The sequence below is a fragment of the Myodes glareolus genome, chromosome 4 (assembly GCF_982192425.1).
Source record: "Myodes glareolus chromosome 4, mMyoGla1.1, whole genome shotgun sequence".
Lineage (NCBI taxonomy): Eukaryota > Metazoa > Chordata > Mammalia > Rodentia > Cricetidae > Myodes > Myodes glareolus.
The window spans coordinates 57147234-57218642 of record NC_142029.1 but is presented as its reverse complement, the minus strand read 5'-3'; the positions used below and the strand labels follow the sequence as shown (position 1 = coordinate 57218642).

At 44.5% G+C, this 71409-nt stretch overlaps 3 protein-coding genes across 4 annotated transcripts; 2 read left to right on the top strand and 1 right to left on the bottom strand.

Annotated features, from left to right (window-relative positions):
* Positions 1-23150: 23150 nt before the first annotated feature.
* LOC125412044 (proline-rich protein 23A3-like) lies at positions 23151-24916 on the top strand. Its single transcript, XM_048452588.3, has one exon. The coding sequence runs from the start codon at positions 23296-23298 to the stop codon at positions 24040-24042; it is 747 nt and encodes a 248-aa protein (XP_048308545.2). The 5' UTR covers positions 23151-23295; the 3' UTR covers positions 24043-24916.
* An 8972-nt stretch (positions 24917-33888) lies between these two features.
* Positions 33889-48419, top strand: Mrps22 (mitochondrial ribosomal protein S22). The gene is made up of 8 exons (XM_048452583.3): positions 33889-34086; positions 36612-36775; positions 37925-38089; positions 41721-41864; positions 42350-42433; positions 44167-44312; positions 46953-47061; positions 48216-48419. The coding sequence occupies exons 1-8, from the start codon at positions 33915-33917 to the stop codon at positions 48309-48311; spliced, it is 1080 nt and encodes a 359-aa protein (XP_048308540.2). The 5' UTR covers positions 33889-33914; the 3' UTR covers positions 48312-48419.
* A 281-nt stretch (positions 48420-48700) lies between these two features.
* Copb2 (coat protein complex I subunit beta 2) lies at positions 48701-71132 on the bottom strand. Of its 2 annotated transcripts, XM_048452582.3 has the most exons (23): positions 70974-71072; positions 69334-69577; positions 66766-66903; positions 64420-64506; positions 64079-64205; positions 63128-63276; positions 61137-61283; positions 60110-60209; positions 59358-59500; positions 58942-59141; positions 57478-57588; positions 56332-56420; positions 56138-56244; positions 55225-55368; positions 54524-54654; positions 54069-54276; positions 51880-51990; positions 50818-51032; positions 49910-50002; positions 49642-49822; positions 49413-49481; positions 49247-49315; positions 48701-49058 (listed from the first exon to the last, which is right to left on the bottom strand). In XM_048452582.3, the coding sequence occupies exons 2-23, from the start codon at positions 69334-69336 to the stop codon at positions 48954-48956; spliced, it is 2727 nt and encodes a 908-aa protein (XP_048308539.1). In that variant the 5' UTR covers positions 69337-69577; positions 70974-71072; the 3' UTR covers positions 48701-48953. The 2 variants fall into 2 exon arrangements, with proteins under 2 accessions (XP_048308539.1, XP_048308538.1); XM_048452581.3 differs by lacking the exon at positions 69334-69577 and having other exon boundaries at positions 70974-71132.
* Positions 71133-71409: the final 277 nt, after the last annotated feature.

The window sequence follows — 71409 nt, the reverse complement described above, 5'->3', positions numbered from 1 at the left end:
CTAGGATGCTCCCTCTGAGCTAGGATGCTCCCTCTGAGCTAAGATGCTCCCTCTGAGCTAAGAGCTAGACACTATTCTGTCTTCCTGAAGCCTTTTGCCCGATAGGCCCCAGAACATCCAGCTGGGCTCGACAGGACTCTCCATAACCTTTTTGGGAAGCCCTGAGTCACAGTACAGTCACAACCCACGACACTGCCCACCCTGCAAGCCCCCTGCCTGGGTGGTGTGCACGTGGACGGGGCCGACATTTCTCCAGCCTGCTTGCTGCTTTAAGGAACAGATTATGATTCCTGCATGAGCTGCATCTGCAACCAACTTGAGAGAAATACTTGTTGAGTGAGTTGAAAGAAAAAAAAATTGTAGTAAGGAACTTCAATCCAGTCATCCATCCGTGTCATTGAATTAGGATAATCTAAATCCTCAGAGCCTAATTTAGCAGCCTCCAGGCAACCTCTCTATGCCTCTCTGGAGTTCCTATTATAAAGTCATAGGCAGACATGCTCTTTGGCAACAGTGGACAGTAATGGCCTGGCAGACTGAAGATACAGGGCCCGTGAGGGACACCAGCTGCTTTTCAGGGACCAGTGCAGGAGGAAGCCTGAACCAGCGCCTGTCCTTGCATTGCCCCTGCCTCTGCATGAGCTGTCCTCCCACCCCAGGACCCTCGGCTTTACCCTAACCCTCTACTATTTCAGTCGCCAAGAGAGCTGAGGAGGAAAAGAACCCTCAGACAGCGGAGCTGACACCTGAACCTGCAAGGCTGTCCTAATGCTGCTTCTCATGTCTTACACCACGGGACGTCACTGGAGCCCTGGTTTCATACACAGGACTCATTGGCACTGAGCCACAGTTGGCTGGAAGGAGGCACGAACTGAGCCTGCATGATAGTGCTTGCTTCATCGGAACCTCCGGGCTCATGGCTTCACCAACTCGCTAAGACACTCGCTGACTCCATTTGAGGACACCCCCTTCTCCTTTACACATTATTTTCCCTGGACACCTCCCTCATTCTGTCTGAGATTCACTCATCCATCCATTGCCTCTCTCCCACCTTCCCTCCTTCTATTCCATGCTTTGTGAGCTGCTCAGAGGATTGAGAACCTAGGGAACTCCCTTACCTAGACTGTGCCCCCACTTTTCCCATTCCTCTCTTCTTACCTCTGGCTCCCTACTGCCCCTTTGGTGGCATCATCTCCTATCTGCACCCTGCACAGGGCATACAAACTGATGGTGGCTAGTGGCGAGGTCCTGGCCAGGGGACCTTGGGAGAGGGAAAGGTGCTGAACTGACCTGATAAATGAACTAGTGGAGATGTGTGGCCTGGCTCCCCCACCCCTTTGATCAAAAGCCTCTGAACCCCTGATGACATCCCATGGCGTATTCCTCTATTAATCAGAAAAGCCTTGACAGATGTAAGCAATTTGTCTTTGGAGAGGACCGACGGGGGGTGTGGGAGTCGAGCTCAGCCATCAGGCTAGAGAAGATGCTGAGGGGAAGGCTTGAGATGGGGGCTGAATACATGCATATTAAGAAGGTAGGAGCAAGAGGGACCAGGCAGATCAGAAAGGGAAGCGTTTTCATTTCAAAGCATATTTCCTCCTTGATTGAATGGCCCCCCAACTACTACCACCAAACCAAGATGCAGGAATGAGGCTGAGATCCAGGGGTTAATCCTACCCAGGCCCCTGTGGGGCTCAGAAGCACGACTCAGTGGGCTCAGCCTTGGGGATCAGGGTGGTGTTCTCATTCTTAGGACTCTTGTGATGTTGCCAGGAGCTTCTGCCCTTGCTGGTTGATGCTGGTGATACACAGTTTGTAAGCACTGTACACCCTTAATGAATCTGCCATGCATGCAGAGGCCAGGAGCTGGGCACTAGGGATTCGGAGAAGCAACATTAGCTCAGCAAAAGTCTATAGACTGGCTATAGACCCCATATGGAGTCATATAGTACAAGGTTTCTGGACAAGAAAAGACCAAAAATAATTTAAAGTCAAATGTGCAGTGAATCGGGCATTTCTGGCAGTGCCCACCTGTGTTGTGTCATGTGACTTCACTACAGCCTTGGTTCCAAATGCTCTCTTTGAACTGTGCATGCCACTCTACCATGAAATGCTGTGAATGCCACCTAACAACAGTGTGGCTCAGAATTTGAGAGGACTGCGCGTTATGAATGACAGTGTTTTATTTCACATATAAAGCTTTCTGCTTTTATAGAACCATAGTGATTTAATTACTGAAATGGACTTTTTATGCACACATATGTGTATGTGTGAATGCAGATGCATGTAGGTGTCTATACAAGTGCTTGTTAGTTCACGTGTGTGCAGGTGCATGTGAGTGTGTGTGCAGGTGCATGTGAGCGTGTATGCAAGTGCATATGGGTATGTATACAGATACATGTGGGTACGTGTGCAGGTGCATGAAGGTGCATGTTGAGGCCAGAGGACAACTTCAAGTGTCATCCTCAGAAATGCCATCAACCTCCTTTTGAGACAGGGTCTCCCCACTAGCCTGAACCAGTCAAATTAGACTGGGTGGCCAGCAAGCCCCAGGGATCCTCCTGTCCCCATCTTTCCAGTGCTGGGATTGTGGGACCTGATGTGCGATTCCCTGCTGTATGCTGTGAATACCATTGGTTAATAAAGAAACTGGCTTGGCCTGATAGGGTAGAACAGAGATAGGTGGGGAAAACTAAACTCATTGCTGGGAGAAAGAAGGGCAGAGTCAGAGAGATGCCATGGAGCCGCCTCCGGAGACAGATACGCTGAAATTTTGCTGGTAGGCCATGATCCTGTGGTGATGTACAGATTAATGGATATGGGTTAAATTAAGATATAAGAGTTAGCCAATAAGAAGCTAGAGCTAATGGGCCAAGCAGTGATTTAAATAATAAAGTTTCTGTGTGATTATTTCGGAGCTGAGCAGTCAGAAGCCCACAAGCGCTCTGGACACTACAGGAACCTGCTACTGCGCCTAGCTTTTATGTGGATTCTGGGTATCTTGTTCAGATTCTGAAGTTCTCAAAACAAACACTTTACCAACTTTACTTTTTCTCCAGCCTAGAAAAGAAATATTTTCTTTTAATTAATTAATTAACTTAATATTTTCTTACCTTCATTTCTCGACACTAAAGTATCAAATTGGTATATCTTTGGGTTGAATTGAATTAATTTTACAAATTGCTATTTGGGATTCTGAATTAAGTTTCATAAAACAAAAATTATTCAATGATTTAGGCTTGAGATGAGGACAGATTTCCTAAGAAAGGCCTTAAACATACTTCTTCCATTCTGTACTATATATTTATGCAAAATGGTGTTCTCAGCATCGATGGTTACAAAATCAATTATCATTATCAGTCTCCTCTGAGAAACTTTCAAAATGCTGTCTGCCCTGCAGCATCAATATCCAACCAAGTTATATTACAACTTAATCCTTATGGATATAGCCCCAGAGGGGACAGCAGCTGACTCTTGCAGGATGAGCAGATCTCAGCTGAGAAGGCCCTCTCTTGCCTGCCTGCTTGGAGGAGTCTTGCTCATCCTGAGAATTCAGCTGGGTTTCTTCTTCCATCCCATTCTTTCCCTTGCTAAGTTTTGAGATAAAGAGCTGTGTCTGACTTTGGTCTCAGTGTCCAGGCCAGAGCGCATGGGGCAGAGAGGCTCTGTGTGAGTGGCTGGAGGTAGCAACAGAGGTGACGGTGTCTGCAAAGGTACGGAGGCCAGCACGAGGCAGGCTGGGTGACAGCCCCGTGGGCTCTGCATCTGTGCAGGGAGGCTGCATCTAAGCAACACAGAAATTGAAAACAAAACTCTTTTTTTTTTTTTTAAAATCTCAGTTTCCACACTTGGGAATTTGGCCCTAAACTAATAGGGCCTGGTGATTTGACTGCAGCTCAGTATCACAGAATCTCCTGCAAGTGGCTTGGGAGTGGAGGAGTGCTCCATGAATCTGCTTAGATGCTTCAAACCGAACCTTTAAAACTGACTCTTGCAAGTGTCCTAGACTCAAGCCACGGCCAATGTTTTGATCATTTGCCTCTTTCCCCTTCCAATAAACACCTAACGCACTTTGCCAAGCTTTCTTGTGGGCGGGATTTACAGATCTGTGCCTCACCAGAGTGAGCCAAGGAACATGAAAAGATGTCACTGTGGAGAAATATGCAGGAAAGGATGGGAGAGGTCAGTGCCTCCGCCAAGCAGGACAGACTCCCACAGCTTTTCCTAATAAACAAGTTTCCAAGGCCCTTTGAATTCTTCCGGAGAGGAGAAGAGCATCCGCATCCACAGTGAGGGGAGGGGAGGAAGATTATGGACCACATGGTCCACACGGGCCAGCGACCACATGGTCCTGCTCGTTATATGGGAGTGAGAGGAACTGGTAGGACCCAGAGCTGGGAAGTGACTGGCACCAAGGCCACGGATGCTTACAGCCGTCATAGGTCACCTGTGGTTTGCCGGATTCTAGCTTAGGCCCATGTCATAAAGCTCTGAGAGGCCAGGGACTGTGTCTCAGGTGGCCACTGAGTAAGAATGGGAGCTGGAACTGCTGCTTCCTAAGCCCTGGTCTGCCCAGGCTCCACTGTGATTTGAGCAAGTCCTGGATTGTTCAACACGGCTCTGGGGTCTGGACTGGAGCTTCCTTACTGTGTAGACCAGTGCTATGGTAACAGTAAGGTTGCTTTTCCGAGGCCAAGAACCTCCAGCTAGTTTGGAATGTGAGGGTTCTTCATGGGACCTGCCCCAGTCTGTGATCATCATTCTGTACATATGATCTGAATTAGCTCAACCTGTGCAAAGGTGAGTTGTCTTGTTTTTGTTTACCAAATGAGAGCATAAAGACCCAAGGAGGCTATGGAACTTGCCAAAAATACATAGACTGTGACAGTCTGTGCCGTGTCGTTGATCTTAACTTCCTAGGTGAGAGGGGACTGGCCTCTCCATCCTCGGGTGCCATTTAAAACTTTTCCCTGCCTATTCAAGATACTTTGGTAGGCTCAAAACTCAACGCGTTGCTTCTGAAGGTCTAATGCATCCGAGTGTGCATGTGGTTCTCTGAAGCTATGTGCATATATGAAATCCTATGTGAGCTGATTTTGTGAGTGCATGGGGGTGTGAGCCTGTTGGAGGTAAAGGTGTAAGCAGACGCACGAACAGGACCTAGAGGGCTCCTGCTCTTGGCCTTACCCCATAAGGAACTAGTCAACAACAAGCAGACACTAGGGTCCCAGCAGAATGATGCAGAGTCTGGAGAGCCTGGGATGGCTGGAGCCCTGCAGGGAAGACACCCCGGTTCCACAATGGACTTGGTAATGGCTGCCAGGAAGCCTGTGACAAATGTGTAGGAACAGCCTAAACAGATGAGCTTTTGAAGAGCTAGAAAGTGCCATTAACTGAGTGCTTACAACGTGCTAAGTGTTCTGTAGATAGGAAAGCATGCAACCCGCAGACCACTGGAGGGACAGGCTGTGATTCTTCCTTGTTGAATGAGGAACACGGCTCAGAGAGGTTATGGAGTTTGCCAAGATCATCCAGCAGATTGGTGACCATGGTAACCACGACAGGACAAGCTGCATTTGCTTTCCAGTTACCGGGCTAAGACCTTTTTGAGGTGCCCAGTCAGTGACCTGAAGCCCAAATGATGAATTCCAAAAAGCTGCAGAGGAGAAACTTAAAGGGAAGCTAAGCCAGAAAATAGATCTATTGAAATGGAGGAGGCAGGGGAAGAGAAGGAAAGACCGTTTCCATATGCTGATAAGAGAAGGCACTATTCATGGCTTCCTATGAGGTATCAAATGGACAGAGAGCTGGAGTCGGAAGACAGCCCTGGGAACTGGTGTGCACATCTTTGTAACAGTCAAAAGGGGTACCTGAAGAGCCTGCAGATGGACATCTAATTAGGAGACTGTGGATAAATGCCTCTCAACATATATCCCAACACCGGAACCCTCTGAGCCCTCCTATTGAAAAGTCAAAGTCAGGAAGTTGGTGCTGCAGAATGAAGAGCGGGCATGGCCCAGAAGACTGGCAGCCTGAGAATCCCATCCAAGAACAGGGGCGACCACTAAGTTGTATCACTCAGATTCCATGCTGTCCCTCAGGTATCCTAAGAGAGACCTGGTATAAGGACATGCAGGTAAGCTGGAGGGTGGATCTGACTTCAGGGCTTATTATTTCCAAGGAAGCAGATGAACTTTCTCAGAAAAGTGTAGCCTTCAACATTGTGCCACCAGGGAAGACGGCATCAGAGCTGGGTCAAGAGACCACAACCCCAGTGACAATCTCCTGTCCCCCAACAGGAGCCTGGAGCTGTCCACAAGTCCTACCAGTGTGAGAAGAGGGAGGGAGAACTGTGTGGGGCTGCCACCGTGAGGGTAGAAATGGTCCCTCAGAACAGGGGAGACTGGGCAGGGTCAGTTGGTGTGTACGGATAAGGTAGAGGATTCCCAGCATCCCGGAGACAGGATGAGCCAAGCCAGTACAGGGGTCCCAGAGAACACAGGTTCTCAGACCCAAGTTTGAGTGGAAGGACAAGAAAACAGCCAGGCTTCGGTCTCGCTGCTCTCCAGTCTCTCTTTTCACCAAAGGCGAATCCTCACCTCTCAACTCTTCATCTACCTGCTGTCCCTAAGAACCACTGCTGGAAACAGCCAAGACAGCAGGCCTTTAAAGACGTTCTGCCCTACTTTTCCCTTTAAGTGGGAGTGTGCTAGCCACGCCCCTTATCTTTTCACTCAAACCCCAGAAGCAGGGACCAAGTGGGAGAGAATGAAAAGAGGGTGATGTCTTCTCCAGCTCGCCCGGCTTAGCTGCTGTCCCCATAGGGCAGGAGGACAGACAGATGCATGTCAGTCAGAGCCTCGTAGATAGTCTGAAATAGTCTTTGCTGTCTTCGTTTTAGGGATGCGAGTAACTAAGAGATTTAGAAAACCTGACTGTGCACAAGAAGATGAATCCAAAGCCAGCTGAATGACACAGAGGTCCCACGGATCAAAGCTCTTTCTGTGTTTTACCTTCTGTGGTGGCATTATCGGTTCCACACATGTTGCCTCGTGGCTACAATATTGCAACCACAATTCAAGATATCACATTCTCATGCAGTTGCGTTCAAATCTGCATCGTGTGTTTCTCTTTTCTGAGAAGGACATTTCTCCCGAAAGCTTAGGACGACTTTCTCTAAAATCAAGACATCAATCATGAAGCCAGTGAAGAAGTTAGGGTGACTGTGGTCAGGAAACCAACAGTGTCTGCTACTGACGTAAGTGGGACAAGGCAGAAAAAGGACCCCAGAGCAAGGAGCTTCGTGTGGCAGAAATGAAAGTCAGACCAGAAAGAATGTTCGAAGTGGCCCCTGCTGAGTTCAGAGCCGATGGGGCTGATGCTGCCAGTGATAGTGATGGTTGTGATGGAGGTGAATTCTCTGATGAAAAAAAAAAATTGAAGGAAGGATGTGTTTACTTTGGCTTGTAGTTTGGGGACACAGTCTCCATGATCAGGAGGCATGGTGGCAGGATCACATGGAGGATCACATTGTATCTGTAGTCAGGAAACCGAGAGAGGCTTGCTTTCTCCTTTTTTACAGACCAAGACCTCAGCATAGGGAATAGTGGAACATTCAGGGTGGCTCTTGTCTGGTCTGTTAAACCTTTCTAGAAATGCCCTCACCGCACACCCAGGGTATGTATGTTTCCATGGTGATTATAAATTCCATCAAGTTCATGATGAAGAACAACCGCGACACTGATGACGGCCATAGCTGTGGCGTGGGGAAGACAGAATTGGGAGCTACAAGTTAAGGGACACAAACCACACGTCACCTCAGTTGTTCTAGCTTACTGCTTCCTCTAGAAGAGAGCCGAGGCTTGGTCTCAAGTGATAGAGCTGAGATCTTTTCTGTGTGGTCCTGCTGCTGCGGGTTGTAGGAAGGACTCCGAGGCTTGGCCATGCATGTATGTAGGCGCCTTCTTTCTTCTGTCGCAGACTTAACCAGTACTCGGTGTCTTTCCTGTTAGGACCATCAAACACACTGGCATTCCTGGGGACAGTGGAGGACAGAAAACAGAAAGATCCGTCTCCCAAAGAGCTCCCTTCTAGCAGGATACAGGCATGCTAATAATCAACTAATCGATAAACAGAGGAAGAATCAGATCAGAATAAGGATAATGAGGACATTGTGACCAGTTAGTGCCACCAGAGTGCTTGGGGACACAACCTGTGAGTCGGAAAGAGTGTCTGAGACAGTACTGGCTGGAGCTTCAAGGTGAGATGAGCCGCATGGAAAACCCGAGGGAAGGGAATTCCGGGCCCGGCAATCGGCGAGGGCACAGGAAGGTAGGGGTAAAGGGGGAACAACTTTTGAAAATCAAATGAAACCACGCTGGTGGGAAGGCTTTGCAGATCAGGGGCTGGTGCATGCTGCCTTGGGGCCTGGGTTTTCATTCTAGTGATGAGGAATGCAGTAGAGATGACATTAGAATGCATCCTTTGACTTACACTTCTAGAAGTTTTCCCCTGGGCACAGCAATGCCCTTGCAAACGGCACGTGCTCATGTTCCTTGCCCCATGCTTCTTCTATCATGCCTCCCCAGGCCTGCAAGTTAATTCAGTGAGAGCTGAGCTTCCCTCCCTTTGCACCTGCCTGAGGGCATCAGCACGGAGCCTCCAGAAGAGGTGCTGAGTGCCAAAGTGTTAGAAGCTCCCATGGTTCCCTGAAGGAACCTGAAAACCACATTCCCCTGCAGAAAGTGGAAGGTACCTACCTCCCAGAAACTCCTGAGCCTACCAAAGTAGCAAAGCAGACTGGGAAACCCTTCTCCGGGTTACGTGGTTCCTCTCTGTCCTGTCTTCTGCACCAGCCAACAGCAGCACTGGGTCTCATTAGGAAGGGGCTGTCAGTGGGGGAAGCTCAGTGTCCGGCGGGTCATTCCTACAATGATACCTGATAGGTAGCAGACGTGTGTGCTGGGGGTGACCTGGCATGCAGTCATCCCTCTGCCCCTGCCTGCCAACCAAGGGGCTCCCCTGCCCCTACAAGGTGCTCTGCAGAACTCAGCTCCAAATACATGAAACATGAGGCCATCCTCATAATCAGAGCTGACTTGTGGGAAAATTAAACACAGAAGGGCACGCCAGCCCCGAGCAGCCTCTCTGTCTCTCTCTGCCTTCCTGGAGGCACAGTCTAGGGCTGGGCACCTCAAGGAAGAGAGGTTGACCTGCTGTCAGCCAGAGAGTTGTGACCTCGAGTGACAGTTGCCTGGAGATGACATGTTTGTATCAAGTAGAGCAGGGTGACTAATAACAAAAGCTGATAAAAGGGGGAGACCTTTTTTTTTTTGTTTAGAGCGGCTGTCCACTCTCCTAAGTTCTTGTGCTTAGATGTCATTTGTTTTCATTAAGTTTTACCAGGTGAGTCCGTTGCAAGTTACGTCATTCCTCTGAAGCCACTGGAAGGAATGCAGGATGTGTGGACGATACCACGTGAGCTGTGGTGGAAAACTTTTAGAGTCAACACACAGTCAGGCCAGAGAGCTCTGGGCAAGGATTTCAGAGGACCGAACCCGGTAGGGCCGAGGCAGAGCTGGTCCCCCAGCTCAACTCAGCAGATACCTGTGTGGGTTGAGGGACATGTCAGAGGTCTTCCTTTTGGGGTGTCATTGACCTTGTCCCCAGGGCCCCAGGGTGGCACTGAGCTAGAGGGCTTCTTCATGTGTCCTCTCTTGTCCGGAAAGCCCTTTGAAGGCTGCTGTGGGCTCCCTTTTCACTCACAGAGGTTCTTTCTCATTAGGATTTAAAGCATATGCTTGGCCGAGGCTGTCCAAATGCATCACAGAGATGCTCGCAAACCAACCACGGAGCACCCCCCTGTCCTGATCAAAGCGGAAGAGGCATCCTCCTGCTCCCAGGGGTTGGAGCGGAATATGGGGGAAGCAGGTGGGGACTTGAGGCTGACAGGCCTGCCAGCTAAAGGCCAGGGGCCCTGGCCCCACAGTGTGGAACAGTTGTACAACTGGATAGGTCTGGTATGGAAGGTATTGGTGACTTCTCTTTCCAAAACCAGAGCCTAGGGAATCGGTCAGGTACATGCCGTCAGGGTGATGGGCTAGGAATATAGATGAGGAGTACCTGTGGGCCTGGTGTGGGAGGCTGTGAGCTTATTTCTAGGAGGTTGGTAAAGGACCAAAGGAAAGCCTAGAAGATGAATCAGAACTGACTACAGTAGCTCTGTTGCTGGAGGGCTTACACTGTTTAATCTCTTAATTAAATATTCTATTTAATATTCATATATGCATATAATATACCTGGATCCCTCCAACTCCTCCCCATTTCCCTCGCTTTTCCCTCCCAACTTCATTATATCTATCTATCTATCTATCTATCTATCTATCTATCTATCTATCATCTATCTATCTATCTATCTATCATCTATCTATCTCTCCCTCTTTCTTATTTAACCCACCCATCTTCACTGCACTACGATGTTCTGGGATAGCTGAAGCCCTATCCCACATTTTCCCCTTCCCATGGTAAATTTCACCTGCCTGTCAGGCTCCCTGTGCCGAGAAGGGTTGCCAGAGGAACCTGCAAGGCTGGAGGCAGAAGGGACCTGCTCCTTTATCTGTGCTTTGTGTCCCCCCACCCCTAATGTGTATGCCAATCAGACTCTGCACCCTCTATCCCTGGTAGCAAGTGTTGGTTCTGCACAGTTTCAGAGGCAGTGCTGAGAGACCCTTACAGGGGTCCCTCGAAAGCCTTCCAGGCCCCTCTTCTGAGTGTGTACACCTTTAACTCCCAACTCTAGCCTTTGCTGCTGCAGCCCTGGGGGATTACTGCTAACCTGAGCATCCTTCTTACTCTCATTTCTTTAAAGTATCTGCACAAACCATTTGCCTAGTTTTTAAAAACCTGAGCTGATTTCTCACCACTGAGTTGCAGGAATCCTTTCCTTGTGTATCTATGCTGTCGTTTCCACTGTGAAATTTGCTGTTAGAAGGATGTATCATCTCCTGATGGACACACCTGTCCATGCCTCCGATTTCTTCTTTATCTTATAGGACAGGGATGTCACAACATAATGGCCATGAGGAGCTGGCCAGGAGACTCCTTGTAAAAAGTTTAACCCAGGCCTAGCAATGAAGGGGAACTTCAGTAAAGGTTCAGCAGCTCCAACAGGACCCTATTCAGGCTTCTTCAAGCACAGTGGTCCCTCGGGTGGGACCTTGCTTTCGGATCAAGGGAAGGCTGAAGTGTTCTTGCTGGGGTCAGTTGTCTCATCTAGAGATATTTTGTTATTTTTTCCTGGAAAATCCATTTGTATTCATCCAAACAGAGAAGAACAGACCGGAGAAATTATTCTACCCAAGTCCAGTTTGACCCAAAGGGGTCCCCTGATAAGAGCGAGAGTGAGGGGTGATGCCTGGATGACCCACAGGCAGCTGCATCACCAAAACGCCCACGATAGTGTGGGTGAAAGCTGCGTGCGGGAAAGTTACCTACACGGCCCACCAAACAGGGCCCTCTCCCTGAGCAACTGCCTACTGCTTGCATAGCATGGGACATGTAACTTTTCCCCCAGCAGTGTGAGTTGCCTCCCCACCCTGCAGGAGGGAACATTTCAATGGAAGGAAATAGCGACACAACAGAAGGCAATTTTTTCAAAAGGACGGAGAACCAGTGCCCCGAAGGAAAAATAGTCCTTTTCACTTGTACAGCCTAATCATGGCAGAGTCTTAGTGAGAAATTTTAGAAACTCTCTGCTCTTCATTTCTAGAAATGAAAAGGGTAAATCGTAGACTTGTAGGAAACAACTCAACAATTTGATCATCAGCGATTAAAACAATTAAGCAAGAGACCTGAGCAGACAGCTCAGGAAGAGTTCTAAACTACTAGCAGGCACGTGAGAAACTGCTCAGTGTAGTTAGTCATCAAGAAATTCAAATTAACTTGAATGCAGCCCCATCGCCACTTGCTAGATTGACTGGAGAAACCAAGTGTTGGCAAACACGTGGTGCAGCTGGAACTGTAACACATTGCTATTGGGTTGCTAAAGTAATAATAATACGGTTCCCTCAGAAAATGGTCAGTTTCTTATAAAGTTCAACATACTTATAATACGACGCAGCGATACCATTCGGAGATATTTACCTGTGGGAAGTGAAAACATATGTCCACCAAGGTTTGTATGCAAATGTTCATCGATGTTTTATTCACTATGGCCAAAATCTAAAACAATCCACATGTCCGACCATTGTGACACGTTAGTCCAGTGGAATACTAACTCAGCCAGAAAGCCAGTGAACACAGTGACGGGGTGGATCTGGGAGCAGTATAGGGAGGATGAGAACAGACACGGGAGGGAAGATGTGCCGTTTATAGGACTCTGTAGAATGATGGAATCTATAATAACAGTAAGTCAACTAGTGTGTACTCTGGACCAGGCTGGTGTGAATCCAATAGAGTAGGGCAATGGTTACTTTAGACTGAGGATAGAATTCAGTTCGTTGTGTCAGTATTTATGTGGGTCCATACACTTGCCACTAAAATACATTACTAACACAGATGCATTTTATTGTGTGTTAATTGAACCTCAATGAGGATGATTTTAAAAAAAATAAATCACTTTGGCATGAAGCAGCCTCCACAAGACTGACATCTAAGACGGGGACTCAACACCATTGAGAGGCTACAAATGGACCCTGTTGTGGTGATATTTTGTTTGTGCTTTAACAGATAAAGCTTGCCTGAAGATCAGTGTGGAGCTAAGTCACTAGTCGGCCATAGAGACCAGGCAGTGGTGGCACACACCTTTAATCCTAGCACTCGGGAGGCAGAGGCAGATGGATCTCTATTAGTTCAAGGCCACCCTGGGCTGGACAAGATCCACCCAGTTTAAAAGAGAAACAGAGCCAGATGGTGATGGCTCACACCTTTGATACCAGTAGTTGGGAGTCTGATGCCTTTAATCCCAACACTAGGAAGGTAGAGACAGGAAGGATATGGCTGGGCAGAGAGAGGAAAATAAAGCAGGAAAAGACAGGAACATTCAGTCTGAGGACTTGTAGAGACAGAACACGCCATTCAGTCTGAGGATTTCGTAGAGGTAAGAGCTAGTGGTTGGCTGCTCTGCTTCTCTGATCTTTCAGCTTTCACCCCCTAATATCTGACTCTGGGTTTTTATTATTAAGACCAATTAGAATTCACACAACACCCTGTTAAAACGAAATCCTATTATACACACCTGTGACGGGTACTGTTTGTACCTGCCCTGCTCAGTGTCCAGGATTCTGTCCAGAAAGGAAGCCATAAACAGGTCTTGCCCACTGTTAGATTGGACTGAATCAAGATACCAGCAGGAGCTCCAAGTGGAAGATGAGGGCCATGTTTCTTCCAGCACTGCAGGGATGCTCTGGGCTTCCCACATCCCTGCTCTGAAGGTCCCAGATGCCTCTAGCTAGCCTGTCTAGACTGTTTGAGCTCTCCAGAGTCTGGCAAGCATGACACCCTCCTATTGTCCAGTCTGTGCCATCCAGCTGCTTCCCAACAGCTTCCTCACACTGTCTGGCTTGTGATAGCTTGTTAATTAAACCATCCTCAAATGATCCCTATCAGAGTATCGTCTCTCCCCTCCAGGGAGCCAACTGACATTCACCTGATCTTGGTGGACTGAAACAGAAGCTGGGACTACGGCAGGAGAATCAAGGTGCCAGTGGAAAGGATGACAGCAGGACCAGGAGGCACCATCTTTCCTGTTGACGTGTGAATTTTCACGCCACCGCCTGTGCCAGGGTAGCCTTGGTTGCTTTTCCTTGGCTTTATTCCAGGCCTGGACTCAAGTTCTTTCCCTAGGATCCATACGGAGTTAATCTTTTTTATTATTTTTTTAATTAGTTAATACTAATAGGCATCATTGGGAACACAGATGGAGAGAATGCTAGAGGCCCAAAGCATTGTCAGTGGTGTGGTGCAGGGATGAGCGTCCCAGGCAGCCACGCCCACTAAACTACTTTCCCTAAAACGGGGGGGGGGGGGGGTGGTCCACAGCTGCAATGATGCCCACGGTGGAAGCTGCTGATTGTCGGTAGCTGCTGTGTCCTGGGTGTTAGAATGCCCCTGCTACAACACATTACTTCATCCTCCCTCATGCCAACATTGATATGTGCTCATGGTACAGACATCGGGTTTTAAGCATGATATAATTAGGACTCAACTAGGCCAAGTAACTTGTCCAAGCCCTCGTGGCTTACAAGAAGCAAGTCAAGATGCAAATGCTCCTGAGTGTCAATTCAGACTCCCTTTCTTGTGGATTTTGAGTCTGTTTTGGAGGTATGCCCACAAATGGAAGCCAAGAACTGAAAAAAGAATCTACTTCCAAGAACCGCCCAGAATGCCACAATGAAACCCTAGACATCTATACCTTCTTAAGACGTGTGTGGGGGTGGGATTGCACATCCCCATCTGTCTCCCTGGGGTCTTCCACTGTGTTCCTCCCTCTTTCCTGCAGCTTTTGCTGTGCCCCGGAGTAGAGGAGAGACCAGAGAACTCATGTTCCTCCCTGCTCAGGGCACTCAGCAGTGGCATAGAGAGACCCGCCATGCTGTTCTTTCATTTAAGATTGAGTAGGAGGGTTGCACTGCCCCGATATCTGACGTGTTTGTAAGAGCTTTCCTGGGCATCCCTGGCTTCACCCATCCCTAGATGTGCAATTGCATTCTTCAATCTTAGCTTCGGAGTGTGTGAAATATTTACATACAGTTTAAAGGGTATGACACACACACAGACAACTTTTGTATATTAACAAGATCTTCGATGACCCCTGTAAGCATCTGCCTACATACTCCCCAGGAAGGTGTCTCAAGATCAACACTATTGACTCTTGAGTGTGTGCTGGGTGCGAAACTGTCCTATGTTGTGGCATTCTTGGCCACTTTTCTCCTCAGAGTGTTCAGTAGATGTCAGTGGTGTTCTTCCCTCTTTCCCCCTGGCCCTGAGTATCACAAAACAGAGCTCCTGACACTGCCAAATCCACCCTACATGTGAGTTATCTGCCTGTCGCTGTGAGAAGATGCCCGAGGAAGGCACGGTTTACTTTGGTTCTTAGTTTCCATCCATCACCATCTGGCCCAGTTGCTTCGGGTTTGCAGAAAAAGCACATGGTGGTTGAGGCTGCTCACTTTGTCGTGGCCAGGGAGCAATGAGGATGGAAAGAGAAGGGGTGGAGCTTGTATCCCCAAATCTCCTTTAGGGGCAAGTCCCAGTTGCCTAATTTCTTCCCACTAGCCCTCAGCTCCTGCAAGTTCCCCCATTTCTCAACAGCACCATGGGCTGATTACCAAGTCTTTCTCACAATGGCCTTTGAGGGAAACCCTGGGGGAGGGGTAAAATCATCCCCAGCTGAGACTTGGTCCTGGAAGAAACTAACAAACAGGCAAACCATTCTTCTGACTTGGGGTATATCCTGGCTTTGGGGAGTGTTTTCTGACTTGGGGTGCATCCTGGCTTTGACTTGTAGATTTATGATTCCCCTCCTCCAGGCAAACATTCAAAAAGTAGCCCAGTTTTGCCCTACTTGCTTTGAAACTTTGTGGAAATGGGGAGTCCTGCATCTTCCTTGTGTCTGGCTTCTTTGGCTTGTCGTTGGCTCCTTGGGAGTCGTCTTTATTTGCCTGTAGCAGCCTTGTGTGCATTTCCATTGCCCTGTAGCCTTCTATGGTGTGGCTTGTTTATTCACTCATATTTTAGCTCCTGGGGAGTAGGGTGGGGCTTCCACTTTGCAGCTCTTGAGACTGGTGTCGGGATGCAAAGGTCCAGTTCTCCTGGGACACAGGAGGCTGTTTCCCTGGGCCACACACCTAGAGGTGGGATCGCTGGGACACAGGGATGGGCCTTTCTGAAAACCATTCTGGAGCCATTGTTCTGAACTGGCCTTTCAGTGGCAGGATGTGACATCCTGATTGAACAATACCTTTGCCAGCAGTTGAGATGGCCAAATTTTAAACTTGCCATCCATGCCTACATATACCATATGTGCACATGTATGTGTGTAAAATAATAGTTATTATTATTATTCGCAATCCCCTTTTGCCCACATATCCTTGGGCATTTGCCTGTCCCTGAATAGCATTCCAAGGAACCCAAACTTCCTCCTGTGCAAGCTCTCTTTACTCAATCATGGCTACTTCATCTCTATACCACCCTCTGTGTGCCCTGGACCCAAGAGACAGCTTTGCAAGAGGGTGAGTCAGTCACAGAGGCAATCCACGCATGGGCTTCTCTCCCCATGACAAGACAGAGAACTGCAAGATACCAGGGCAAAAAGAGGAGCCTGGGACTCCTGGGGAGGCAGGGCAGAGGCTCCTGTTCCTTAGCTATGTCCTCCCCAGTGTGACACTTGTGGCTGCTCCGTGGGCTGATGGACCCCAGATTCTGCTTCCTTATCCCTTCCCTGAGGATCTTGGTTACTCTGCAGGCCTTGGCTGAGAATGAGCAACGGTAGACTACTGGTGCGGGCTCCTCTAGCTCTCTGCTGTATTGGGAGCAATGCCAGTGCCTGCCAAAGGAAAGCGTAGCCAGTGAGGGCTGGGGACGAGACAGCAGGCAGGTGCTGAGGATGCAAGGCCGGCGGCTCAGAATGCTGAGAGCACTACAGACAAGTGTGGGGGACCAGTGTGAGGGTGACCCTTCCTCCCAAATAGACCTTCCAGTGGCTGCCAGGAAAATGTCTGGTATATCAGAGCAGGGTAAGAGGCAGTGAGACCAGCAGGTGTCTCCAGTCGGTCAAGGCAGGAGGCTTTTTTCTTTTTTCTTTTCTTTTTTTTAAACATCAATTCATTTTCCACTCAGAAGCATCTTTGAAATAGGGCTACATACATCGTTCCCAGGGAGTGGGGAGATGCCAGGGCTCCAAGCTGGCAAGCAATCTTTTTTAGGTTCTTGCTTCTGTAGCAGAGCACACACCGCACTACGGCTGTTAAATGGACCCATGAACCCATCTCCGCTGACCTACAGACACCTCTTGTTGACTACAGTCACAAGTCCAGTCCACACTGATAACAGGGTTGGGGCAGGGTGTTGTGGATAGAATTGTCTTCTCCCCAAAACTCATATGCTGAAACCCTAAGCCGCAGTATGAATAGGGATAAGATCTTCAAGAGGTAATAAAGCGCTGGTGGGGTCCTAGAGTCCCCAAGATTGTGTGGCCTCATAAAAAGAAGAGAAGGGACAATGGAGATAGCTCAGCTAGCAAAGGACCTGAGTTCGAGTCCCAGGACCCACGTAGAAAGGTGTACCTACAACCCCAACACCAAGGAGACAAGGTAGATCCCTGGAGCTCACTGGTGGGTTGACAGAGCTTAACTGGTAAGCTCCACTCCCCAGTGAGAAACACTGTCAAGGTGGAGGGTTCTGGGAAATGACACCTGGTGTTATCCTCTGGCTCCACATTCACACATACAAACTCACATGCACACATATGAACACTCAGGCACACATATGAACACCCATGCATGCACACGTGCACATACACACATGTACACAAACAGAGAAGAGGAAGGTAACATTCCCGTCCCTCCATAAGTTCTCACCGAGGAAGGCCATAGGAACACACTAGGAAAGACCCTGTCTTTGAGGAGGCACAGACCTAGAACTCTAGAACTCATGCTAGACCCTGACCCTGGATATGTGACTTGCAGAACTGTGAGGAACAGATTTCTATTTCTTATAATAGACATAGAATAGGCCGTAATAATTTGTCAGAACCAACCCACAATGACTAGAAACCAGGAAGGGCAGAGCAGAGAATGACCTCAACAGCCCCTAAGTACCTACATGGAATTCTTCAGACTCCTGGGACAGGGGGGTGAAAGTCAGAGGGACATAGATGTGCAGAGGACAGGAGAGCCCGCCAGAGAGGAAGAGACCCCAGAGGAATGGGGAGGAAAAGGGGAGGTTGGAAATGCAGAATGAAAAGAGCAACCTTTTTGCTTGCGGTTGAGTGTCCCCTATGCTACACTCCTAAAGCGCTTTCAGTTTCAAAGCCCCTCCACCTTTGTGACTGCTTATGAAAGAAATCTCTTGAAAGAATAAGTTTGCCAAATAAAATACAGCATGACCAGTTAAAACTGAATCCCAAATAAATGTTGAATATTATTTTTAATACAGGTATATACTAAAATGTCACATGGGAAACACTCGGGCTGAAAAATTGTTTGTTGATTACTTGAGGTTCGCATTCTGTGGACACAGTGACCATTTGCTCAGCCTGACTACCCTGAGAAGGAAACCTGTGCCGGTGCCATCTCCAGGTTACTGGAAAAGTTGGATAGCGCCCCAGAGGGGAGTATGGGGTCTGCCTGGCACTGGGACCTGGGCTCCTCACTGCACACAGCTGCCACCTCTGAGAGCTAATTGTTGAACAGAGCTGCAACCTGACATCTGGGGCATGTGTCAAACCACAACAGAGTCCTTCTTCTCTTTCATCAGGCCGGGCTGCGCGGGAGCTGCCAGAGCCAGGGAGGGCGGGGGAGCCCTCACTTCAAAGGCCTCCTCCGCAAACCCCTCAGGTTTGCTTTGGGCTCAATGTCTTGAACTCACTTGGCTTTGAGGGTGGAGGTTTGGCTTGTGTGTCTTAAGAACACATTGTTTTTTTTTTTTTCCACTAGGGAGCAAAAAGCCCTTCACTTAATGGCGCACTGCCCTTCCCCGGGTCTCCTTACAGCTACCCACTAATCACGTGACAGCCCCAAGGGCCGCTTTGAGTGCTCTCGCCCCATTCTGCAGATGGAAACATGGGCTGACAGAGCAAACTTTGGGGGCTGTTCAGGAGCCCCAGAAGGGGAACAGGGAACACAGAAGGAGACTTTTGACATTTTCCTGACTTGGAGCCTTGCCAGGCTCTAACATAAGAAAATCACATGACATGCAAAATGCCTCCAGAATCTATGAACCTACATCTTAAGTGCCAACAGCATAAGCCAAGTGTCCCCCAACTTCTGCCATCAGCAGAAGGAGGTAGGAGCATCAGGCATGAACAGAGACTCCGTCTGTCTTCTGGAGGCTTCTCACACGTGGGTCTACAGGCCACTCAGTCCTCCCTGGTGTCTGTCACATTCCTCTTTCTGTGGCTGGGGCTCAGAGTTGTATTCAAGGGACCTGTCCTCCACAGCTATCCAAAGCCCTGGCCACTGTGAGCGTGTGCGTCTCAGGAGATTATCAGCTGCGGGCAGATAAAGCAATTTCAGATTCTTCTTCATTGCATCTCTTCCCAAAACCCCCCAGCAACAGCCAAGGCCTCCAGGGGACAGTTCCAAGGACAGTTCTGGGGGACAGTCCACAAGTTTGTGGTGGAGGGAGACGGTGAGGCCAGGCTGGCTGCCGCAGCATTGCAAGCTGGCATGTAGACATAGAATGTGGCCTTACGGTTTCGTGGGACTTCCCTTGCAGGCTCTCCATTCCACGCCCGAGTGTGTGTGTGCGTGTGTCTTGGGACTGCCCTGGGCTCCGTAGACCAGATTTTCTCTTGAGACGTTGCGGATGGACTTCGAGTTTGATTTCCTGCCTTTCTTGGGGCTGGGAGATGAAGCCATGGGGACACTTTGTCGCGTCAGCGCAGACAGGAACGTGCATGTGAATAGCACTGGGTGGGACGATCGCTGTGTCTGGCCAGCCCTCCCCCTCACAGACAGAAGCATGAGGTCATCTTGACTCTCTACTCTTTTCAAGGGTCACGAAGAGCCGGAGGAGCCATGACTCAGTCCCATCAAGGGCAGGGTGAAACCGTGGTTTCTGTGGTCTCCAGGCCGCTTTCCATCCCCACCCTTCTCAGCTGCTGCAGGGTCCTTGTGATGGGGACTGGGAATCACAGTAGTCCCTGGTGGTGTCAGCACTGGGTTTGCCTTAGGCTCCTGGCACTGAAGACATCCGAATGGGCTCTGTCATCTCCTTTCAGCCACGAAGGCTGGGTCCCACTTGCCTGCACTGTTCCAGTCCTGATTCGGCTCCTGGGAGTCCCGTTCTCTTCTAACCTCCCGTGTCCTCCTCTGCCCTCTCAACACCCAGTGTCTACCCAGCCACAGGGTACTTTTCCCCAAGCCTGCTGAAGCTGGTTACTGTTTGTGTCTGCATGGTGATCTCCTTAACACAGATGCTGCCGGGTCTAAATTAGGCCCAAGACTTCCACGTGACACTCCCAGCTATTCAGCGATATTAGGGTTTGCGGAGACTGCACTCCCGTGGACTCCTGATGGCTTCTGTTTCTTATCCACTCCACTTTAAAAGACCCACGACAGCAGGGTGGTGGTGGTGGCATACGCACGCCTTTAATCCCCCCACTTGGGAGGCAGAGGCAGGCGGCTCTCTGTGAATTCGAGGCCAGCCTGGTCTACAAAAGCTAGTTCCAGGACAGGCTTCAATGCTACAGAGAAACCCTGTCTCGAAAAACAAAACAAAAAAAGATCCATGACAAATCCTCTCAAACAGATGTGGTAGAAAAGGCAGGTCCCAAAAGTTGTAGACCATGGAGATTTATCATTAAATTTCAAAACCAGAAAGGAGAGTCTGTGAATTTTTGGTGTTTAGGAGGAAAAAAAAAAAAGGTCTTTACAGTTAGGCCACCCTCTCTCCCGGAGGGAGCTTCTTGTACCCTCCACCTCTAATACTGGGACACACCTGTCTTCTGGCTAGGAGGAGGGAAGAGTTAGGTCTATTGACCTCCAAGCCAGTGGAGAAGGTAATATGAGACAGCATGTAAAAGGATGCTCCTTGTCCCTAGGGAAAATGACTGGAACTTGGAGCAAGCAGGCCTGCTGAGGCCTCGCCTGGAAGGGTGCCCAAGGCAGAACCTTCTGGGAGGCCCCTAGGGCCCGCCTGGGTACCCATCGCGGTCCCACAGCGCCACCTAGCGTCCCTCTGGGAAAACACGGCTGAGCGCTGAGTGAGGTTTGAAACTCTGATCTGCAGTGAGCAGTCCCTCCTAACGGGAGGACCAGACATTCTCCGCCCACCTCTATCTAGCATTGCTCCCTTGAGCTTCTCTGTTCCCTATCTGTGCCCATAACCACTATCCTTGCCCTTTCCAGCTATAAAGTTCTTTGGGGGAGGCAATGAAGGCTGTAATGAAAACGGGTAAAACACCCTATTGTATTGCGTACCATTCGCTAGATCTTCTCTGCACCCAAAAAAGGCTAATCCCTTCAGGAGGGTCATCACTTAAGCCCCAAGCGACGCTGAAAGGTGGATATTACCAAACTCACTTTATGGGAGAGAAACTAACTTTCAGGAAAGGGAAGTCACGTGCAAAGCCACCCTGCTAGTATCAGACAAGAGCCGGTGGGTGCCTGGCTCTGTGAGGAGAACTGGCCTCTCATCGCCTTTCTGGAGCTACTGTGGAGGAAAAGAACATAGGTTCTCTTACCACCCAGTTACGAGTGCTAAGCCGTTCTGTCACTCAACAGCCTCAGCATGCAAGAACCCACCTTCATAGCTTTGCCTTGGGCTCTTCCCCAGAAGTGCTCTCTCCCCTTGCCACAGCTCAGGTCCCTCCTGCAGAAAGATCTCCCTGCAGACCTCCAGATCCCAAGATCAGGGGATTGGACGTTCCCTGATGCATTGCCTACAGTCGTCCTTTCCCCATCTGATGTGAGAACAAGGCACTGTTCTGTCATCTTGTTCAGGCACTCTGCACGGTGGGCAAACTTGCTGGCAATGTTTGCTATGCCTCCCTAAAAATGTGGAACCCAATTCACCACTTGTGGAATAAGGGCTGATACAGCTATCTGCGTTTAAAGAACAAAGTGAGTTAGAAACATAGCGTGGGCCTCTGAAGGAAGAGTTAGAAATGGTGGCATGGTTTTCACTGGCTCTGTCACTCCTGGGTGTGCCATCTTGAGATGTAGATACCAGGATGATCAAGTTGGGCATTCATAGGAAGGTTTGATAGCTTCCACTTCTGAGATCCCTATCAAAGCCAGCATCAACTGGCAAGTGTAAAGAATGAGCCTTCACTTAACCACAGCCACAGTCTTAGAGCCACCCCAGCTAGTATGAGAAAGAGCAGAGATGAACTACCCCTCGGGCAAGCTCTGCCCGGATTTGCAGATTTGTGAGCAATATAAATATCAGGAAGTTTTGTTGGCAGAGGGGGGATTGATTGTGCTGCTGTACACAAGTAGGGCACGGTACTAACTTAAGTGGACAGTTAGGAGTAGTCGTAGAGACCTGAGCAAACACCAGAGGGAAAGGGTATGAATGTTGAACAAGCAGGTGTTGAACTGAGAGGATCTGTGAACTAAATCCTGAAGACTTGATTTCATGCTTGCAGGCTAGCCTTGAATACACTGTGCACACAGATTGGATCAGTACACACCCAGTAGCAGGCTGGCCTTGAACTGCCAGTCTTCCTCCCTGTCTCCCTTATCCTGGGATTAAAGGCGTCCTAAAGTCCTCACATTAGTTCATTGTGGATTTCATTGGGGGGCTCAAGTCCATTGGCCTCCAGGATGCAGGCAAACACTCTATCATTGAGGTATTGTCTTAGATCAATTATTTACACTCAGTGATATATGTCCTTGTCGATTTTCAATTCCAAACAGCCATATTAAAAAAAAAAAAAGTATCCACTTGTATTACCAACCTTGACCTCCAGTGAAAACCGCAGCTGTCACTTTGGTAATTTCCATTTCAATTTGCTTTGCAAATTAAGAAAATCTCTAGAACTACTTAGGTGTGGGTGGGACAAGGCATTCACGAGACTGTGGTAGGGGGTGGGAAAAGAGTTTTCATGTGTTTCTGTATGTACATTGACAAAATAAAGGCAATACAGACCATAGACATCCAAAGGTTGATTCCTTCTCTGAACCACTACCAACAACGACAACAACAACCTCACACACACACACACACACACACACACACACACACACACAGCACGCAGGCGGTCACACTCATGCCCATATGCACACTGGTGGGTTCCTGAAGGTGAGGCTGGGGTGTCTCTACCTCCCTAGGCCCCTCCCATGCCCGGGCGGGGCTTCCTTGGAAGCAAGGCTTATATAAGAAAGTCAGATCCTCCCCACCGCGCCTGATCAGCAGCCAGTCATCCTGGTAGCAGCACCCACTCTGTCCCAGAGAGTCCACAGAGTGTCTCGCAGAAACCAGACGACAGCTGTTCCTGAGCAAAGAACTGCAGCGCCCAGGTCCATGACCTGCCTCGGACCTTGTCGTGCACCGGCACCCGCAACCGAGAGGCAAGAGCGCATTGGCACCAAAATTCTGGGAATGCGGCCGTGAAGACCCAGTGCCTACCCGATGCCCCGCTGGGGCCCGCAGCCGGAAGATCCCATGCCTGCCAAGCGCCGCCGCCTCCAGGAGCCTGCCTGCTGGTTGCTGGCACAGCCAGACCTGGAAGCCTTCTCCAGGCCTGACAGCGAGCAGCTCACCTCCATGGTGGTCATTCCCACTGGCTGTGCCATGAAACTACAGCTGGAAGGCGTCGACCTGTTGCTGGAGCCGGAACCGACCTCAGTCATGCAAGTGTCCCTACCTGGACACACCATTATACTAGTCCCCGAGGGCCTCCAAGCCTCCTCCCAACCTGGACAGCCTGTGTTCTGGCCCGCTAGCATGCAGGAAGACGCTGTCCTGAACATGCCCCAGGACCATGACGTCTTTGCCTTCCACCAGGGATTCAATAGTCCATCTCTATCGTACAACCAAAGTTTTGCACAGGAAGACTCTCAAGAAAACTTCGTGATTTCGTGGATGAATGCTCCAACTCGCATGGCCCCAGAAATCCTTTCCCCCTTCACGGGCGTGTTCAGCCCCCTGTTTCAGGGTCAAATGCCATGTCCTTGGAGTGCAAGCTGCCCACCTAGTGCAGGAAGATATGCTCCCTGGTCTCTCTGGAGCCTCAAAGGCAGCATGCTGTGCCCTCTGCCTAGCTCGCCACTGCAGCCTCTCCCTCCATCTCCTCCTCCAAGTCACCAAAAACAGGCCTCTCAGAGTCGGCAGAAGCCTCCACGACCTAGGTGCAAGGCCCAGAGGCGCCTCTTCTAGGAAAGGAACGGCTTCTGCCTCAACAAATGGCACCTTGATTCCCAGGGTGCCTCAGGGTACCCAGTAACCTACCATTGAGGCTGTATGCACGCACACAAGCGCTTTTCTCCTTTTCACTGCACACCATGCATGGGAGAAGACAAAGACTTCGAGAAGGGTGCTGACACTAGATCTCATCCCTGAAGTTAAAAAACTGCCTTCGAGAAACAGAAATTTCTCTTCCAGTTCTGGGATTCATCTCAAACTTTCCATGTTGCCCTCCTTGGCATAGGTGGTTCCCTCTAAGAACAACAGCATCCCTTTTTCTCCTAAGCCAAGGCAACAGTGGCTTTGCTTTGCTGCCGTTTTTTTTGTTTGTTTGTTTGTTTGTTTTTCCTGTGTTCCTTCCCTTAATTTGAAGAAGACTTGTGCCTGTGTTCGTCCTTCTGGACAGTTGAAGATGCTCTCTGGGGAACTGACAAGTACCCTCGTGGGAGAAGATGGTTCCTAGCCTGGAGTGGTCGATGATTCTTGGCTTCTTCGCAGCCATCCCTTCACCTGCTGGAGTGGTTTCTCTTCACTGTCTCTTCATGACAACTAGGGCTACACGGAGAAACCCTGACTTGAAAAACAAACAGACAGACAGACAGACAGACAGACAGGACAGCTACTGAAGAAAGCCATTTTATGGCCCTTTAGTTCACTGCTCTTGAGAAGCCGAAGATACCAGATCTCTGTGAAGTCCGGCTTGCCATCCAACAAACTCAAACTCATTTCTTACGGCAAAATGATTTTTCTCAGAGCAATGTTTCTAATTCCAACATCACTATAAATTAATAAAATATAAAGAACATAGTATGTGGTGGTGGATAAATGGGTTTTTGAGAGAGAGTTTTGTCTGTGGGGGCGGGATAGAGGAGAGAGAGAGAGAGAGAGAGAGAGAGCGAGCTTTCAGGCCACTACATTGGTGCTTTCACCTGACATACAACATGTTCCCTGAACTCTGAGAGGGGCATCACTATGATGTCTTTGTTCAACAGAGAATGTTACTAAGCACACAGCACATTTTGATCTTATTGGCTGCAAGACTTTATAGGATCCCCAAGGAAGAGGACCGAGGTTGCTGTGAGAGCCAAAGTTACTTCTTAAGTCTTGTGTGGGTTTTTTTTAATTTTTGTTTGTTTGTTTGTTGGTTTTGGTGTTTTGAGATGGTTTCTCTGTGTTGCTCTGGATTCTGTCATGGAACCAGCTCTTGTAGACCAGGCTGGCCTCAAACTCACAGAGATCCATCTGCCTCTGCCTCCTGAGTACTGGGATTAAAGGTGTGTGCCATCACTTCCCAGCCATTTTAACTTTTGATTACTGTGCTTAAAGAGATCCCTGAAACAAAAAATGCCTCTGCTAGCCCTTGCCCGAAGACAGACACTTCCTGAAATGCTGGAGGCTATTATTTATAGAAGATTTAAAAAAAAAACACAGGGTTTTTCACTCCCCTAAACAAGTTTGTTTCACCCAACTGCCCCCAAGTGCTTGATCATGTATGGGTGGGAGGTTCACAGACTGCAAATGTGTCAGGGTGTACGCTTGTTCCTGATTGGACCTGATGAGAAATGCAATGAATTATGGGTTTTCCTTCTTAAGTCGCTGCAAACTGTGATTCTGGTCTCTTTCCCAGGAACCTGGTTATGGTCCTGGCCTGATGCGGGAGAATTGTCTGTATTCTGTCAATCATATTTTAATAAAATGCTGATTGGCCAGGCAGGCAGTATAGGCGGGAAAACCAGACAGGAAGTAGAGGTGATGCAATGAGAACAGGAGAATTCTGGGAAGCAGGACGCTCCCTCTGCCACTCCTGCGCAGACCACCAGAGAAGCAACATGTAACCTGCCCAGCTGAAAAAGGTACCAAGCCATATGGCTAACATAGATAAGAATAATGGGTTAAGACAAGGGCCAATCAGTTTATAACCTAATGTAGACTCTGTGTTATTTTCTTTGGGAATTGCCGGTTGTGGGGTACCGGGTGGAACAGAAACCCCAACAAGCCGGCCCTCATGTTACACTGGCCAGAGCCCATCCACCAGGTCAGTATTTAATTAAAGCTTGCTTCAAACTTGGCTTTAAACTGTGGTAGTGGTCTTATTCTGGATAGGTGGGATTAACAATTGCCTCCATTTTTAGAACCTCAAATCCTGCACCCTTGTCTCTCTTCAAATAACCATTTACCCCTAAATAATTAAAATACTTTTCATTTATTGACTACTTATTATAAACCAGAGGTTTTATTTGCATAGTCTCACTCCTCTGAGCTCTCTACCGCACAGAAATATCAGCTTCATTTTCCTAGGCAGCCAATTAGATATATCCATGGAGCCAAGATTTAAACAGAGGTTTTATTATTCTGGTGCCTTACTTTGTTGACTCCTGTCTGTCACCTTCTTGGGACAATGTGAGCCTCTGACAGGATACTGATGGGCCCTTGGCAGGTACCTCTTCAATGATGAAAGAGTAGCTGCAGATGAAGATGGTAGCAACAAAGGGTATCAAAAATCTGATCCTAGGCTGTAGGTGGAGCTCAGTGGATGTTCAGATAAATGAAACACAAATGGAAAAAAGAATTTTGAAGAATGAAAAGATGGTCTATTAGCTGTGTATTAACTTCAAGAAACTTGGTCTACATGTAAGGGAGTCACTGGAGGAGAGAGCAGGAATGGGGAACTAAGAACTATTTGAATATACTGTACAAATCCATTGAGAAATTATTATAAGATAGTAAATACAAGTTTTCCAAAGTCACTGAAAGCTATAATCTACTGTTGTGGAATATAATTTTAACTAGGGAAGGATGTATTATGTTTGTTTATGCTGCTCTGTTTAACTATGCAAAGATGTTTGCTTTGCCTGCCTAAAGCACATGATTGGGCTAATAAAAAGCTGAACAGCCAATAGCTAGACAGAGGAGGGACAGGAGGGCTGGCGGGCAGAGAATAAATAGGAGGAGGGATCGAGACTCAGGAGAAAAGAGAGACGAGAGGATGAGGGAGAAAGAGAGACAACTAGTGATGCCTTTTATATAAAACTCCAGACAGTGCAAAATACCTAGGGTGAAAGGAAGAGATAGGGTTATACAGAAAGAGGAGGAGGTTACTAAGGAGGACAAGGAGGGCAGAAGATGGCTCAGGTAGTAAGGAGCTTCTCACAGATGCACAGGACCTGAGTTCAAACCCCAGCACCCACATTAAAAACCAGACACACTGATGCAGGCCTGCAATTCCAGCTCTGGAGAGGCAGAGACAGGAAGATCTCTGCGGCTGGTCAGCTAGTCTTTCCAATATCAGGGAGCTCCATGCTCATTGTGAGACAATATCTCAAAAACTAGGGTAGAGAGCGGCAGAGGAAGGCTCCTGAGGTCAATTTCTGGCCTCCACCCACATGCATGCACACCCACATACACATGAACATGCACACATACACTATGTCCTCCACAGCCTCCAAACACAGATAGAAACACAAGGAAGCTTTTTTTATGATGGTTATGGTCATCGCTTTGACTACAGCTGCAGTTATAAGGTGTATATATGTCAAAATTTTGCAAATTACATGCTTTAAAGATGTGCAGTTTATTATATGCTAATTTATCTGAATATCCTGAGGAATCATGAATGGGTGTGTGTTCCATATTCTTCTTTTCTGGGCCTATGTGCATTGACTAGAGTTAAGAAGGGTTGATTTCTGGTACCACTATGAGGCACACCCACATAGAAGCAGCTCACTGGACAAGGATGTTTCCTAGGGCCATTTAATGGATGAGAAATAACTTACTAAAGTAGCCAGAGACATGTGTATGAGAGTGCTTAAACAGTCATTCCTTTCCCTGGAGTATTAGTTCAGATAAATGAATCTCAATATAAACTATTTTCACACGTAGAATAAATACCACCAATTAAGATGAGGAGAAAGGACGATGGTGACAGTGATATTGACAACTGTCATGACAGTCATAACAGTCTTTATGTTTGATGGCCACTGACACATGGGTCTGTAATCCCAGTTCCTGAGACAAAATGGGAGACAGAGGCATGAGAATCCCTAGGAACATGTGGACCAGCTTGCCTGGCACACCCAGCCTCAAATAACAAGAGGCTGTATTTCAAACAAGGTGGAAAGTGGGAACTGACAATGTTCTCTGACAGCCACAAACATGCCATAGCATGCATGTCCTTGTAGTCTCACACACACACACATGCGAGCGCACACATATACATGTGTAAGCCCAAAATAGCCACATGTGTGCACAACAATGTCCCTTGAACGTGCATATACATGTGCATTGCCACACAGTCAAATATACACAGAGGCGTACATTTGGGACACTTTGGGGGACATACATTTTTCCCTTCTTGTTCTGGCCCTCCACAGACAGCAATCAAGGCACACCCCTTCCAGACTGCCCAAGACGTGGCCTTGGGAAACTTCAGGACACTGAAGTCCAAAGTCTAAAGAAATTATGCACATATCTCTGCTTTGGGAACTAGACAGAAGTCAGAGCCATCACATGTATCAGTTTCCCATGAAAGAAATTGCCAATGGGCTTATTAGCCTTTAAAAACCCCAGATCTCAGTCCAAAGGACTTCCTGAGTCCAGACAGAATTCAAAAATAGCCTCATGACAAACCACCCGGTTCTGAGGCGATGCGAGTTACTTTCAACCCAGGCCAACATGTCCCTCAGACAAAATGTTCCACATACCAAACCCGACGACAGCTAACTCTCAGGATCAGAGGGGCCAAGCATGATCTATTAGAGATTATGTCCATGATGGTTGTGACGTACATAGGTGATTGATCTAGGGTTAAATCACCTACACCGGAGGGGCAAGAAGGATCCAGCTTTAGTGCCTTTGACATTTATACCCAGTGCTATAGGGCAGAGTGTATGTCCATCATCTCAGACAGATGCAGCCTTGGCTGGCAGAGGTGAAAGTGTAGTTCAGTGGATGCTGTCAGAACAGACAGGGTGTCATGTGGAAGACTAGAGATAGGCAGATAATGCCTGGGGGGATAGATGAAAAGTGGCTCCACCAACCCTACGTTCTCACACTCGCCTCTGCTTTTCCCTTCTCAGAAAACACTGTATCATTTCTAGAAGACTCTATGGTCTCCTTCACCAGTTAACACAGAGGGAACAGAGATTTCCTACCATAACAACCAGGGCCCCAGATAGGAGCGGGGTGCTCTCTGGCAGGGCAGCAGCTTTCCCCATTCATACCCTGACAATCTCCCTCTCTGCTTCTGAGATCTATTTCCTTTTTCTGCAGACGAGCTTTCTCCACTAACTCATCACTGAACACATTGCTGGAAAAGGCTGAAACTTCCCAGGCTCCATTTACTTCAAGTTTCTGCCATCAACAAAAGTTTCTGTGTCTCTTCATTTGGATTATTGAGAGGAAATCTTGGTGCATTCTTAGTTGAGTATGCTAAAAACTGTCTCTCTTACTTACCCCACCACCAAAGATAAGTACTTCCTAGTCCCTGGAGTTTGTGGCTGTTGTATGAAAATTGAGGGTTTGCAGAAGTAGTTAAGTGATGTGGGATTCCCCTCTGTATGCTGTGAGTACCACTGGTGAATAATAAAACTGCCTTGGGCTGTTGATAGGGCAGAACTTAGATAGGTGGGGAAAGCTAAACTGAATGCTGGGAGAAAGGAGGTAGAGTCAGAGAAGAGCCATGGAGCCACCGCAAAAGATAGACATGCTGAAACTTTGCCAGTTAGCCACTGCCATGTGGTGATAAACAGATTACTAGAAATGGGTTAAATTAAGATATAAGAGTTAGCCAATAAGAAGTTAGAGCTAATAGGCCAAGCAGTGATTTAATTAATACAGTTTCTGTGTGGTTATTTCGGGAGTCTGGGCAGCAGCTGGGAAATGAACAAGGGGCCCCCCTACTACAGTTAAGGTCTCAAAATTAAGAGACTGTTTTGGATAATCAGGATGAGACTCAAAGGCAATCATATATATCCTTAGAGAGGGGCAACAAGAAATTTAGTGTTAATACAACCTAAAGGGGGAAAGGTGGTGAGGTTGGAGGTAGAAACAGGAGTGTTAGAGCCACAAATCAAGAGTACTTGCAGTCATGAGTAGATGAAAGGAGCAGTGTTACATGAGGGGCCGGCTTGTTGGGGTATCTGTCCCGCCCAGTACCCCACAACCGGCAAGCCCCAAAGAAAATTAATCACACAGAGAACTCTATAAGTTATAAAGCTGATTGGTCCATTAGGTCAGGCTACTTATTAGTTCTTATGACTTATCTTAACCCATTATTCTGATCTATGTTAGTCACATGGCTTGGTACCTTTTTCAGCTGTCAGCTTACATGTTGCCTCTTAGATGGTCTGCGCAGGAGTGGCAGAGGGAGTCTCCTCCTCCCTAGCCTTATCCTATTCTCATTGCCCCGCCTCTACTTTCTGTCTGGTTGACCCGCCTATACTTCCTGCCTGGCCAATCAGCGTTTTATTAAAATACATGATTGACAGAATACAGACAATTTTCCCGCACCAGAGCAGGGATCAGATGATGCTTTGATTTCAGCCGTCGAATATTGACATTGGATTTCTGATATGTATAATTTTGAGACAGTACATTTCTGTTATTCTAATTCACCAAACAGGTTCTAATCTGTTACAGTGTCACATGCAGTTAATACAGCAATTACTGGACTCATTTCCTAATGCATTAATGTCCACTTATTGTCCATTCGTAGCGTTCCTCAGGTGTGGTGGTTTGAATGAGAGTGGCATCCACAGATTCATATGTTTTAATGCCTGGTCCCTAGTTAGTGGAAATGTTTGAGAAGGATTAGGAGGTGTGGCCATGTTGGAGGAGGTGTGTCCCTGGTGATGGGCTTTGAGGTTTTAAAAGCCTATACCAAGCCCATGAATGTCTATCTCTTTGCCTGCTGCCTTCAGATCAGGATGCAAAGCTCTCACCTATTGCTCCAGCACCATGCCTGTCTGCTTCATGTTATAATGATCAAGGACTAACCCCCTAAAACGGTAAGCAAGTCCCTAACAAAACACTTTATTTTAGTCATGGTATCCCTTCACAGCAATAGAATGGTAACTAAGACACCAGGATATAGAAAAAATAGCCACTTTGACCTTTCTCTTACCACTGCCTATGGGAAGGAGGCAGAGGGTCAATTCTCTGAGAAAAGGCTTGAGGTAGGAGCCCCTGCATTCCTTCAGTCTCACTCTCTTGACTTTACTAGATAGATAAGCGTGTTGGGAGAGATCAGGACAGTAGCTCCTACCTGAGTTAAGGCCATACCTAGGACTTTCTTCCTCCCCTGTTCCAATAGCAGATCTTGTAATGCTGTCAACTTCAGAGGGAGGGCTGGAGAGATGCCTCAGGAGTTAAGGGCACCTGCTGCACAAACATGTGGACCAGAATTCAGATTTCAGAATCTACGTAACAAGGTGGACATCTATGTATGCCTCTCAACATGAATGGAAAAGGGTGGAGACAGGAGTATTGCTGGGGCTTACTGGCTTCCAGACTATCCATGAATGTATGAGACCCGCATGTCAGAGAGACCTGTTGTAAAATGAATAGGCAGAGGGTAATAGAGGAGGACACACAGATATCCACATAAACTCGCATTTACAAATAAATAATCTTTTAAAACTCAAACAGAAATACAGGCATGAATTTCCAAAAAGGGAACTTTTATCTTGGAACAAACAAAGATTAGGATTAGAAGAAACTGGGACATAGCTGCATAAACTGAGACGATCTCTGATAAATTCAACAACAAAGAAAAAGTCATGGGTTTTACTAGACAATCAATCTCAATAATTTTGAAATGAAGGGAGGTGGTTTCTTTTGAGGGGGTATTGTCTAAGAAAGATGGTAAACAGCAAGAATAACTATGTAAAGACAGTCTGCTGGTTAGAGCAGTTCTGTGATTAGTTGTTAAGTAAAGCTATTCTTAAAGACAGGGCAGCCTTTGTGAGCAGACTGGCTTGTGAATCAGCTCTTGGAGCAAGTGTGCACGACTGTAGTGTTTTCTGTGGTCCTAGACTCCTTTATGGTGGGGTATGCTAGGAATGACTCCATTTTGTACAATGAATTTTCACAATGGTGAGAGAGGAAGAAAAGAGGTGAGGGTAGGAGTTAAGTCTCTCTATCCAGCTAATTCGAACACATGTTTACTCAATAACTTTCTTTAGCCAGGCCTTGGGCAAAGTTCTTAGACAACATCATCTAAGGAAGGAGAAGACTTGCACTCCCTAGGCAGCTGGGAAAGAACAGAATGAAATCATCCACATATCCATTTGTTATCCATTAACCAAACCAACCACCCATTCATCCACCCATCTGTCCATCATTCATTCATCTACCTATCCATCTATCCACCCACCCACCCACCCATCTACCCATGCACCCACCTATTTATCCATCCATCATCCATCTATCCACCCACCTATCCATCCATCCATCCTCCATCTATCCAGCCACCTATCCATCATCCATCCTCCATCTATCCATCCATCCATCCTCCATCTATCCATCATCCATCTATCCATCCACCTATCCATCCATCCATCCATCCATTCATCATCCATCCATCAATCCATCCACCCATCCATCCATCCATTAACCCATTCATCATCCATCCATCTAATCATCCATCTAGCCTCTCACCCATTCTTCCACCCACCTACCCACCCGTATTCATTCACCCATTCATCTATCCATCATCCATTCATCCGTTCATCCATCCACTCATTCTTCCACTCAAATTTTTGCTTTGCACATAAGTTGTACAAGGTCAGGTTAAATATATAATAAGATAGGTAAAGGTATTACCTTCATGTGTGAAAAAAAATAAGCAGATAATAAGCAAAATAATCAGAAATTATGGCTTATGAAGGGAAGGAATAAGGTGTATGACTTTGTAGTGGTTATGGACTCAAAATGAAGAGCTAATATCTGGGGTATATATGGCAAGTTTGAAAGACGATCCACAAGCAATCGAATTTAAACCTGTAGGTGGGAGAAAAGTTGAGGCAGGCAATACAAATCTATTATTTAGAACCATAAAAACGAAAAAAGAAAAAGAGCATACAGCAAAAACTTTTAACTCTACACCTAGCAAAAGACTCAAACATCTACTTGGGAATAAACAGTTTGCACGGTTTTGCACATGAGTGTGTGTGTGTGTGTGTGTGTGTGTGTGTGTTGCTGGGAACTTAACTTGGGGCCTCACATATGCTGGGCAAGTACTCTACTGCTTAGTTATATTGAGTTTTTAATGTATGTACTCTTTAACATTTCTCTTGCATGTATGTATGTACTCTTAATATTTCTCTTATAAAAATGAGAAAACTAAGACTATAAGCAAACAAACCATAAGTAAATAGGAGCCAGTGAGATGGGTAAAGACACCTGCTACCAAGCCTTCCTCTGACCTCCACACAGACTTTCACACACACACACACACACACACACACACACACACACACACACACACACACACACACACACACACATTTAATAATAAAGTAATTTTAAAAATCTGTTCTCACATCTGTAATCAGAAAGCGGAATGCTGTGGGTTTGAGGCCAACCTGGGCTACATAATGATTTCTAGGCCAGTTTACACACTGCAGTGTGAGACAGTCTCATAGTTCATTCCGTACAGCGCTCGCCTCGGTCGCACGAAGCCTCAGGTTTAATCAGTTTAAACACAAACCAAAACAAAAAACAAACAACAACAAAACGCTTCCGCGGCTGTTTGGCGTCACCTAGACTACACTTCCCAGCATGCTGTACAAGGCTCGAGAATCGGAAGTTGATCTAGTCGATTCCGGCGCAAGGGGCGGCGGGTAATCATGGCTGCTCTCAGAACTCCGTTGGGGCTGTGGAGATTCCAGTTGGGCTCTCGGCGAGCACAGCGGGTCTGCACTCGAGCCGCAGCCCAGCGCCACCCCGATGCTCTGCTCGCGACGCGGCACCAGCCTTTCGAGGTGGGGCAGCCATGCCGCCTGCTCAGCTCCAAGGCAGGTGAGTGACCGCTAGAGCTCGCCGCGCACCGGAGAGACCTAGAGCTTGCTCTTGCAGGAGAAAACTGCGCCCCGGCTTCTTAGACTCAGTCGTCTTCCGTCTGTATTTGCAGAGCTTTTCTGAGCCCTCCTTTGTTCATTCATTCACTCAGCCAGTTGTGCTTGCGATGCGCTTGTTGCAAAGCACGACTTAGTTTGGGACGTGGGTTCTCTCCTAGCCGAGTGGCGATTGACAGCACGGTGATCCCGGCTGCATCGGGCGCGCACCTTAGGGACTTTCAAACTAGGTAGGACGCACAGGGATGGGTTACAGGGAAAATATAGCCAGAGATGTCATCTGGGTAACCATGTTAAAAGGTGAAAATAATTCTGAACGGAGGGACCGCACAATAAGCAGAAGCACAGAGAAGAAAATGAACGCAGGTATTTGGGGGAAACCTATTTTGGAGTTAGGATTGCGAGTGCCTGAGCAGGTTGCAATGGTAAGCAGTTGGATGGAGAGTAGTGCTAAGCTGGAGAATAGTAATGGTAGAAACAGGGTTTATTTGTTTTTTGAGTTGGGATTGGTGAGAAGGTAAAATGAAAATAAAAATGGCAAAGAAGGCAGAACTGTGCTTGTTTTGTGTTAAATTTGAGGTGCCTTTGTTATCCCGGGTTCGGTATGCAGCTAGATAAGAACTGAAGAGCATTAGAGTAGAAATGAAAACTAGCGCTGTGCAGGCGAGATTGTCTGGAGAGGGGTTAGTGCTGAGCACCTGTTGTTACCGGACCCTCTGAAGAGCTCGCGGGTGCTCATGATTAGACAACGGGATTTCCGTCTCCAGAGAATGTGCTGGCTAGTTTTATGGAATCTTAACATCAGCTAGAGTTAATCTGAAAGGAGGGAACCTCGGTTGAGAAGCTGCCTCAGTAAGATGAGTTGTAAGGCATTTTCTTAGTGATTGATGGGAGATGAGGGGAGGGCCCAGCCCATGTGGGTGGTGCCATCCCTAAGCTGGTGGACCTGGGTTCTATAAGAAAGCAGACTGAGCAAGCCAGCAAGCAGTACCTCTCCGTGGCTCTGCACTAGGTCCTTCCCTGGAGTTCCTGTCCGGACTTCCTTCCATGATGAACAGTGTTGATGAGGCATAAGCCAAATAAACCTTTCTCCTTCCCACTTGCTTCTGGTCTTGTGTTTATCACAGCAATAGGAACCCTAAAACAAAATAAATTTCCTAGTGGGGAACACAGTCAAACAGTCACTTGAGTTTTAAATATGAGTGTCATCTTGATTTCATTTTGGCAGGTTACTCTCAAGTAATCTCTTTGTAGGAGCGGTTTGTAGTGAGGTCAGAGAAGAGGCAGGGAAGCCAAGGTGAGGGGTAAGAATGGCCTTGGCAGTAGTAATGACAGTGGGAAATAGAGCTAAAAAGAGACAGCCAACTAAAATGCTGAATTCATGTTCAATTTTGTAAAAAAGGATCATTGCAATATTACTTGACAGGGTTACTGATTCTGCCAAGTGTGGTATATATTTAGCTCAATAAGTACTTTGTAGTAAATATCTCATACGTGTTAGTAATACCCACTCCTGTGATTTTAATTGCTTCCTTGACTGGATGTGGTGGGTATTGAAGAAATCAGGAATAATTTTAAGATTTTGGACTGAGTCACCCAGTGGATGGTGCTGTGATAGGGAACAGTAGGGAAAGCAGGTATGAGACCAGAAAAAGCAGGGGGAGGTTATGGTTTGGCAGTATTGAAGTAGAGATGAGATGTCCATTGGGTAGTGGATGTAGAGGATCTTGGCTAGAGATTGGGGTTTTAGAGTCCCCAGCAGATGGATGTAATTAAAGCCATAGGAAGCTAGGAACGCACCCAGTAAGAATATGAACAGGGAGAAAAGGAAATTGATTAGGATCCTGCAAGACACCAGCATCTGTAGGACTAACAGCAAAGAGGAGCCTAGGAACAGATGGCCCCTTTTCCTGGTGAAAAGAGAAGATGTAGAGAGACAAAGGACGAGGGAAACTGCGTGAGCCAGAGCTGAGCTTAGATTGGAAGTGATTGAGGCTCCAGGACCAGTGAACCCTGCTTAGTCCTTCCTCTGTTCTAATAGCTAGTTATCTTTGGTTTAGCATTGGTGCCCTCATCCATAAAATTGGAGTGTTAGTATCTATTTCATGGGCATGCTATGTCTGGCTTCTAGAAGCGGATCTGAGGGCTGAAGTGTAGCTGTGTGCTGTGTACCAGGTCCTGGGTTCTGTTTGCACCGTCTCCAAAATACCAATAAAAAGAAGCGAGAGTCTGAATGGTTACAGTTCTTGTCATCTTCATTTTCCAGCGTCCTCTGGGCAGAGTGCTTGCGTGTTGTGGTGGATATGCACTTAAGTGCACGTTGAATAAATGAGAGAATCTCATAATTATTAACATCACATAATTCTTAGGTGTATTCTGTACAAATGGTTTTTACTGTTAACTTTCCCATTTAGACATCTTGGCTTGCTGTCGTTGTCAGCTTCTTGTTACCGAAATCTATTTTAACAGACTCTGGTAGCTCAGAAGTCAAGAAACCTACATTTATGGATGAGGAAGTCCAGAGTATCCTCACCAAGATGACAGGCCTGGACTTGAAAAAGACTTTCAAGCCTGCTGTACAACCACTGAAGCCACCCACCTATAAGTTAATGACCCAGGCCCAGTTGGAAGAGGTATGTCAAGCCCAGAGTTCTGACAGAAAACCTGTGATTCAGGGTGACAAGACGCACAGAGTTCCCTGTGAATGCTCAGTGCTGGACCTCCGTAGGCGTGGGTGAGAGGAAAGGAATGTGAATAGGGAGGCAGAGAGGAGAAGGGGTGTGACCACAATTGAGCAGGTGTCCGGGCTGAGCTCCTCCCTGCCCCAAACCAGCCTGCTCATCGTTCATCTTGCCTACTCCAGCTCCCTTCCTGGAGGAACTTCTGCTATGAGTTGCCGTGGAGCTGAAGGTTTGGTGACATTAAAAGTCTGGGTCTTCTGGAATACACCGCTGTAGGAATGTATGAGACAGCGATGCTTCCTCCTGACTCAACAGTGACGTCACTACCCAATAGCGTGTTGGAAGAAGAGCGATACTTTGCTTTTCTCCTTGCAAAGGTCATCAGTGGAAGTAATATGGCATAACGCAGTGTAGTCCCTGGCTGAGAGTGGAGGCTTTGGAGCTCAGTTCAGACACCAGTGCTGCAGCTCCTAGTGCTTACTCTTCTGTGTAACTCTTGTTTTCTCTCAAATAGAGATGTAATAATGGCACCAGGTTCCATTAGGTGTGGGTTATTGAGTGAAGCCAGTAGTTTGATTTTCTTTGTTTTATGTGTATGGGTGTTTTACCTGTATGTATGTAGGTATACCATGTGCATGCCTGGTACCCATGGGAGTCAGAAAAAGGGCACTGGATCCTTGGGACTGGAATTATAAGTGGTTGTGAGCCACCGTACCATGTTGATGTTGGGGACCGAATCCAGGTCCTATGAGCCATCTCACTAGCACCCGTTTGAAGTATTTGAATGATGTCTGGCACGTAGTGAACACTGAAGAAATACAGGCTTGCTGTTTTCCAAGCATCTCTTGCAGCCTGGCTCTGTCTCATGGCAGTCCTTGCTGCTTAGGTGGTGGGTGAGTAGCTGGCGGTAGCTGGTATTGTGTCTTGTCACACCAGAGGAAAGGCCAGGCCCCACCAGTCCAAGTCTGAGTTTTCCCTCATGGGTTCATGGCTGCAGCTTCTTTTCTGTGTAGTCATCAGCATCTTTGATGAGTGCCTGTTTTTATCAGGTGATCCTTTTGAACTCTATACCTTTCTTTCAGAGATGTTTTGTTTCCTTAGGCTACTAGACTGGCAGTTGAAGCAGCTAAAGTACGATTAAAGATGCCACCAGTTCTAGAAGAACGAACGCCAATAAATGACATCTTAGCTGAGGATAAGATTTTGGAAGGAACAGAAACAAACAAATACGTGTTTACTGATATATCATATAACATACCACATCGGGTGAGTATATGCTAGATTGCAGAATAATCTTTGAAATGCCATGTGGAGATGGTTCTGAGGCTCAGATGATGTGACATCCCTCTCTCTGAAGTTCAAAAACAGAGGGCCTCTGAAGAGGCAGGACATGCTGGCAAGTCCACATCATGGTGTTACCATTTCTTTACGTACTGCGGACTTAGTGTATTTCAGACTGATACCAGAGCACTGTGCTGGATAGTTTATGTCAACTGGACCCAAGCTAGAGTCATTTGGGAAGAGGGAGTCTAAATTGAGAAAATGTCCCATCAGATTGACCTGTGGGCAAATCCATGGTGCCTTTTGTTGGAGGAGGTTCTGCTTGTTTGTTCCTGGCCACTTAGCCCCGAAATTATTACACAAAAATTATATTAATTAAATCACTACTTGGCCCATTAGCTCTAGCTTCTTATTGACTAGCTCTTACATATTAATTTAACCCATTTCTATTAATCTGCATATCACCACAAGGTTGTGACCGACTGGGTAAAATTTCCAGTGTCTTTCTCCGGTGGCTCCATGGCTTCTCCCTGACTCTGCCTTCTTCCTCCCAGCATTTTGTTTAGTTTTCCTTGCCTAGTTCTGTTCTTTCCTGCCATAGGCTCAAAGAAGTTCTTTATTTATTAACCAATAAAAGCAACACATAGACAAAAGGACCTCCCACACCAGTCTTTTCTTGATTGATGTAGAGGACATAACTCATTGTGGATGGTGGCACCCCTGGGCCAGTGGTCCTGGGTGCTATAAGAAAGCAGGCTGAGCAAGCCATGAGGAGCAATACAATAAAAAGTGCTCCTTGATGGCCGCAGTTTCAGTTCCTCCTTCCAGGTTCTTCCCTTACTTCCTTCAGTGATGTATGTGACCTGAAAGTTGTAAAATGAAATCAAACCTTTCTTTCCCAGGTTATTTTGGTCACAGTGTTTTATCACAGCAATAGAAACCTGAGACACGTGTGCTAAGACACAGCAAGGCGAGTGAGGCCAGGCAGACAGCAGTGGCTGAAACCGCAAGACAGTGTCCCCTAGGCTGTCCTGATTTCCTGCTGAAACCTAGAGAAGATTATTTGGTGTTTTCTCCTGTGTGTGTGTGTGTGGAGGGGGTCATGGCACCCTTCTTTTTCTTTAATTTTAAGAATATTCCTTAACAGCATCATACACGTGTATAATACATTTTTGGTCATTTTCAGTCTCTAGACTACTCTCTTACTCCATTCCTGTTTAAATCCTTCTTCACTTCAAGGAGTTGCTCTACTTTCTCTGGCTTGTGTTTGTGATCTGCCGACTTCATCGGGGTTGCTTGTGTGAGCTTGAGTGAGAGGGTATTACTGAAGCTGGGGCAACTTTATCCGTGTCCAACACTGAAGAAAGTGGCATCTCTTTCTTCCCGAGACACTATAACTACAATAGACACCGTGCCAGCCAGTTCTCATGTCAGTGTGGCACAGCTGGAGTCATGAGAGGAGGGAGCCTCAGCTGAGAAAATGGTTTTTCATAAGATCTGGCTGTAGGCAAGCCTGTAGGGCATTTTCTTAATAAGTGATTGATGAGGGAGGGTCCATCCCAGTATGGGTGGTTCCATCCCTGGGCTGGTAGTCTTGGATTCTATAAGAAAGCGGGCTGAGCAAGCCAATAAGCAGCACCCCTCCATGACTCTGCGTCAGCTCCTGCCTCCAGGTTCCCACCCTCTGGAATTCTTACCTTGGCTTCCCATGATGATGAACTGTGATGAGAAAGTGTGAGCCACATAAACCCCTTTCTTAACTTACTTTTGGTCATGGTGTTTACCACATCATTAGAAATCCTAACTAAGACAGAAATTGGTATCAGGATTGTGGGGCATTGCTGTGACAGACCTGACCATGTTGTTTTGGGGAGGATCACAGAAGGTCTTTGGAACTTTGTGCTAGCCAGTGAGTGTTGAGAGTTCAGTGGGCTGTTTTGTGGGAGCTTGGAAGATAAGAATATTGATAGCTATGCAGACAATTGTGGCCTGTCTTGGGAGGTTTGAGAGTCACGTAAAGACTCTTGGAGGCCATTGCATATTTTGAGCTAAGACTCTGGTTCTGGTCAGCTGCCTGAAGAATCAGTCATGGTTAACAAGAGAACAGCACCACTTTGCTTTCCTGGGGCAATTGATGCTGGTCAGCTGGAGCTGAGGACTGAGCAGTGGTTAGGGAGCGAGCAGCATCCCTGAGGTGAACTCTCCAGGGAAGTGTTTTCTTCAGCACAAAGTGCAGTCCAAATGTAGCAAGGGACCCAGCATTTTGGAGATGCCAGTATCATGGGATGAGAGCCAAGAACAGCAGTGACTGTGGTGTATTATAGCTGTCCTGATCTCAGGAGACCATCTATGTGGGGTCCAGAGAGTAGAACCAGAGAAGTGACCCAGGCCCTTCGGAGGAGCCCAGATCATTGAGTGGATCCCTGGCATCGGACGCTGAGTTATTTACGCAGTGGAGTTTGGTTTTTCTATGTTCAGATTGTGATTGTACCCTGGTTCTTTCCTTTCAAAGTAAAAAATATTTATTTATTTTTTTTTACAGGAGTCCACAGTTAAGGGGCTTGAATTTTTTTAAAAGAGATTTTGAAGTTTCACTTTGGATTTTTAGAGACTGACCTTTTATTTTATATTTTATGCTTGCAAAGATGTCTGTGCACTACATGTGTACAGTATATTACAGGGCATCAGGTCCATTAGAACTGGAGCTATTGACAGTTGCGAACTGCGGTGTAATGCTTGGAATCAAACCCAGGTCCTCTAGAAGAGTAGCTAAGACTCTTAACCATGGAGCCACCTCTCCAGCTCGAGACTGAACTTTTAAAGTGTTGGCATTTATAAAGACTCTGTGTTGTCGAGGGGTTTCTGTCCTGCCCAGTCCTTGTTCTGCCCGGTTCCCACAATTGTTAAGTCCCAAAGAAATCACACAGAGGTCTACATTAATTATAAATTAATTAATTTAGCTCAGAGATTGCCCTGCCTCTGCCTCCCAAGTGCTGGAATTGAAGTTTTGTGCCACCACTGCCTTGCCTTAGCTATTTTTCAACAATATAAAAATCACTAACTTCCCATTGGATTTTTCACTTTTTAGTGGAAACCACGGGAAGTCTTGTCAGTATTTTCAGATATCATTGCTTCCATTTCGTTCCCAATTGCCAATTTAAAAGAGAGATCCATTGTCTAAACACAGCAGCTTTTTATAGAGCAGCCCTCCAGGATGGGAGTGATTTGTAGTTGGGCCCACAGAATATATTCTAATGCTGCCGAACACTGAGGTTAGGAAAGTGATCCCACATTTCTCGTTCTGGTCATTCATGTTTATGGTTAGAAGACAGGGGTTAGCTTTGTCTTTATCTGTGGGCCAACTTCTGGTCACATTGCATCCACAGTCAGGAGGCAGAGGGATGAATGCTGTGCAGTCCAGGACCCAGCTCAGAGAATGATGCTGCCCACGTTAGGATGGGGCTTCCTATCTCAACCTAATCTACATATTGCCTCACACACACCCCTACAACTTGCCTCCAAGGTGATTTTAAATCCTGCCAAGTTGGTAGTATTAGCTATCACAAGAGCTGAGCAGAAGTCTTCATAACTCATATCTGACTATTTTCTGTTTCAGGAACGTTTTATTGTTGTTCGAGAACCAAGTGGCACATTACGCAAAGCTTCTTGGGAAGAACGGGACCGGGTGATACAAATTTATTTCCCAAAAGAAGGTCGTAGAGTTTTGCCACCAGTAATTTTCAAAGATGAAAACCTTAAGGTACGGTGAATTCCATTTCCATGATGGTCATTTGTTTGTTGAAGCAGTGGGCCCTGGGGATGCTGGTGTTTCATTACAGTGAACACAGGTACTAATGTAATAGTAACTTGATGGGGGCTCTTGTACAGTTAATTTAGTTGAGATTTGAATCCAAGTGTGGCATTTACAAGGCCTATGCCATTTCTGTATGCCTTTTAAAATGTATTTATTTTGATTTTTTTTTTTTTTAGTTACGGTCTCACTATATAGCTTTGACTGTTCTGGAACCCACTGTATGGACCAGGCTGACCTCAAATTCACAAAGATCCTTCTGCCTCTACCTCCTAAATACTGGGATTAAAACCTTGTGCCACCATATTCAGCTCCCTATATGCTCTTGATAGGCATATAGGTGGCCTCTATGTTGGATAGGCCTGACTAGATGTCAGGACAGATGGTAAACTTTTATGTTCTCCTCTGATTGCCATTTTGCTTTGTCGTTTTAGACCATGTACAGCCAAGACCGCCATGCTGATGTCCTCAATCTCTGTGTTGCCCAGTTTGAACCAGATTCCACTGAGTATATCAAGGTAAGTGTATCTAATAGCTTAATAGATACTAATTAATATAGTATCTATATACTAATATAGATACTAATAGTTTCCAAAGTGGGATTTAAATATTGTTATGTGAAGTAAGACTTGATTTTGTTTACTGGCTTTGATGAAGATTATAGGAAAGGGAATTACCTGAAAACTTACTGAAATTACCTGGAAAATTACCTGGAAACATGAGTGAGGTACATGTTTTAAGCTTTCAGCCACCTTTAAGAATAAGGAAGTCGGGCGTAGAGAGTGAAATAGCTTGCTCTGAGTTGCACTGCTGTTGTGGTCGGTTTAGGACTCAGATGATGGCAAAGCCTTTTCTCTTTTCTTTTCATCTTATAGGAACAGTTAGTTCCCCACTAAAATCTGTCGAAGTGCAGTGTATACGGCACTGTGTGTAAAGTACAGCTTAGTGAGGATGTGTTCATTAGAACCTGGTTTTGTGGGCAGCAGAGCTGATGCCAGGAACTAAGCCTGCACTCCATCAGTGATGTGCTGGAATGAGACAGTATGCAGATTACTGCCACTTCCAGCCCGAAATGTTAGATGTTAAGAGTGCTCTCAGGAAAGGCTTCATAGGGGTCTTGAAAAGAGTTCTAGAAGGGCAAGGAACGGCGTGAATGAGGGGTGTTTGGTGAATAGAGCTGTTTCAGAGAAGACAGACTAAGCAGTAGGTAGAAAATAACCAAGTAAGCTTGAGATATGGCCAAACATCTAGTTTGTACGTACACATAGCGCATTTGCAGGGGGGTAGTTCAAAGTAGATGGGCTGTATCACATGTGACCTCAGCGCTAGGTGAGGAACATGGTCTTCATCAAAAAGTTCTAAACCTTTTTAATAGGGCTGGAAAGAAGGCTCAGTAGGTAAAGTGCTTGCTGTGTGAGCTTCAGATTCCCAGCACTTACATAAAATCCAGGCAATCTGTAACTCCTGTTGGAGTGGGCAGAGACTGGGGGACCCTGGGGACCTTGTTGGCCTATATACTTACAAGAACACAGACACAGACACAGACACAGACACACACACACACACACACACACACACACACACACATAACCGTTTTGGACAGAAATGCCCTCAGTTAGGAAGATTTGTCTGGAAGGAAAACTGGATGGCATAGGTGAGCTGGTAGGGTAGAGAGGTTGTGATAAGGGGAAAGAGCAGTTCAAAAAAATCCTGCTGTCTTCAAGAAATTTTGGTCATTATTAGTGGTCATAATATATCAAATTGGTACTTAAGATTGGCTGCTCAAGAGTAGCTGACAAAGCGTTTGAGTATTTGCTGTTATTTGCTCTAGGCTACCACACTCTGTAGTAGGGAAGGCATAGATTTGCTGTCATGTAGACAGATCTCTTTTCCTGTGTACAGGCCAGAGGACAACCTTGGGTTTTTTGTGTTCTGTTTTGAGACGGGGTCTCTCATGGACCTGGAACTTTGCTTGGTTGACTAGACTAGCTGGCCAGTGAGCTTCCAGGGACCCATCTTGCCCTCACTGGGAATATAACTGTGCCCACCACAGGGTTTTTATGTGATCTCTGGGGATCGTACTCAGGTCCTGCACAGTAGACAAGCACTTGGCTGAGTCGAGGCTGGAAAGGCAGCGTGCAGCTTGCCAGGGAGACCTGGTTGCACTGACTGGTGGCAGAATTCCTGCTAGTTAGTCTGAACCATGTGACACTGCTCATTTTCAATTTCTCTGTGCCTTTTCTGGGGATAGGTTCATCATCAGACCTATGAAGACATAGACAGACATGGAAAGTATGGACTTCTGCGTTCCACGAGACACTTCGGTGGCATGGCTTGGTATTTTGTAAATAAAAAAAAGATTGATGGTTTGCTCATCGATCAAATCCAGAGAGACTTGTAAGTATGATCTGAATAATTACAACAATTGTTTATTGTCCAACAGTAAAACAGTATTTTCCAATGGCCATGTTGTTCAGTGATAAATGAAAGTTTGCACTTATCTCCATTTAGATGCGCTTTTCTAGGCGTTGCTTTTGTTACATAATTATCCAGAGTGTTAAGAGAAAATATTTGACTTTGGATCTTAATATAGATTGAGTTTTTATTCTTCCTTGCCAGTGTTCCTGGGTATTGGTGGCTTTTTCAGGCACTCAAAGATACATGGGAATTGTAAAGAAGTAGATGCAAGATCTCTTGGGTGCTTATATTCTGGCAGAACTACCCTACCCATAGGGCTTTCAGGAGAGGATGTTTAACTTACAAAAATAACATTTTTTTTTAAATAGCCCATGCTGTTGAGAGGCTTCTAAGGTTTCAGAAAAGTTATGTTCAAGTAGTGTGAAAGAAATGTATTTTTAGCATCAAGTTGACGTGCTTCCACGTTTCTAGCTGAAAATAACATAGTATTTATTATATAACGTAGTTCATCATATGTACTGTGTAGGTATTGCACATGTTTACACATTGAAGTCGGCCTGGGCGTGGTGTTCATGGTGCAGAGGTGAGATCTGAATCTGAGGGCAGACTGGTCTACTTAGACCCTGTCTAAAGACAAAATCAAGTTGATGGTTGGTACTTTTAGTTGACCAAGTTTCTTGATATTTTTAAAAGATTATTATCATTTTGTAAAAAATATTTCAAATATAGTATACAGTTAATCAACCACTGTATAGTGTAAAAATAACTACACTGGTAAACTTAAAAGGTTATATGACTTGTTTGCTGCTGTGGCTAGGAACTAGTCTTTGTATTTTGGAGGTCTACTTGTGGTATGCTATTTGAGATAAAACTGGAAAGAAATTAGCTTTGCATTTGAAGTGAAAACAATCTAAAACCACAGGGAAAGAAGGCAGCATGGCTACTGTGAGAAAACTTAACTTTTCACAAAACCCTTGCTGGACTCCAAGGTTGATTAAGAAGACGTGTCAGTAGTCCAGTAGTCAATCCATCCTCAGACTGCAGAAGTATCTTACTTGCAGTTTGAACATCACACACAAAGGTTACACTCGTGTCACCTAAGATGCAGCATTACTTCTCATCAGAACAACTTTCCTAATTATTTCCTGGCTAGCTCGCTTCATCAGCACATACAGTGATTCAGTTTAGAAGGCAGCAGTACTCCCTCATTCCCCACCAGCTGGCTTAGTTGGGGATGATCAGTACTTCCTGGTTTACATGGCCTATGAACTGTCTCCTCAAGCTTCTCAAATGCAGACATCCTGAACTTAGTATGATAGCGTAGTTTTAGATATGGAAGCTCAGGTATGTAGTAGTATGTGGTATTCTCCTATTACTCCTTATCGTGTAAGAGTTACAGCTGCAGGCAGAGCTTTTTACCTAAAGATTCTGGACAGTGAACTGACTGCAGAGCCCAGGCTGGACAGTAGAGGGTGCACTCTTCACTGGACAGAGACCAAGTGATCAATCCAGTACTTAGGATTCTGTACCCTCTTTTAAGTTATTCTTGAAAGTTTAGTAAGTGTAGTGTTTGGAAAGTTACATTTAAATTATTGAGACAGACACAGGCAGGCATTAACTTCAGCATTAACTTGACATGCATTAATTTTGCCATGTGGAAAGAACCCGTACAGCCAGCATGCCCAAGTTGTAAATGTTTTCTACATATTGGGGAGGGACATTTTGTTGCTACCTTTATTGAACTGATTATAGTAAGCTTGATAAATAGATAACGGCCATTTCAACTTTTTTGCTCCAGAAAAGCTTGTTCAGTATGAGCAGAGCTGTTTCCTTGAGAGATGGCCTTTTCAGTGACTGGGAGGAGCCCAGAGCATCTCTAGGCCATTGTGGTCTCAGGCATTCAGTACTCCTACTGTGTCTCTCAGCTCAGGTATTTAGATAGTGGGACTGGTCAAAGAGGGACAGCTTTGGCATAGCAGTGAATTATGATGGCCTCAGCCCTACCTCACCACCTGGAAGCCAGGGGCTACGTGCACACAACAGAGTGTCAAAATGTGAACACTTGGGGATATTTTTATGTCCTCCCAACCTTCAGCTTTGAAGTGCATGTGGACAGAAAGTGTGGACTATGGGAATATTGTGACTGTTTGTTTTGGGATAGCTAAGAGAATCTTCATGTTGATACATTGTCTAGAAATAACCTCAAACATATAAAGCGGAATTTGTAGCCTGAGTTGGGTCAACCTGTTTCATGTTGACTAAGTGGGCTGGCCTGGAAATCCTCTACCACTAGGAATGAATGCTATTTCTGTGAGAAGGGATATTCCATCTCCCAAAGAACACAGCCACATTTTCATAGAGTAGGCACTTCCTGTATTGCCTCTTGCCTTACCTGCCTCCTAGGTCAGAGGATAGCTTTGTGGACTTGGTTTTGTGCAACAAGTACCTTACTCACTGAGCCATCCCTCTGGCCCCTTCAAATACTTTTGGAATTACAGAACTACCCTTTCTTTTACCAGAGTGAAGTCTGAAATGTAATTTAGTTCGGAGTTGGCAAACACTGCAAGACTGTGAGGCTGTTGAGAACCCTTTGGTAATGTTAAATTCTTTCATTCTCAGGATTGATGATGCCACCAGCCTGGTCCAGCTGTATCACATGCTCCATCCAGATGGCCAGTCGGCTCAAGGGGCCAAAGAGCAGGCTGCTAAGGGAGTGGATTTAATTAAGGTAGGGTCCTTTTTGTTAGTTTTGTGGTGATGATCAAGTCAGGAAAGATCCAGAAATGGGTCAATTTAATAATACACAGCTGTGACTGACTATGGAACATTTTGGGTCTTGAAAACATTAGTGTGACTATAAGCCCTGTATTTCTTCTACCTGGACGGGGGGCATTTGGGGAATCATGCAGCACTATAGATGGTGTGGTAGGCATGCTGGCAGCTATAGTTGAAGAGGTTCAGATAGTGGGAACAGCACGTTCTCTGGAGCATTGGAGCCCATGCTGCACTGAACGTAGTCAAATCCCCGCAGGTACCAAGCAGCCTCCCCTTAGTGTAGGCACATTCTCATCAGGGCTGGAAAAGGGCAGTGCCAGGAAGCCTAGGTTGCATGATCATTTTCCAATTGCACACCTCTCAAACCATGGACTCCCCAGATTTATCCTCATTGCTACGTTGAAAGGGTATGTTCATTTGGGAAGGGAAGGTCACTGAAATTTGTCATTTGGGTTTTGCTTATTACAAAAGCAGGCTTCCTAAGGACAGAGGTGACATATGATGCCTCTGAAAGCATAAAAACTTGTACTCACCCTGACTTTCTGTGCTAAGCCAGGGAAAGCAATGTTTTTGGGGGGTAAGGGGTTTTCAAGACAGGGTTTCTCTGTAGGTTTGGGGCCTGTCCTGGAACTAGCTCTTGTAGACCAGGCCTCCTTGACCTCAGAGATTCACCTGCCTCTGCCTCTTGAGTGCTGAGATTAAAGGCATGGACCACTACTGCCCAGCAGAAAGCAGTATTCTTTTGGAGAAAACTATTTTTTTAAAAGAACATTTTTTTAATGAAAAGTAAGTTTGTCATCTTTGCTCTCTAGGTTTCTATTGAATGTAATGGTTTTATTTTGATCTAGCAGGAGGTGCAGTGCCAGGGTCTTAATCTTTATTAATAAAGATGACAGCTGTTCTGGGGTTTAGAATTAGTATTGCTGCAGTTATTGGATACAGAACTTCTGTCTACATAAACTTATTGCTTCTGTTCAGGGAGATTATTGTGACACTCAAAGACCTTACTGGGAATGATTTTACTACTGCAGAAATGTTAATGATGTCTTAAAACTGATATACACTTGGTATCCTGTTGCTCTAGAACTTTTTTTTTTATTTCAATAGGTCTTCGCACAAACAGAAGCACAGAGAGGAGCATATATAGAATTAGCACTCCAAACTTACCAAGAAATAGTCATCGGCCATTCTGCAGCATCCTGAGAACAATTAAAAATACTGTAATTTTTTTCTGCCTTTTAAAGTCTGAAAAGTTTGTTGCCCTACTCAATTTCTGCACAACATGGGGATAAAATGAAGTGTGTATTTGAATGCCTGGTTATGAACTTCTCTAATCACATCAATGCAGGTAAAACAAAAACTACTTCCAGAGTACCAAAGTGTTGACAGCCCAGCTGGACAGGTCAGGAGGTATGCCCACAGCCAAACTATAATGCCTGAGATTGTGATACAAGATCAGAAGGAAGGTTGGAAAAATGCCCCTCGCTATTCAAAGAAAGAAGGATGAAGCTGATTCCCAGTGAGATATTTGGCTCAGCTATCTAAAATTTAAAAACCCGATATCCATTTTCATTAGGAAGGAAACTCAGGAATTTTTCATTAGTTCAAAAGATTTATGAGAGATGGTCTAATGACAGACAGTATGAAAAAAAAAAGTGCACATCTGCTTCAGTTAACAAGGAGAACAGTAACTTAAATGCTGCCCATCAACTCCTCTGAAGATGAGGAAAAGGCAATGTTCCCCCTGTTTACATATGCAAATCAAGGAGTTTCCGTAGTTCTTGGTCAGGCTGGTGATCAATTTGTATTTGTCTTGATCTCTTATTGAAGTAAATGGCAAACTGTTCAATCATCCAGAATATCTTCATCCAGATTGATGTCTGTTGTGTCAATATCTTCTAATTCCAAATTATCCAAATCGACTGACTGTAAGTCGATTTCTAGTATGTTCTGCAAGGAAAGGGAGATGGCAGATGTTACACAGTGCTGTACTAAGTTACCTGGTTCACAGTCCAAAGCCAGAGTCTACCATTAATATTGACAAGAGCATCGTCCCACTTGAAGCCTCTTTGAAATATGATACCAAAGACATCTAAAAGCCTGCCCTCCTGATTGAGGGTGGAGGATGTCTGACCCACCTTTTCTTCTTTCTGGGTAGGTTGGGAGGCCATGATAACTGGGCTAGAAGCAGGTTTCCCATCAGATTCCTAAAAACTCAAAAAGAGGTAAATATGAAGCCAAAGGAACTTGCCAAGAGATTTAAATCAACAATGTTAATCATGTTGTCACATGTTCTATACGAACCTGCTGAGCTGTGGCTCTCGAGGGCTGAAAGCCTTTTGCCTCTTCCATGACATTTCTCTCTTCATTTGGCTATCAAAATAAAACAATGATAAAATAAAATACTCTGAAATCAGAAATAATCTGAACACTTGGCCCAAATCCCAGTCATTAGCTCTTAAACCATTTGAAGTTAGGCTGTGATGTCTCCTCCTTGCAGTCACACTAAAGAAGCTGGCGCTCTGCCACTCACCGTGACAAGAGGGTACTGCTTGGCTGGCCACAAATCCACATGTGTCTCTTTGACCCACTCTTCAACAACAAACGCTTCTTTTAATCCAGGAAAAAGGTTTTCATACTCTGTGGGGTCAGCAAGGGACTCTGCTGCTTTCTGGTTGACTTTTGAGAGGTTCTCCCTCCACAGCTTCACCACCCTAATATTAGAGACATCAGAGAACCAAAGATGAAGCTATTGGGCCCTGTTTTCAGCTGAAACATTTCTCCCTAAACTAAGTGCATACCTTGAGACCTGGCTGGGTAAGTAAGTGCGCGCCAGGAAGGCAGCTTCTGGGAGTCTTCCTGTTCTGATCAAGAGCTCTAGGCAAGCATCAAGCCTACAGAGGAAAGCAGAGGAATTGTTAGAGAATAGCACATAGAGCTTAAAGTATAAACCTGTTGCAGAAGAAGAATGCCCACCCCTTACACATTCACTTCTGTTGCCAGCCTTAAAATTGTCTTAATGTTGAACAAAACCAGGGGTGTAAGGGATAAGACAGCGTCCATGGCAGCACTTAGCTTATTTAGCTTGAATAACTAAGAATATAATGGGACTTCTCAAGGAGGGTTATGGCAAGCTTGTTATGCACTCTGAGTTTTATACCTGGAAGTGTAGCATGTCATAGTATAGCGGTAATACAGTTCAGAGAAAAATGTTTGATGACTGAGTCTAGGATTTTTTAAGAATTGGCATGTACAGCAAGGGCAATAAATACTTCCTTTCCAAAAGGCAGACTGATGTTCACATGACTTGGCTTGCATTAACTCTGCTATACCTAGAAATTCATGACATCTGCAAATAACATTTTCATCCCTCATCCTTATACAAAACAAACCAAAAATGGCACAGTGTAGATAGTCCTCTGCCATTAGTCCTCTTGGAAGAGAACAGCTGTCTCCTGCTACCATTCGGAAAAATGGTCTAGGAGTAAGTAACTGGTAGACTCTTTAACCCTGAACAGCTCATGCAACTACGGTAGGTAACACTATTCTCTGGCTGCCCCCATTACTCAACAACACTCAGCCATCCATCAGCTCTTTGCCAGGATTTGTGTTTTATATTCCTCTCAAACACTGCTATCCTCACAGTCAGTGTAGAAGTAACTGTCTACAACTCCTTAAAGTCTTTTAGACCTTGAGATATAATACTTACTTGCCCTGTAAAAAGTAGCTCATGAATGCCACATTATTTTTGCCATCTCTCTCCGCGCCTTCTGCTAACTTGTTTACCATATTGGCATTTCCAGAGGCAGTGGCCAAGAGCAGCAGACCCCCATAATCCTGGGCATGGTGCAGACACTCCTGGGCTAGGCTAAACTGACATTTACTAATGGCGAGTTCAGCAAGTTGTTTCCACTTCTGCTCCGACTATAAGAGATTAAGATAAAACATCTTTGGAAATAAACATTTAAACTAACAATATCAGTATTATTCTGTTACTTCGAACATTGCTGTGATGACATTTGAAGACAGACACACATTATATAATTTTTGAGTTACGTTTGGTAAATGGGCCCTGTCAGTCAACCAAAGACATGATAAAAATGTGTAATGAAAGGAAAATCACATGAACAAAATTCAAATGGTACATGGATAATTAACTCATTTTTATGTTTAATTACATAGAGAAACTGAATCTAAGCCATATAAATGGAATTTAAACATTAGACTGCAATTATTTTAACAAATCAGTAATACTCTTTTAGGAAGAGTAGAAAATTAATGTCCTTAAATATTGAGTAATGAATATGGCCATTTGTAGCTTCCGAGAAATCAAATAAAATACACATTTAAATGCTCTTGACAGCTACAATTTTTTGTACAATAATAATTTACTTGTAAATGCTGTACTTAACCTATAATTATCAGTACATAGTATATACAAAGATCTACAGAATGTCAGAATTCTTTGAAATCAGTGCCTCTCACAAGTTTGTAATACAGCAAATTGTTGACATGTTTATATTCTGAGAGCCAGGCTAGACAGGAAAAAACTTCTCAAGCAGATTATACAACTAACAGTATGGTAAGTTTAACCCATTTAATTTATGCAAAGGCTATCAAAGCATTTTTGAAAAAGATCAAAGAGACAACAGCTTCACCACAATGAGTCACTAATTCCTTGAAGACCATTAGTTAGAAAATGTTTCAGCAAAAACATATAAGTACCTACTAACCCTCCTGGAGTTATGGGAAGTCATGGATTAGAACATACCTCTGCTTCCACTGCTAGTTGGTAAGCAATTTTCAGCTCTCCAAGTTGAAGAGCAAGCTCAAAACGATGTTCAGGATCTGTGGATACTGTAAGTGCTTGCTGCTTGAAGCCCTACACATTTTTAAAAAGAAAATGTGTGATTTACAAAGAATGTGCACATAGAGTACACAGACAACAAACTATTTCTCAAAAGACCTTACTGACAGGAAACCATAGCCCACAGTGGACCAAATGGAATTTAACTCCAAGTTATTTGACATCCATTAGCAGTCAAGAAGATAGTACCAACAGTGCAAATCAGGAGCCATTTTTGGCATATGAAATTTTACACATTCCTATTTTTTGTGCTTTTATTTCTAAAATGAAAACTTTACACAGTTGTATATTTACATCTTTAAGATCATCCTGTGACAAGGATGCTATAGGAATAAATACTTCAACTTAAAAGGTTTCTGGGAGAGCTGGGTGTGGGTCAGAACTAAAGAATTGATGTTATTCATATATTTTAATAAGTTCTAATTAAATACAAGCTAAATAAAATTTTAGTGACTACATCAGGTGTTCAGGGGGCACATGGTTCAGGTAAATGCAGCTGCTGGTAACCTCAAAAGTGGGCCTCAGAGGTCATCCAGTTCAGGTTTCATTTTATAAAGGTTAATGACAGAAACAGGAAGAGAAAGGCAGGTCAAGAGCAAAACCTTTCAATTTTCTATCATCTGAAGGTCATCTAGCAGCTGGGGTCCAGGCAGTGATGAGCTGTCATAGTTATGCTTTATTTGGTCTCAGATTCAGCCTATCAAGTGTCCAAAGGAAGAAAGCCAAAGGTCTCCTCATGCTCTAATAAGCCACCAGGACAGGATTTTACAACAAATGTTGTAATTACAAAGTTAACTTCTGTAAGACAGAACCACTGAGGGCAAGTTTTTAGCTCTGGGAATGTAGCAGTGTCAGAGGAAATAGGGTGCTTTACTTCTCAGCGTACTGGAGGAAAAAGCCTAGTATGGAGTGGTCAGAACAGAAGCCAGACAACTTTCAGAGTTCAATCTGGACACATCAGGATGGCTTTATGTTGCTGGATATGCACCACTCCACTTCCCCACCTACCCGCTGGTGCAGTGTAAATACTGGTTCAAAATAATCCCAAGTTAGCGCTTATCTTCACTAGCACTGACACAAGAGAAAACCCCAGACACACAGGTCTGTTCTCTGAGGGTCTCCAGTCTAGGGGATACACAACACCTGAAAAAGGGAGTATTGAGTATCGAGAGAACAATGCTAAGAATGCAGAGGGACTAGGAAATCTAAATCTGAGCAGGCTTCTATTCAGTCCACAGAACGATGGCGAATGGAATTTCTCTATCATATCTAACTAGTTCAAGGGGAAGCTGCATTAAACTACTGTGGTGCCGCTTCCATCAGCTGTGTACAGGCTGAAATGATACCTACAGGGTTTTAAAGTCACTAGGTTCACTAGGTGACTCTCTGGGCTGCACCCCTTCCTGTGATGTCCGCACCCAAAAATCCCTACTCACATGAAATGCCTAAAGTTGAAAAATAAAATCAGAATATCGCTCTATCCGTAGGGATAAAAACAGAATAAATGTCTCTGGAGGACAGGAAAGAACATTGATTTATACCTTGTAAAAAATACTCTATATGCTGTGAATATGTAACTGAAGTAAAAAATGTTACATTAGGCAAAAGGTACATTAATAATGATGATTTGTTATGGGTACTTCAAACATTTTTTTAAAAAAAAAGTTAAAGCAAGATGCAATATTTTTTGTTTTTGTTTTGTTTTTGGAGACAGTTTCTGTAGTCCTGGCTAGCCCAGAACTCAAAAATATCCCTACTTCTGCCTCCCTCATACTGGAAATAAAGTTGTGTACTACCATGCTTAGCTAGAAATAAAAATACCAAGAACTTGAAAGGGGGGTATGAGAAGACTGCTAAGACCAGCACCAACACTGACAGGCACCGAGGGTGCTGAGCTTAAAGACAAGTACAAGCCAAATGTGCTGCACGCTGCCACAGCAACTCACTGAGAAACCTGACTTGGTGAGACAATCAGTGGTCAGTTAAGAAATAGGAGATGACATTCTACAATCTACAATCCATATCAACATTCTGTCAAATGCTCATTTTAAAAATAAGGAAGAGAAAAAAGGAAGGTAGGCAAAACCTCTCACCTGTTTTTCCAAAAAGTGCGCAACTCTGGTCCTCTGTTCTTTGGGAATGGTAGGGAGGACTTTATCAGCCATGCTGAAATCTCTCCGCATGACAGCAGTCTGGTATTCCAGGACTGAAACCAGCAGGGAGTAGCTAACAATGTTCAATTCCTTATCCCCAAGATAAAGCCTATTGTCTTTAGGAATATAGCCCAGAAGGTACATTGTCCTGTAACAGATACAGAAATAAAACTGAAGCCCTATTCTATGATTACAATGTTACACACACATACACTCCTCGCTTGCTCAAAATCTTTACATTTGATGGATGTGGCTTTGGTTACCATCAGAAAGTTTACTAACACTAGTGTGAGGAAATCATCCTATCACTGTTCCAAGTCAACACTACCTTTGGTTCACAAAGAACTTTTACATTTAGGCTGCTTAAGAGAAAAGAGCAAAATGATATTTAGTACCTGTCCAAGTGGGCAATAGTGACTATTTCTCCTCCCACGTAATAGTTTAATCTGTTCACAGAACTTGTGTAAATGAAGCAGTCACCCACCCACAGCCCAGTTTTCACAATTTCCTGAATTTCACCAAGAACCTATAGAAAGAAAACAAAGATTATTACTATCGTAGTCAACACCAGACAACTGTGAACAAGCTGGATATGATGAAGGTGGAACATAAGGAATGCAAATTCATTTTGAGAACATTCACCCAGGAATTTCTGTCTTCATTTAAAGACAGTGTTACATGAATATTTATTTATATTGTGAAATCTCATTATTGATCTAAACTGCTCAACACACATGAAACTAGAATGCTAAGTATCCCAGAGTCCTTTAGGACATCTATCCCCACAGTGGGTGGTTTGTTTCTCCCATTTCAGGGCTCATTTGAATTATTCTGGCTCAACTGTCTTAGAACCAAACATTTTCAAGTTTCCTTAGTGAAGGTATCAGAGTATGCCTGCAGAGTTCCTAAAAGTCAGAGCACACATTTATTTCAAACATACTTACTTTCAACTTGTTTGTGCCAAGATTTTAATTTTTATGTTATCAAAACTTTTACTCTCCCAAAACCTAATTTACACAGAAACGTTAAAATCAGTGTAATCTGTTTTAAGAATACAAAATATTAAAAACAAAGCCTAAGTTGAGGTGAGACTTACCTCAAAGGCATCTTCAATGCCATCTTCAGTAACCCCCTCATGTGTTTCCTGTGCAGCCAAGACTTTTTCTGACAGATATTTAAGAATAAAAAATGACTCCTCAGTGGCAATACAGACCAGCTCTCCAGAGTCAGACCAGAATATCTGCAACCCGACAAACAGAAACACAGATGACTGACCTGCCTTCCTGTGTGGCCACTACAAACTGTGCACTCTGCTCACTCCAGGGTCAGTCTCACAGGAAGGGGAGCAACTTGCAGTGTACTACATACATCTGGAAGGCGACAGCACAGGGCTGTTGTACTTAGCCCAGCAATGGAAAGCCAATGGGACACAGGAGTGCTGTCATTCAGGAGAGGTGCTCCGCTCCCAATTCTCTAAACCAGTGATCCTTACTCCTTATTTCTCTCTCTATATATATATGTATGTGCACTTATACGTAAAGAAAAACACCACCACAAGCCCTATTCTCTAGCAGACAGACTCAGGACCGTAGGGAGGCAAGATGCTCCCTATGGCAGTGTCTTAACAGTGAAAGCTGTCAACCAACTGGCATCTCTAAGGTTGTTACTGGAGAAGGGCTCCAGACCATCAGCACATGAAGCATGGAAAAGCTTCTTCACATTAAGAATTCCCTAATTTCTTTTCTTCAACATGTGTATTCACTTTGTTAAGGTCATTTCAAATTTGAATGGCATTTGGAATTTGTATAACATCCTATGTTTTTACAAATAGCCAATATTTACTATCTGATTCCAATGCAGAACTGATATTGTGAGCACTTCTTAGGTAAATGGCGTGGTGTTCAGTGCAATGGGACCAGGATAGCAGTGTGCAAAGGGCCCTTCTTGACATGAGGGACTCAGACATTTCAAAGAGAAACCTCCCAAAAGCAACCAGAGGGGACACTCACATGCTTGGGCTGAATTTCAATTCTGCGGATGAGTTCTGTATTGTCCCAGTCATAGAAGGCTAAGCCATTCACAGACCTGACTCCCAGTAAGAAGCCCCCATAGATACCTTTAAAAGGACACAGAGAGATTACACTCAAATATTCTGAGCCATTACAAAGATTCTCAAAATGAATCATAAATAAATAGCACTCACTTTCAGCTCCAAAATCAGGTTTAAATGACTTTTTTTCCTTAAAGTTCTTAAAAATCTTTACAACACTGTTGCTTTCTCTTATTGCATACCTAAGGAACAGAGGAAATGACATTACTACACACTAAACCATAATTCCATCAAATGTTAGAAATAAATTCAAATACTTCTGATTTAATATTAATCATTCAAAAATATAAAATATATCCCCATTTGAAAATTCACTGACCTGCTTTTGTCCTAGGATATAGCAAAAACTTTATAGTTAGACAAATAATGAATGAGTTTCATGTTATATGTTATGCAAATTACTAAAGTTTACAAATCATTTTAGAAACCAGAAATGACAGCAATATCCATCAAAAGGTGAATGTTTAAATTGTGGTACAGCCATTCAAAAGAATACTACTTTACACACAAAAGAACTACTTATTGATACAGATAAAAACATGAATGATCTCAAAAGCCAGATCCAAGAATGTATGCCTATAATGCTCCATACATACGAAACTCCAAAGACATCTAAAGAACAAATTTTGACCTATACCATAACAAAAAGCAGATCAGTGTTTACCTGGGACTGGGAAGTGAGTTGACTAGCTGGGGATAATCTGACTTTGCTGCTGGTTATGAACTGTATACACTATAGAGAGCTAGGGTGACTTCTGCTTTCCTGAGAGCATTTTATGAATATTCTGAATTCAGACAGAAAGGGTGAAGAATGAACAGTAGGGGATATGCAGAAATTGAGTTTTTAAAAAAAGATCTATTAAAAGTTCTTGTCCAGGTGACATGGCATAGCACCATCTCTCCCAACTACTTTATAAAGGACAGCCAGCCCCTTGGGGGCCATGCCTGTGATGGCTTCCTAAGGACTTGATGCAGGGCCTACTTTGCCTTAAACCCCAAGCATCAAGTCCTGTCACAGGCTCCCTCAGATACAGGTCTTAGATCCCCAGTTGAATGTATTTATTGCAGTAGCCTGAGTGAGTCGGCTCAATGGTAACTCAGACAGGAGAAGGGCAGTTTATACTCTCCAAATGCCTCAAGGAAGCTGTTGTGGGGGGGACTATCTTAACATGGAAGAGCACCAACCACACTGGCACCAATACCCTATCTGCAATCAGACATCATGCAACTAAAACTTACTCTGAAGAATCGTGGGCCCATGCAAACTCCTGGGCAGACCCAAAACTCTTGTTTCTCAAAGCCATTGCTGTGTAGATGATATACTCCCCATCGCCACACACCACAACAAACCTAGAAATGACAGAAGTCACAATGACAAGAGGTGTCAGGAAACAGTAATCCACATTTATAATAAAATAACTCGGTAACAAATGCTTTTTTAGTCAATTATTATAATTTAAAATGTTACACATTTCTTTGAATATGCTGCATATAATATTCTAAGCAACGAGTCCAAAAGCAATTATCAATATAGAGTAAATGACAAAAACATTGCTGCAGTGGCCTTCTCTGGTGACAGGAGAGCACGCAGAGCTGGAGATGCAGAGAACTCCAGTCATGCAGTAGTGCTTGCTGAGCACCAAGATGCCCACCACCATGCTCATGGCATTCACACCACAAGGCACTACCTTACAGCAAGTTTACCTGCACATTGATGTACATCACTTACATGAACAAAAAAATCTTATTCAACTGATAAATTAATTAAAATAAAGAGAATCATTAACATTTAATAACAAAAATAGAATGTTACATACCCAAACATCTTTCCCCAGTAGACAAAATACCTCTTTTCAAATTTCATTTAGAAAATAATAATGTCTGTTATTATTAAAGATCAGTTTATTAAAGTATTAAAGGTCAAAGGTAAAATGAACCTTTCAGCAAAAAAAAATGCTTGAAGATATTAATATATATGCCTTAACTTTCATAAGATAATTAAAAATGTAGTCATCATTGATTAGACCTTGATACCACACTTTGGTCATTTATGAATGACAGTGAAGATGGTTTAAGACGTCCAGATATACTATAAAATGATTTATAAGGCTCTAGAGCAGTGGTCCTGAGCCTTCCTAATGCTGTGACCTTTAATACAGTTCCTCACGCTGTGGGGACCCCTAACCTAAAATTATTTTGTTGCTACTTCATAACTGTAATTTTGCTACTGTTATGAATCATAATACCTCATATATGATCCCCCAAAGGGGTCAAGGTTCACAGTTGAGAACCACTGCTCTAGAGGTCTGAGTTAAACTTACTGTTGTAGAAACTTCTCTCACGCGGCAGTTATTATTTTATAAATCTTAAAGGAAAACAGAACTGACGATTCAGATTGTGAATAAGAAATACAAGTTTTCTAATCCCAAACTTTCAGAAGACACGCTGGAGCTAGTCTTCCATAAGAGCAGTAAGGAGTACTTAGCACCACTCGTTGAATAGGACCAGGTCCTTGACCCCAAGAACACAGACCCGGTTCATCTGAAGTGCTATGGAGCTGTGCCACTCTACATGTCAGCTCCATCAGCTGACCAGGCTGCCTGCAACTGTGGAACCGTGGAGCAGGGTCCAGCATGGGGATGAATGAAGGACATGCTGTGCAGATGCGAAGTTGCTCTGAGAGGGATGTTAGTGACAGCTTACCTCCCATTGGGATTGTGCTGAATAGTCTGTGGATAGATTTCACAGCTGCCCATATCCTTTACTGCCAGTGGCAATCTTTCTCCATCTTTAATTTCAGTATCACCCATTGCTTTTAGGTTGGCCTGCTGAACTTCTGAATGCTTGGCCCAGATTATCTTTCCATTGGCATCCATGGACATGGCAGGTTCCTCCCGACCAAGCTGGAACAATGACAGATAGCTCTTAGTGACCAAAAGAAAGTCAAAAACCACGCCACAGTCGTTTCCCTCTCATGGAGTCTTATTTCCTTCCTTCCACATTAAACTGTCATTGCCTAATCTCTTCTAGTTAATGATGGAAATGTTAATTTAACACAACTGATGGTCTTACAACAGTGGCTCTGCCTATGTCTACACATTTAAAGAAAGTATAATTACCTTAACAATGATGCTCCCTTCATCATAGCCCAGAGCGACATTGTTGGACCCTCGCAGACTGGCCACACACCACACCCTCTCCATCCCATAATTCAGAGTGCTCTCAAGCCGGTAGGTGCTAGAATGCCAGATTCTCACCGTTCCTAAAAGGCAACATGAACATTCCCTTTGGATGTGAACAACATGAACATCCAAGATAAACTGGTGAATGAGCTGCATGGAAGTCTTTCTATTTCAACAGAAGTAATTTCTAGTAGTTTTATGGCATTTAGATCTCTATTCTTTATCTGAGTTTACAAAGCAACAAAAATGAAATAGCAAAAAGTTTACAACTAGGAACCTACAACTAGGCAATTAAATTTAAGTGTAAAAACATGTATCGCATGTTTGCTGGTGTGACTTCTCCCTCTCGCTATATTTCTATGAGTAGCATGTTCTCATCTCTTAATCTACCCAAACCAAGTATCTGCAAGGTGGCAGAGCCTAAATTTGAACTCAGGTCTGTCAGACTCCAGAGCACAGGCTTCTTCTCTAGACTATCTGACGTCCTTTTATTTAAGTGATAGTGTAAAGACACTAGAATGGTGGTGATAAAGCCCCCTTATTCTCCTAATATTGTAAGCCTAGGACTCCTAATCCAGATATGGAAACAGCTAGAAATCTCCCATTGAATCATTGAATGCCGGGCACCACTTGGTTTAAACACGCAGTAAGTCATGTCAAGCACACAAGTGACACTGGCTCTGACCTACCATCTTCTGACCCTGTGATGATGATGGGCAGCTCAGGATGGAAGCTTGCACAGGACACATTCTGGGCATGCCCCTCCAGGGTCTGCACACAAGTTTTATTCTGAAATCAAGACACAGAAAACAGATTCAGTACTGAAAGCAAATAACACATCTTTAATTTTCTCACTGCACTTTCTCTCCGCCTGATAGTAGTTATAGCAAACTCAACAGATCTAATACAGACATTTTAAAAGCATTATTCTTTTGTTGTATATATGACTATTTTCTTCAATTATGTCATAGGTAAAAGTAAATGTGATTATTACACTTACAGAAAATCCCAAGAGATAGGTTTTGTCTGAATATTATTTTCCTGATAATTACATTATTTTATCTATGGCATAATCAATTTCTTTAGTACACAGACTTTACCTATGGTCGAAGGAGACCATACTGTTTTAGCCTTTTAATTTTTTTCTAAATTAACACAAATCTAAGAAAGTTTCAAAGTAAAATTGTGGTTTGTTTTTTTTTTTTTTAGGCCTACTTGCTTGTGGAAACTTTTTTTCCAGACAGAGTCTTGCTATGTAGCCCATGCTGGCCTGGCAGCAATCCACCTGCCTCAGTCTCCCAAATACATCGATGGTACCACTATACTCTGCTGTTGGGAAACTACTTACGATGTGAGAAGTGTGGAGTATGAGTGCACACCTAGGAGCGAGGTTACATCACAACACTCACTGTTGTGCTGGTGTTCTTTCAGATACAGAAGTCTGGGAATGAGGACACTCAGACACGTGTGCTTTATATGACACTGTAAAAGCCCTTTAGACAAACAATAAGCACGCTGGCATTTTGTTGTTAAAATCTTAAAATGCATTTGTATTTGTTTTTATAAGGGGGAGAATTCTAGGACCACAATTTAGGTGCAAATACTGGGGCCTTAACTAAGACTCTCTAAAGAGTTCTTCCATCCAAGTCTCCGGGGTGCTATAAAGCAGTAAAGACCAAGCCCAGCATATAGCAAGGAAGGGTAAAGGAACTGTACCTGATAATCCCATATCTTAACAAGACGGTCATCTGCACCTGAAATGAGGTACGGCTTGTCACCACCACTGTAGTAATCAATGCAATTCACGCCCTTTTCGTGTCCCTCCAGAGTGAAGTTTGGTGATGAGGAGCCTAGCTGCCACACCTTCAGAAAACAGCAACATTTGCCAGTCAGCACTTTGAGAGGCAGCTCCACCCACTCCTCACATGAGACATCAAACACCATTGCCAAGACAGAGAGTGTTAATTTCCAGGGAGCAGAATCATTGCTCTCCGCAGATGTCAATTCCCAGGCTTCTCCATACAAATTATGGCTCAGCTTGTGTCCAGTTAGGCTTTTGTCAACTTCACACAGCTAGTTTTCTGGGAAGAAGGGCTCCAATTGAGAAAATGCCTCCATTAGAATGGCCTTTTCTTGATTAATGATTGATGTGGGAGGACCCAGCACACTAAGTGGGGGTGCCACCCCTAGGCAGGTGAGCCTGGATGGCCTGAGAAAGCATGCTGAGCAGGTCATTAACTATGGTGCTCCTCCATAGTTCTGCTTCTATTCTGCCTCCAGGTTCCTGCATGAGCTTCTGCTCTGACCTCCCTAGACGGCGGACTAAAAGCTAGAAGATAAATAAGCTCTTTCTTCCCCAAGCTGCTTCTGGTCAGTTCATCACAGCAACAGAAAGCAAACTAAGAACACTGGTATACAGGCAGAGTGCAAGAATCAGTACGTAACACTTTGAGGATCTCTGCTTAAAGGTAAGTAAGAATTTGACAGGTAATTTAGTGGATTAGTAACATGTACTAAAATGAAAGAAAAACCTGTCAGGCAGAGAGGCACAAGCTTATGTTCCCAGCAACTGGGAAGTTGAGAAAATTGAGAATGTGAGGCCAGTATGGGCTACACAGTAAACTCTGGACCACCTTAGGATACACTGGGGACTCTGACTCAAAAATAAATATATAAACCTAATTTAGTAAAGAAGTTAGAACTGATCTGTTTCCGACCTATGTCAAAAGGACAATTAAACAAAAGGTTACAAGGTTAGGTAAAAACCTGAAGATCTTCAAACACATAATAGCTTATATGAGTTAAATTCATAAAAATATTATATATATATGTAAGTAAAAATAATATGACTTGAATTTTATTTTAAGTCAATGTACAGAGAGACAGTATGAACAGAAATCTGACTACACTCACTGCAGCATGCATGTACTCAGTGCCCGGTACAGCCAAGGCACTGTGCTGTTCTCAGAATGTCTTCTTGCGGCTGTGAAAGAGGAGACACAGCTCCTGCCTCTAACATCCAGTTTGTCATGGGGATAAAGGATTCCAAACTACATGAATTACGACTCAATGTGAAGACCATTAATAGAAGTAAAAGCTAGGGAGAGTGGCACACACTCTAGAGCTCAGCTGCTTGACTTGAGTCTCTCAGAATGACTGACTGTGCAAACCCTTAGAGAGCTGCAGAAGAGAAATGTCCAGAGAGAAATAAATCTAAACGGGAGAATGAAAAGATCAGAAGTCCAGAGGAATTGCTGATGGAAGGCAATGTTCTGTGAACACTCATGGCATTTCTAGAGGACAGTATATAACCAAGGTTATACTGGTGTCAATAATAACAGCCCACGTTAGCCCTGACAATCCTGCATTTCACTCTTAGGTATCTGTAGTTTACTCTGAAAGGGTGAACTGACAAGATGAACTCTACAGAGAAAAGCAGCCCATAGGAAGAACAAAGACAGGAAGGGGAAATGGCAGCAGACAGAATTTTAATGTGAAGCAAATGATGAGGAAGGGGTAACAATGACTAAAAGACACACAAAAAACGGTGACCTAGAAAATCATGGCAATGCTTCCTGTCTTATGATCCTAGGGTGTATACTAATTTTACACCATGTTGCTTCCACATGGCAAATGTTCCTTCTATAAGAGCACAGAAGCAGTTTTCTGGCCAGGCACAGGAAAGCACCGACAGAGTGGACACCTACCTTGATGGTCCTGTCCAAAGATGCACTGGCGAACTGATTGTTATCTTTGGGATTTATCACAATCTGCATAACGTAATGTGTGTGTCCTTCAAACACTTGTGAACAAGACCATTTTTTATCCCAGTCCCAGAGCTTAATAAGCATGTCATCTACACCAAAAGAAAGTCAAGTCAGTTGCAATCTGCTTTTCATTTCTGTAGTAAGACAGTCTTGGTTTCTTTTAAGGCAACAAATGCAGAGTTTAAACACTCCATTATCTAAACCATAGAACCAATGCTAGAAAAGATCTCCAAGTACCCATTTGCCTCATGGCAAACCTAACTACAGAACAGGGACAAAATGTATATAATTAACTACTAAAAGCAGACAAAAATCATGAGGATAAAAAATCTTTTAATTTAATTTAAGAGGAACTGTGATCACCGTCTAAGTCTGACTGACAGCGCTGACTGATGAAAGAGGCAGCATTTGTCTGATGAGATAGACTGCTTTTATAAAAGTTCTCACTTGTTAATTTAAGAACATTTCAAAGACTACTACCAACTCAGGGCTACCCAGGGTAATCATCCTCCCACAGGGCCACTGCTTTACACTAATACCAGGGAGCTAGGTAATCTGAATACACAGATAAACCAACCAGTGTCCATGGCAACCTGCCAACAGCTCACACTCATCAGCATACTAACGAGCTTCCTGTTCCCCAGACACTGAAGCATCTAGACCTTTGTATTTTCCCTGACAGGAATTGGAGAAATTGCAATATAATCCTAAATACACTTATTTCATTAAAATACACAGGTGGGCAGCATCAATGGCACAGTAATGCATTCAAAAGTTTAAAAGACGCTTGGAGTGAGAGCTCCACTGCTAACAGCAGTTAAAGTCTAACATGCCTCACTCAAAGGAAATCATTACTCAGAGTGCACACGACTGAAACAGGCTGTCTCTTACCACTGCTTGTGAGAATGAACGGCTGGGTGGGATGAACAGCAATACAGCGAATGTAATCTGAGTGGGCTTCAAACATATGTACTCTCTCCAGGGTGTTATAATTGAACACTCTAATCTGCATATCATCCTAGGAATAGAGGGTTTAAAATGTCACTACTATGAGGTAAACTGCATAAAAAGCTAAACAGTATTATTATAGGCTCAAGGCAAGGCATAGCATCCATCCTTCAAATGCTACATCTAATTAATTATCTAAACAAATCAGGCATTACAATTCTGCAACTGGTATTTATAACCACTGACCAATCAGAGGGTAGGGTTTGATATTTAGAAGTACTTACTGCTCCTGTCACTACCCAGTTCTTCCTTGCGACAAACTTTGCAGCTCGAACAGGAAGATCACATACTTCAAAAGTCTTCACCAGTGTCTTGAAATGTTAACAAGAATAAATAGGTTGAGTTATGATTGAGTTATGAGGAAATAACTGAAAGGTCTTATTCTGCTGTACTTATCAGACTATAAAGCATTTCTAGTTTAAAATGTTGTTAAAGAATGTATGACAGCTCAACATTAAAACGCAGGAGAGGGACTAATCACCCTTTCTTTAATAGATTTGAAAGTAAAAAATTTAAAAGAGAAAGCAGATGGTCACAGGACGGCATTTTGGGCCCTCTGTGCTCTGGTCCTCCTCCCCTTTCAAGTGTTGCCTTTGGCTCTTTGGAAACTTTTACTCCCTTCAGTACCACTTCATCGGGGAAATCACGTTCACTTTCTATCTTCCCACTATGCTCTCCAAGGTCAGGAGGCATCACCACTGTGCACCCCACACCTACAACAGTGCTGAATTCAGCTGCTGTGCAGTCCACCCAACTATTTGTTCAGTTAGCTTAAGTTTCCTTTAAAAATTGAGCCAGAAAGTGACTGGAGAGATGGCTCAGGGGTTAAGAGCACTGGCTGCTCTTCCAGAGGACCTGGGTTCAATTCCTAGCAACTACATGTCAGCTTACAACTGTCTGTAACTCCAGTTCCATGGGATTTGACACTCTCACACAGACATACATGCAGGCAAAACACCAATGCACATAAAAATAAATCTTAAAAAAAAATGAGCCATAAACGGGGTGTAGTGGCGCAGTGACACACACCTTTAATCCCAGCACCTGAGGGCAGAGGCAGGCCGATCATTATAAGTTTTGAGGCACAAGAGCCAGGGCTACATAGTGAGACTCTGTTTTCAAAAAAATAAAATTAAATAAAATAAATAGAACTTTTTGAGCCTATAGAAATGACTCAAACAAGCTATAATTTCTTTTTCCCATCTTAACAACATTATTTCTAGAAAAAATACTATGGGGATTTTGTAGTTGTTGTTCATTTGTTTTAGGAAGCATGAAAAGTAAAGTTTAGATGTCCCTTGGGTGCTTAGAATGGATCATCTACATAATTTAAGGGGGAAATTCAGGAATCTAGAAAAGTCAGATATGAACAGATTTCTTTGGTTTCCCATTTTAAAGGCCTGGCCTTTAAAATTCTGAAAATCAAACTAATTTTTTAAAGTTTTTTGAGACAGAGTTTCTCTGTGTAGTCCTGGCTGTCCTGGAACTCGTTCTGTAAACCAGATTGGCCTTGAACTCAGAGATCCACCTGCCTCTGCCTAGAATTACAGGTATGTGTTGTCCTGACCTGGCAAAGTTATCATTTTTAATGCCTCTTTTTGTACCAAGAAAGCAATAATGAAGAGTTTCAGGAATATAACACACCTTACTGGCTCATTAACCAAGACACACTGAAAAAAAACCAGTAGAGTCTAGTTTACTAGAACTGCTAAGGCCACGCAGGCTTCCCAGAACAGACTTCAAAGATTCTTAAGACAAAGCTTGAGTAAGTGCCACCAAGATACACAGCTGCTACCAGGTAACTATGACATCAACAGAGCAGCTGAATGTGCAGTCTGCAAGATAGCAGAAAAATGCACAAAATCTTTTGAATCATTAACAAATCCAAGGCTGTTTGGAGCAGTGAAAAGAGGCCAGCTGTAGAACAAACCATCATGCCTGAGTAACACATGAGGTGCTGCGGTGGACAAACAGCAGGAAAAGTCAACTCACACTCCAGGAGCTAAATCATCTAAAGAGTGGAGAAGGCCGCATTCTCCAGCCATGGAAGTGCTCCATCTAAGTCAAGAAAGCAACAGCTCACACTGAGATGGTTCTCTGTGAGTCAGAAACAACTACCTGTCATTTTACCAGTTCTGTCACGCAAAGATCACAACAATTACCATCCATTCAGAGTAATAAATCAAGACTCAGTGTGGTTAAGATTTGCCAGAGAGGCACCAAATCACAAAACACTGCTGTTGTTTTAAAACACTGCACCTACTGCCTCAAAAGGGCGCCAAATTCCCTTATTTGAAAGGTAAGAGTATTTGGATTCACCCCTAAAAATGCTGTTGCCACTCTCAATATACATGAATGGCAACTAGTGACAGAGCGGGGAAAGTTGGTGATAATATTATCTACACCAACGTTGCTGTATTTAAAGACCACATACAATACGCCCAAAAGAGTTTCTCCCATAAGCAACACCCACACAAACCTAACTCCTATTGAGAAGCAACACACACACAGCTGTTAGACTCTGGTGCTTCTTTATTAGCAGCGATATTTTATTGCTACTAAAATCTTACCTGAGTTTCATGATTCCAAACACACACGCTGCCATTGTAAAGACTAGCCAACATCCATGGCTCTGTAGGATGCAAATCCACACTCTTAACTCGATCAGATCTAGCAGTTAGCTTTCTCTTGATGTCAAGTCGAAGAGGCTAAGGAGAAAAGAAAATTAATGAGAAAATTAAATTTTTAAATCAAATAAAATATTCTTGAAATGGTGTATCAAGAAGCTTATGAAACAATTGTTTTCACTTTGTTAAATTTTGAATAGAGTTTCAAGTCTAATGCACCCATGTTATCACACTTACAAAAATGATATTTTTTTAAGTTTGTATTTATAGCAGTGGTTTTTAAATTTTACTTATCCAGACCTCTTTCTTTAAACACCTAAAATTTATGAGGACTTCAAGTGATAATATGTAACAAAAACAATCACCATCTGGACTCAAACACGTCTAGTTCAGAAGCGGAGTACGTAAATCATTTCTTGGAGAATGGATGTTGCTTTGATGCTGCCTGAGTGAGAAGAGGGTTCCTTAAAGAACACTTGTACTGTGGGATCTGAAGTCACAAATCCACAGGTCTATCCTATACTCTGAAGAGATATCAACTCCTGCGTGGCTTTTTATAACATAATAATACACTGGTCATTTGAGAAATGATGGTTCATTGAGTTACACAGATCCACAAATATGGCATATTTCATTACACTGAATCAAAAGTCACATTTATTAATACTACTACCTACTTTAGCTGATAGGTCTTTGAGTATGAGAAATACATGAAGTTCAGTCTCTAAAATTCTATCATCAGTAACAAACATGGTCAGGGACCAGCTAACGTCCTTCAGTTACCAGACTATGTCTAATAAATGTCTGAATAAGCAGCACCATATCAAGTAACGCCAGCATCCCGAACTTTCATCTGTGTTGAAGTGCCTTTTGCACCAGACCTAAGTTGATTTACAAATACTTTACACATCCTCATTCTGTCATGCAAATATTTAGAAAATGCCTACTCAGGTGTTGAGATTAACAGTAAAACAATAGTTACTGTTTCATTGAGAGCATTCTTACAAAAACTCTTACTTTAAAAACAACTGTTTGACAATCAAGAATATATCAGGTTGGGTGTAGTGGTGCACTCCTGTAATCTCAGCACTTTAGGCTCTGGAAAAGAGGACTGTGTGTTCAAGGTCAGCCTGAGAAACTAGGTAAAACTCTTGTCTCAAAAAGGGCGTGTTATCAGCAGGTCTGATATTACTGTCCCGGCACAGTCACCTTTCATCAGTGCAAATATAAACTTAATGGAAAGGCCAATAACATCCTACTACTAGTGAAACTTCGGATCTGTGACTTCAGAAAACAGGGACCTCTAAGGAACCACAGATAATACTTCTAGGACACCTACTTTATAGATAAATAAATGCAAACTAAACTAAATTTAAACATCAACTAAATCACAATTTCATGTCCATGCCATTACTGTTATATGAGGAACTATCATTTGTGAAGCTGTAGTCATCCTAAGCCATAGTAAATGAGCTCTTTGGAACTAATAAGATGTGGGGGTGGGAGAATATTTAAACTGCAGACAAGCAGTATAATGTCTAACCAACAAAGGTTTATTCACATCCATGAAGGCCTTTTGAACTTATAGAAATACTGAAAAATTACAACTAATTTGAACAAAACCAAGTCATAAAATAGCAATAGTTTAAAACTGCCCCTTTCCAGTCAGCCTCATTATCTGAATCATGGAACAGAAAATTATCTGACCAACTGTTTTCTGTTTCTCCCAGGGATGCCATTTCAGAAGTAATCCATTAGACAATGATGCCCTGGAGTAGTAGGTTCCACGCTCTCCTATGGGCTAATTTAAAACACATTTCCCTTTCAACAAGCCTAAAGCACAACCTGAAAGCTTTCTTGGCAGGATGAGTTATTGGGCTAGCTTCTTTGCACTGTTCCATTCATGAATGGGACAGAAATTTAGGGTGACTTGTCAACACATGAGGATCCAACAGAGGTAATATCCTGAAACAAACACCTACCAAGGTCTCTCTTCCCCTCTTTTTGGATTTCTGTCAGATGTAGGTCACTGCCTACTGCTCTTCAGTGCATGCCTCCCTCACCTCCAACAACTGTTTTCAAAATCCATGTTCTAACTCTTCAGGTCCCTTGGGAACTTGTCCACTGTCACTTGTTCCTATCCATCTCAAACTTACTCAAGCCATCATCTTTAAATCATACACCAGTTTCAGGAAGGCAGAATCTTCTCAATGTCTTCTGAACCTTTGCCCCACTCACTACTGTCACAAATTTTAACTTCTTCCTCTCATCTTAAGAGTCAACAAACAGGAAGAATATTTATGCCAGGAGCCATAGTGGGATCTTGGGCATAAGCCACCACGTTCAAGTATATACTTATAAATATATACTTTATGCTAGCACTGATTTAAAATTGATCAACGTGCTCAGGGATCTTTGAACAACCCAGTACAGCTCCACATACTCCAATGCTCAGACACTACTTTTATAATGTCCATTACTGCAGGCAAGAGCTCCTGTAGTCACACTTACCATCACAGTCACAATGTAAAAGCTATTGTAGCAGGTCCTGGATGGTTACAGTACTCACAATGTGTTCTCATCCCCAGAATTAGTTTAAATGCCACTGTCACCAATATGCCTTTTCTGATCCGTCTAGTCAGAAGGACTCCTTCCCATTCACCAGGGTACATCTGTGCACACAGCTCTTCTGGCTTATCGAGTGAGTATTTCTTAAGGGCAGGATCATTGGTTATAGAGGTCTTTCTCTCCACACCTTATTTATTTGGGAATGGGGAGAGGAACAGGTGGATTAACAAGGCCCAGAGTCTTGCTACATTCAAACCTCAGCTGCAACAGTTAGATATGCAGTAATAAGTTTGACTTATATACTGTGGTATATGCTTCTAATCTACCCATTACTCTCTGCCATCTCTAGATTAGTTAAAACACCAATACAGGGTCAAAGACTTATATTATACTATCACAAGATAAATGCATGTTCACAGTATTTTCCTCCAAATGTCTTCCACTCAAAGCTGGTTCAATCTGTGGGTGTGGAACTCGCATAAAGAATGAAAGCAATATGTGAATTAATATGTGAAAAAAAATGTCTCAAGATGAAATCAGGCATAAAATGACTCAATCAACATTAGCTGTTTAATATAAAATGATTACCATACAAGGTCTGTTGAGGTGGCTTCTCGACTTTGGGGACCCAATAAAGTGTACAAATGAGGATGATGTGAGAGAAGCTGGAAACACTAAATTTTATGCCAAACTCTTTCTCCAAGAGGTTTCCTGGGAGTCGCCACGCCTTTCACCAGCCAATCCTTGCTCCAGTTTTGACTTTTCCACAATCTGCTTTGTGAAAACCTTGTCTCAAGTGTTTTTTTTTTAAAAACCATCAGGTAAGGGACTTGAGTTATTTCCCCTCCAGTCTTCAATCGCCAGAATATTTGCTCATGTGAGCCATAACAAATAAAACACGCAAGAAAATATTTACGAATACAAATACTGATTTTTCTTACTTTTTTTTTTTCCAGGAAAGATAGCCTCACACGTTTTACATTGTAACAATCCTGTGCAGAGGCATTTCTGGTCACACTTGAGCGTGACGGTGATGATTTTTTTAAAAAGTACAGAAAATCACATAAGCTAGTTTCATAAACAATTCCCCAATCTTGCTTTGCCCCTAGAAAACGACGATTGAAAAGCCACCTTTGACTCCATACACATTTGGCTTTGTTTTCCTCTAAGTTTGCAATGTGGGGTCTGCACACTATCAAACACTGCACGCAACCTGGATACCAGATTAGCAGACAGACACCAGCTTAATGACAGAATGAAGTGATTTTTGTCCAAGTTGCCTTTGGGATCCGTTTTCTGTCCCTGGCATTTACTTGCGCTACTGGACCCCACTGCAGAGGGCGGGTGCACAGACAGGCGCCCTGATTGCCAGGAGAGCCAACAGCCGCTCACTCGCCGGCACCCAAACCACCCCAGCCTCTGGACCAGGCCTTCTGCCTAGCAGGATTCCAACAGGACGGGAGAACCCCGCCAGGCCGCAGCAGGGGCGCAGACCGCGTCTCACCACGGTCCCCAGCCCGGGAGCCCCCGGAACCCGCTGCAGCCGGTGAGCTTCGCTCTCTGTCCCGCGGGACCCGACCTACCATGGCTCCGACTGTCCGAGCCCGAGCCTCTCACAGGCTCCCGGCGTCACTGATCTTCAGGAAGCCACCGACCCGCGGACCTGCCGACCTACTGACGTGGAACTTCCGGGAAGCTGTTCTCGCGATACTCGGAACCAGGCTTGCGCCTGCGCAAATTCCCCGAAAGGCGGTCTATGTCAGACCCCGCCCCAGTTTCCTAGGTAACGCGGCCTTCGGCGCCACAGCCTGCTGAGCTGGCTCGAGTGTGTAGCGCTACTGACCCGGGAGGGCGGTGGCTGTCCGCGGCGGTGACCGCTCACCTTCGGTCAGGTTCAGAAAGACGTGAAGATGGAGCGCTGTGCTGGATTCCTGTGAATGCCAGCGGCAGCGGAGGAGCCCGGAAGCTCTATTCGACCAGCTCGGGCCGAGAAAAGAAGGCTCTAAAACTGTTAGATTC

Coding starts and splice junctions, on each gene's coding strand:
- LOC125412044 (XM_048452588.3), top strand. CDS start 23,296: ATGCCCCGCTGGGGCCCGCAGCCGGAAGATCCCATGCCTGCCAAGCGC.
- Mrps22 (XM_048452583.3), top strand. CDS start 33,915: ATGGCTGCTCTCAGAACTCCGTTGGGGCTGTGGAGATTCCAGTTGGGC. Junction 38,090..41,720: donor CATATAACATACCACATCGG/GTGAGTATATGC, acceptor TTTCTGTTTCAG/GAACGTTTTATTGTTGTTCG. Junction 42,434..44,166: donor ATTCCACTGAGTATATCAAG/GTAAGTGTATCT, acceptor TTCTGGGGATAG/GTTCATCATCAGACCTATGA.
- Copb2 (XM_048452581.3), bottom strand. Junction 57,589..58,941: donor CAGCACAATCCCAATGGGAG/GTAAGCTGTCAC, acceptor TGTCATTTCTAG/GTTTGTTGTGGTGTGTGGCG. Junction 49,059..49,246: donor CTACCCAGAAAGAAGAAAAG/GTGGGTCAGACA, acceptor CTTTCCTTGCAG/AACATACTAGAAATCGACTT.